The 72,089-nt window shown below is 44.7% G+C and overlaps 1 pseudogene; it reads left to right on the top strand.

The window, feature by feature from the left end:
• The first annotated feature begins 23,860 nt into the window (after positions 1-23,860).
• LOC149467287 (uncharacterized) lies at positions 23,861-67,831 on the top strand (annotated as a pseudogene).
• Positions 67,832-72,089: the final 4,258 nt, after the last annotated feature.

Here is a 72,089-nt window from a genome sequence, read left to right as displayed (position 1 = left end):
TGCTCCTTAGGTATTTAAGAACTGTCAGGCCGGCACAGCTATCAAACAGCTGGGAGCCAGTGTTGAAAGCGGAGCCTTTTTTTTTCTTTTTTTGGGTCGATGGTGGTGGCAGGCATCATGATTGATGTTGGATCTACTTCAGGAGACATTTTTTTTATTTTTGTTTTTATATAAAGGACTTGTCAAAGACTGTCTACTGTCATTTTTGTACGCTACACTTTTTTTGCATACTCACATGGGGGGGGGCTTCCAGATTCCAATAAGCCCCCTGCCCATAGACCCTACAACCACCGGCCATGGTTGTGGGGAAGAGGCCCTTGTCCACATCAACATAAGGTCAAGGTGCTTTGGGGGGGCCCTGACCCTAAGTACCCCTCCATGTTGAGTGCATGTGGCCTGGCATGGTTTTAGGAGGGGCGCTCACTCGTCCCCCCACTTTCCTGACCTGCCAGACTGCATGCTCAGCTAAGGGACTGGTATGGATTTTGGGGGGACCCCGATGCCAAAATTGAAAAAAAATGTTGTGGGGCCCCCCTCAAGGGCTTGGATGGGGGGGGAACCCAACACCTTTTTATTTGCATAATTATGAATTGGCGGCAATTCTTTTTACATTCTGAAACAATAAAGCATGTTTTCACTATTAAAATACTGCATAACTTAATAATAAAACTCATGCTGGATTTTAGTAGGTTTTTTAAAAAAAAAAATACTGTGTGGTATACCGCTTAATGAATTGTTCCGGTTCAAAGTTTACAGTCGAAATTTCATCAGGTTTGAATGTTCAACTGTGAACTGCACAGGAGGGTGTTCGGCCCATCACTAGAGCTGAACTCTGAAAGTTGTGGCCAAAAAAGGAAGGCTAAAAACACACCCATGGTAAGCTATCTGCCCCATCCTTTCTAGAGAAAAGGAGGCACAATATGTTGAGCGCTCACCCCCAACATTACAGGAACAAGCCTCTCCCTCATTTCCAAACCCACACGTGCGGTGCTCTCTCCTTCCGCTTGTAGCAGCAGTACTGAGCTCAGTCTCACCATCACTATATTACTTCATAGAAATGGACACAGTCTTGAGCAACTAAGCATGTGTGCTTCTGTAAAGCAGAACTTGAATGCAGAACTGTGTAGGGAGTGTGTAAAAGCATTGGTCTGACTCTCCAGTGTGCTTCCAGCAAAAGGTGTTTTAACCCTTGCTGCACCACATAATGAAAAAAAAGCAAAAAAACAAAATAAAGACAAGCAAATTTACCATGCAGAAGCTTCCATTTTGTGTAGTAAAAGATCATTTTCAAACTCCCCTTGCTATAGATTCTGCCAGAGTCTCTAAGATTGCCTCATTCCCCGAGGGCTGACAACACTGCTCACTTTTGCATTTAGTGTTGTCAGCTTAACCATTGAATGCCTCCTCATTGTAGTAAATAGTGATATCAGCACATGGGTGCTTCCACCACTGCAAAGGTGTTAGATATTTCACATGCCCTTATAAGAGAAATCAGACTCCCCATTCCACAATCCCATCTCATGTGCTGGTTTGGCTCCTCTCCACCAAAGCAATCAGCAACAGAAATGCAGCCCACTGAGATACAATATAAGCTTCCTGGAGCTGGAGGTCTTTCCATATCATTTTGAAATGTTCCAATGCGAGGCACAGCACTTTCTCAAAAATAGAACTTGTTCCTGTGCTGTAGCTATAACAGGAACACCCATAAATTGGGTTTCAGTCTGAGGCAGATCTGACAGCACAAACAGATATAAACAGAAGCTTTCAGTGTAAAACCACAGCACAGATCAGAACTTAACCATTCGCTAAGTGCATTTGTCCAACTGGAGGATTCGGTAAGGATGTGTGGTGACACTCCACTCTTTAAAGCCTCATTTTGGCATTGCAAAGTGCAGCCAGAGAATTAGAAATACAGAAATATAGGGGTTGATTTACTAAAGGCAAAACGGCTGAGCACTTTGCCAAGTGCAGTTGCTCCAGACCTTAGTAAATAAGCAGAACCTATACAGACTTCCATCATCCAATCGTGCAAGCAAAAGTGCTGTTTTTTTTTATTTTCCTTGCATTTGATTTGGTATTCTTTGCAAAGTGAAGCCTCATTTCACTTTGCAAAGAATACCTCATTTACTAAGCTCTGGAGCAACTGCACTTTGCAAATTGCACAATCTTTTTGCCTTTCATAAATCAACCCCATAGTCTTATGCTAATGAGCTTTTCCTTTGGTGACATAGGAACTGCTACAAACCCACCCCTGGCCAGAAAGGAAAAAGCACAAGGTCTTGGCAGTCGCTTGATTTAAAAAAAAAAAAAAGATATAGCATTAAATGTTTTTACAAGGATATTTAAATAAAAAACATGTGTAGCTGAGTTGTGCTATCAATGCAGGAGTGTTTGAACTGTATTTCAGAAAGTCTGCTAGATGAGCCAAACTACTCCTACCCTTCTACTGTCCACCCCCACAATCTCAGATATCTCTAGATTTCAAGCAAAATATTTAAAGTGGATTTAAGACAAATGTATTGTTTACTTTAAATCTATTCTTAGTTTTCATACTGGTAAATAATGTATTATAATTAGATTTAATATTGATTTTTATAGATAAGGTTACAGACAGAAGAATTGGTGACACATTTAGCCATTATACAAACTGCAGTGGACCTGTATTATAATTAGAAGAAGATAAATGTGTTGGACATTTTTATTTTATATGACAGCAACATAAACATTGCATCAAATGGATAATTAAGCCATGTTTAACACCATTAGAAAAAAGGGCATTCAGTTTCCGGGATATTTTCACTTCATTATTCCACAAGGCCAAGCAATTAACATTTTCCATAGGATTACACAAAATCCAACCCTCTAGCCAATACTTTTATTGTTGAAAAAAAACACATTATTTTTTTCACATACATGTTGTAAGATACAGAGCTTCTGTTAAAAATCATGGGGTCCCGTACAGCTTACCTGACTGTCCCCCCCGTAACTCCCGCTGGGGCCGGGAGGTTTGTTGTTTGGGGGACACTATTCGCATGCACCTGTCATTCAACCTGCAATAATCCACTAATTCTTGCCTTCGAAATCTGGTGGATGCAGTTAAATAGCTGTATGGAGGAGACCCTAAAGCAACACTACACTCAGGTGTGAATGAGCTGGATCAAGAACTTTAGGGTCCTTTTACACTGCCCCAATGCAGTTTCCCTACAGTGCAGTGCACCTGCGGTTTTCGTGGAGTTACCTGTGCTTTCCCCATAGACTTCTATTAGATCAGGTGTTTTTGGTGTGTCCCCATAAAGGACACCAAAACGTCCCGCATGCTGCATCTTTGTTGCATTTTCAGAAAACAGTTAAAAAAAACCCTGATCTAATAGAAGTCTATGGGAATGCACAGATAACCTACATGAAAATAGCGGGTACACCGCACTGTACCTGCACAGTGGGGAAACTGCAGTGGAGAAGTGTGAAAGCGGCCTTAGTGAGGCTCAAAGGCAAACTTTGGGTAACTTGAAATTATCCCCCGCAGTTGGGTTACACTTTGCTGTGAGCATGAATTGTTTAGCTTAGGGAAGAGTAAAAATTATTTTACTTACTTGATCTTCTGCTGACCCACACTCTGTTGGTGGACTGTTCCTTGGTGTCATCTAGTCCAACTCATGGCTATAGACCTTATGGAGAATACGCCACAGGGACTGGTCTAGCAGTGCAGAGGAATGGAGGTTCGGGTATGTAAATCTACTTTAAGAAGTCCACTAGATCTAAATGAGCATTTATTCTTTGCAGTGTCGAAGCAGATCCACTGCAAGGGATAAGTTTTGGATTTTTTTCTGAGCTGGCCTTCAAATTAAACTTCAAATTGCTCAAGTGTTGATTACAAAATTCATGTATATTTAAAAAGGTTTTGTACAAAGTATACAATGTTTACATCACATGTCTTGCACTTAACACTATATGGTAGATCCAGTTGTGGTCTGCTGTAAAAGATGTTATTTCACAGTAGGTCTTTCAACTGGCAACACTCATCGCATTTTAAGCAGTGTTCTTCCTCAGTGAAATGGTACTATACTAAAGAATGATAACATCACAATCAAAGTAGATGTATATATTATAGCTAACAGCACCCCACCACAAAATATAGTAATAATAATGTACACAGTCAGCAAATGTGATTTACCCATCAACTTATTAAAGACTTATTAAAGACCTCACCCACCAGACAGATGGAAAAGGGTCCCATGCATACAGTGGAGCCTTCCAGAGATCAAATGGCAATGTTCAATTCTGTATGAAACAAGGAAAGACATTATATTATCCCTCTTAAATGGCTCAGGATAGTCTTATGTGCTTTCTGTGTGAATCCCAAAAAACATCAAGTGAACCAATCATAGCATGATTCCCCTCCTTTTAACTGTAAACTACAGCACTTAGTACACAATTGTGCTTCCCTCTGTGTGTTAATCTTTTCTGTCTCCTTTCTTTCCATCCCTCCTCTGTCAACTCCAGGTGTTCTCAAAATGCAGCATATTGCATCCCACTCTAAAATCCCTTCCATGTCCACACACAACCAACTACCCTACCAACATACACTACTCCCTCCATAACCCTCCAGTCATCCTAACACATCAGACCACCCACATACACTATAACGCTAATTCAAAAATACACATAACCACTTAGACAAGCATCCCATCATCTCCAAAGAAGGGGATCTACAAACAATAGTACTTTGGAGGTCATCATATTGGCCCCATAACAAAAATACTCTATCCATCCAGATAACACTGCTCACAAGGCTTACCTCAATATTAGCACATGCCATTTTCCTTCTATCTCTTGGCAAACACCTCTCTTCCAGGTTCAACTTTCTCTGGGTTATACTTTCAAGCCCTGGGTTTTTAAACCCCAATAAGAAATTTTCACCAGTTGTCTCAAATCAAGGCTGGTGCCAGAGAGCGTCAGCCATGTGGCTCCTAATGTCTCCTATGCATGCCCGTGCATGTGTGCTGATATACTTACGGTTCCCACATGATGCACTTCCTGTACAGGGTGCACAGTTACCTGAAAGTTGGAAGATGCCATACTAGGAAATCAGCCTAATGTTGCAGCAGAAAAGGCCCATGGTTCAACAGAGAGTACACCCGAGCCTCCCCATGTCGGGTGTATGCACAAACACCTCTATAATCCCCCACGAGATAGACAGTCCAAGAGTCAACCCACTGATCCAAGAGTCAACCCATTGATCTCCAATGTGAGTGGGCAGCCAAATCACAGAAGCATGTAACAAAAATAATTACACATTATTCCAACACAGTTCTCTTACTAACAGATGGTTCTTAGCTAATACACAATAATTACATCACTTAAGATTTTTTGATTACTAAATTAAACCCCAACTACATAGGTTAAACAAAAAAAGGTGGGGGGGGGGGATTTCGTTGAGGGAGGCTAACTAGCTCAAATTCCCTCATTGAGTCAACTGGGGTACATCCCCACTGACGCGTGAATTATACCAGAGAAGGATAGGGCCTAGAATATATTTCCAAAACGTGTCCTTTTTATTGGAACTAAAACCCTCCAGAAAAGGTCTAAAGTTTTTGGATTATTCAGACCTGGAGGTATAGTAGCCTCCAGGGTATAAATCCAACATAACTCTCTTTGAAGGAGTGTTTTGTTCCAATCTCTGCCTCTTAGTGGTGAACACTCACTGGACACTTTATTAGGTACACCTTGCTAGTGCCAAAAAATGTCACTGACAGCATTACACCACCAGCCTGAACCGTTGATACAAAGCAGGATCGATCAATGCTTTCATTTTTTTTTTTTCAGTAAAAGAATCCGAGTTTGTTGATATAAGCGATAGCAAAGAATAGTACAAAAAAACAGTAAAAAGAAAAGACTCCAACAAGGCATGGTAGCTGCTATCACAGTAACAGTATATAAAGAAGAATAGACAGATATCAACAATAACTAAGATACACAATACACAGCAATACAATGTGCATGATACACAAATCCCTGAGACCTTGCATGAGAGGAAATAGCAATAACAGGATTAACATAAATACCTTTGCAGGACACACTGAGAGGTAGCAAAACTATGTGTACTCTTTAAGAGTTACATGTAGTATCGGCCTGTAACCACCTATCCCAGATCTCATAGCAATTGTTCAGGCAGCCTCTGTTAATATTGATAACTCTCTTATATAGGGTAAAGTAGTATTCATTTCAGACATCCAAGCTTGTATAGTGGGAGGCACAGCCTGCAACTTATCTCTAGCTTACAACTTCCTGGCTGCAAAGTTTCATGTAGAAATATTATAGAATGTTTATCCATATCAGATTCTGGAAAAAAGCCCAAAAGGCATTACTTGGGGTCTAGTTGCAGTGGAGAACCCATGTGGTCGTGGAGAAACTGAACAGCTTGTTTCCAAAAACCATGAATGACTAAATGTGCCTGGAGAAATAAGGCATTTAGGGCACCATGTACTATGAGACAGACAGAATTTAGCTAAGCATATCAGAGTGAAGTATGTTCTGTGAATAATGTATATTTGCATAAGGCGGTCCAATACCTTGAGGGATACCCGTTTACAGGCCTCTAGTATTTTGCCCCAGTCCTCATCCTTGATAACACCAGTATCCTCTTCCCAATGTGAATATGGTAATTGAGATGCAGCTGGGGAAAGCAATATATAATAAAACGTAGAGATCAGTTTACGACGTTCATCGCCATAAATCACTTCCAGTGTCTCCAGCAGGGACACCATAGGGAAACTGCCAGAAACTGAGTTTGAAGGGCATGCCAAAGTTGAAGATATTGAAACAACATGTAGTTTGGTAAATTAAATTTGGCTTTCAATTGATCAAATGTTTTAAGTGACCCACCCCTACGTACATGAGATAAAATAGATACACCTTTGGAGATCCACACTTGAGGATCAAGGATCTGCAATAATTCATGTAGTGCTTTGTTATACCATACGGGAGTGTCACTATGACAAACCAAGGATTGAGTTTTGGACATTATGACAGGTCTCAAATCCATCTGTAATGAAAAGGAAGGTTGTGGCAAGCAGCAGCAACATGAGATCCTCTTAGTCTTCTCAAGATATCACAAAAGGGGTGTGGAAAAGCTGAACACGAAGGGCCACAAACCAAAAAGAGATATCTTTGACATCAGATTTATCGAAATGATATAAGTGTGACAATTGAGCTGCTAGATAGTATAAGCCCAGGTCAGGGAGAACAATGCCTCCTAATGTGGTAGGGTTCTTCAAAGCTTTCCAGTACAGTTTATGCCAACTGCTTCCACAGATAAATGATTGAAGGAGAGAATCAATGATTTTTAAATATTGAAGAGGAATATAAGCTGGAGAGTGCCAAAGAATGTACAGAATTTTGGGAAGCAAGATCATTTTCACAAGACCTATACGGCCCATAACTCCCAGGGACAGTTTTGCACATACTTGGGTTTTAGTTTTGATCAGGGGGATGAGAGGCTTCACTTTTAAACCGAGGTAGTCAGGGAGGGATCTAGAAATCTGTATACCAAGAAATTTGAAGGAGTTAACCCGAACTAGCGGTAAATCCATCTGTTACGCTGATGGTGGAAATTCATCAATGGGGAGAATTTGCAATTTGTTCCAATTAAATTTAAGACCTGAATACTGTCCGAATTGTTCAGTTATGTGAAGGGCAGAAAGTAATGATGCGCTTTCATGTTTACAACAAATTCTGACCCTACCATCCGAATGTCGCTGCTCACTGGATATTTTCTCTTTTTCGGACCATTCTCTGTAAACCCTAGAGATGGTTGTGCATGTAAATCCCCGTAGATCAGCAATTTTTGAAATACATAGACTAGCGCATCTGGCACCAACAACCATGCCACGTTTGAACTTCAGCAAGTGGTCTTCACCACATTTACATGGCTAGATGTACTGAGTTGCTGCCATATGATTGGTTCATTAGCAATTTGTGTTACCAAGCAATTGAACAGGTGTACCTAATAAAGTGGCTGGTGAGTGTATGTACCCTGACACCATTTGTGAGGGGACAAGTAGTGAGGTGGGCAGTGGAAAGGAGTTTGGCAACTTCCTAAGTGGTAACAGGGTTGAAGGAGGAAAGTGTTGAGTGTGGTGTTGGACATGGTGTGTTGGTTGGTGGGGAAAGATGGATGCTAGCCTTCTCATCACAAATTGTGTTGATTTTGTTTTTGAAATGATTAGCAATCATCTGGACAGTAAGTAGGTTGGTAGCTGGAGGCAGTGGGGACAAAGTAAGGAATTAAGGGTAGAAAAGAGCTGATGAGGTTTGGGTCTCAAATGAGGTTTGAGAAGGTTTTGATGCGAGTGGTGTAGTAGGTTTGTTTACCAGTGGGGAGGCAAGAGTTGTATTTGAGAAGGGCAGATTTGTAGAGGTTGAAGTCTTGCAGGGATTTAGTTTTATGCCACGCTGTCTCAAGAGCATGGCTGTGTCTCTTGAGACTTCTGGTGCTGTCTGTTTGCCAGGGTTGTAGCAGGCAAGGCCTGGTTCTGTGCGTAGAGAGAGGAGCGAGTGTGTCCAGGGAGGATAACATTGTATTGTTGTATTCAAAAATACCCAGGACAGGGGTATCATAAAGGCAGTCAGTAGCAGTATGAAGAAGGTTCCTGCGGGTAACCGTTTGCAGGTTGGAGGCATGGGGGGTAGAAAACAGGGTGGGCGTGAAACTGATAAAGTTGTGATCAGGGAGAGAAAAGGGGATGTTAGAGAGGTTGCAGGAAGTGCAGAGGTGGGAGAATGAGGTTGAGGGTGTTGCCATTGGAGTGAGTGGTGGTTTGTGTCCATTGTTTTAGGTTAAAAGAGGAGATTAAGTAGAGTAGTTGAGAAGTGACTGAGGTGTTAACATTGATTGAAATCGTAAAGTCACCAAGGATGACGGCGGGTACTTTAGAGGAGAGAAAATAGGGTACCCATGCAGAGAAATCATCAAGAAAACATGACACAAGACTGGGAGGCCGGCAAATGACTGCAATCCATAGACAAACTGGAGAAAAAAGACAAATGCATTGCACTTGAAAAGAACAGAGGGAAAGAGAGGGAGGTGTAGGAATAACCTGGAAGGTGCTTTGTGGGGAGAGGAGAAGTCCAACTCTGCCTCCTTTATGTCCACTGGGCCTGGCTGAGTGAGTCCAGAGGAGACCACCATGGGAGAGGGCAGCTGGAAAGGTAGTCAGATTCCTGGATTTCAAGTAGATTGAGGGAGTTGGAGAGGAAAAGGTAATTGACAGATGCACGTTTGTTAAAGACTGAGTGGACATTTCATAGAGCACACATGAGGGGGGGACTGACTCATGGAAGCAGGGGGATTGATATAGGAGACTGAGGGTTATGGCTGCTGCCAGAGAAGGTAGAATGCCAATTTTGGGGGTGAGAGTTAGCTGTTGGGGCGATATCCCCAGAAGTTAGGAGTAGGAGGAGGGTGAGGGCGATAAGGTGTGAGATGGATTTATATGAGGGCAGATGCAGTAAGATGAAAATGGTGACATTGTGTGGGTTCAGAAAGAGCAGGAGGTGATATGTGCAGTAATATTGAGATGGCAAAAGTGAGGGAGATATGTACAGGTTGTGGGGTGGAGGGGGGGGGTAAAGAGATGAGTGTTTGAGGAGAGAGGGCATTATTGCAAAGAATTAGATTAGTATGTGCATGTTGGAGGGTAGTTAGAGGAGAAAAAGGAGGCTAAGGGACAGAGAAAAGTTAAAACGTAACTTCCAGACAACTTGGCATGGAGCACTATGTCTTGTACTTGTAGAAGTGCCTTAGTTAAAGTGCCGTGCTGAAAGTGCCAGGCACTTAGCAAAGAAATAGCGCTATGCACTTTGCAAGAAGTGACAAGCCTGACCTTGCAAGCCATCCTAACAGTTGAACTAAATTTATACTGGCATGGGGTAGAGGTAAGTTAAACAATTGTTCAATTAAGACCTAATAAAACAAACTCATGGTGAAAATGGAGGTTTTCTGCCCCAAACAGAGTGCAAAGCAGGACGGAGACAGCAATATAAGGATAGGTGTTTGATATTGGTCAAAGCACCATGAAAAGTGAGTGTAATTCAATGCAAACAAGTATAAACAGCAGTAAGTCTTAGCAAGGTAAATGTGGATTTCAGTCATGCAAAATATCTCAGTGTTTTAGAGAAGAATGGAGTCAGTTACCAATGGTTACAGCGAAGCAGGTATGGATTACAGGCATGCAAAGTGACTTAATGTTGCAGGGAAGAGTGGAGTCAGGTATCTGAAAGAGCAGAGCTGAGAAGAAATGATGAGTGGACGATGATTAGGTGTTCCCGTGTTGAAAGTGCCAGGCACTTAGGAAAGAAATGGAACTTTGCATAAGAAGAGGCAAGCCTGACTTGAGCCTGAGCCTTGACCAAAAATAATAAATTAAGTTTTTTTCAGGTAAAAAAATGTGCATTTATTATTTTTGGTTGCATGAGCTTGGAAAGCATTGCACCAGTGATCAGCAGATCGCTGATGCCATGCAGGTCTCCAGCAGACCTGCAAGTATATCATATGGGATGCACAGGCAAGCAGATATACTGACAGGAGGATTCAATAAACTACCCTGGCACTTTCATCTTGTGATCCAGCCAGTAAGTCTATTTTATTTCAAAAGAACAAGATCTCTTTAGCAGAATGTATCAGTTACAGAGAGGAGGCAAACCAATTAACACTAGCAAGGGTGCTAACAAAAATCAGTTTTTATTTATTTATGTAAAACCTTTGTCCCAAAAGCAAAAGAAAACCTGTTTGTTGTAACTGCTTAAAATATTAGCTGGAGTTTGGCTGTGGTGTATCTAAATTTGCTAGTACATTTAACACTCCCTCCCAAAATACTGCTGTCGAAAGATACCCTTCATCCAGAGTGGGGGCACTCTAACACTGGAATTGTGTTACAGGCCAGATCACCAGGTAAAAAGAGAGGGAAAATGACGAAAAAAAGGAAAACTAAATACCACATCTAATGATTGGTAAGCTGCAATATATTACATTTTTGGGTTTGGGTTTAAAGCGGAGTTCCACCCAAAGTTTAAGCTCCGCTTGTTTGCCTCCTCTCCCCCTCCACTGCCATATTTGACTCCTTTTGGAGGGGGAGCAGATACATGGGTTTGGCAGGTACCCACTCCCACTTCTGGCTCAGTTCACAGCTGTGAAGTGAGAAGGAAGTTTGACCCCCTTCTTCCTTCCGCAGTCTCCTGGGAACCTGAACAGGTCCCAGAAGACTGCCAGACCAATCAAGAGGCACAGTGCAACTGGTGCATGTGCAGTAGGCACCCGGCTGTGAAGCCGCAAGCTGTCATAGCCTGGTGCCCACAGTTGAAATGCCGGCGCCGTGGAGAAAAGAAGAGAAGGGACGGTGCGGGTGAGCACATCACTGGACCTTGGGACAGGTGAGCATGTGTTTATCAAAAGTCAGCAGCTACAGTTTTTGTAGCTGCTGACTTTTAATAAACACAAACCGGCTGGAACTCCGCTTTAGTACCACTTTAAATTGCACAATAGGAACTTAGAAATTTACTAACGACAACAAGAGCTCAAAAGCTATGTATTTTATGAAAGCAGAGAACCTATAGAAAAAAACAATAGTCTGTCTTGATTGTCACTCGATATCTGGCAAATGTTTATAAAATTATTCCTTACAGTATCAATTTTGTAGTGTGTATAAACACAAAGTCTCCACATTTCTAATTCGATACAAAAGTTAAGACTATCTTGAAGTGATAAACGCCAAATATATCAAGCCTCAAAATCACACATACATTTTTGTGAAACAGCTCTACACCATGCAAGATGGACGTGTCTTTTAACTAATGTAACTACATTATTCAATTTTCTTAAAAGGAAAGCATTAACAATCTCTACAGCTCATCAGTTTCAAATTAAACCTAAAATTATTTTTTTTACTTCTTGTGTTCTTGAGAATTCCTGACAGTTGTCATATAAAAGGGGTTTACTGTATGTACGAACGTTTGTCAAAACTGTGCTTATGTAGTGTGTGAATAGTACATTACATTTTTGAAATGTAATTAATTCTATACTTAATATAACTTTATAAGGTAGTAATAATAATAATAATTATAATACATGTACAAAGTTTTAGGAACATTTTAAAACTAAAGATAAAATCATTACAACTTGTAACATACCTTTCATGGTTGGTAAAACTTGCATGAAAAACTTAATTTTCTTTGAATTCGTATAGAAATATTGTTAACGGTTAACATTTTGTCTTCTGTAAGTAAAAACAAAAGATCAAATACGTATCTTGATTTTTTTTCTTCTGAAGAGTGACATGGTTATTTTTGGCAACATAGATTTCAGAATACAAAATTTCCTCAAAATTTACACATACTGTATGCATTAATAATCAATTACTGTCCAATTTGCAGGAGCTAGCCCTTAAACATTCATAGTACCAGAGGATTTGGATGGGCTTCCTAGTCATGCAATTAATGTGACTAGCTGTCGCAGTAACCATGTTATTGGGAGCCTTCCCCACCACCTCCTGATCATAAACAGTCAATGGCTCTTTGCATATACTGTATATGTGACAGGGTGGCGTTAACCACTTGAGCTCCAGAGGATTTACCCCCCTTAATGACCAGGCCTCTTTTTGCTACTAGGCGCTGCACTAATTCAACTGATAATTGCGCGGTCATGCAATACTGCACCCAAACGAAATTTACGTCCTTTTTTTCACACAAATAGAGCTTTCTTATGGTGTAATTTGATCACCTGTGCGCTATTTATTTTTCATGCTATAAACAAAAAAAGGCCAAAAATTTTGAAGAAAAACAATATTTTTTACTTTCAGCTATAAAAAATATATAGTAAACTCAAAGTTGGTTATAAATTTAGGCCAAAATGTATTCTGCTACATGTTTTTGGTAAAAAAATCCCAATAAGTGTATATTGATTGCTTTGTGTGGAAGTTATAGTGTCTACAAACTATGGTATAAATACTGCAGTTTTACGCCATTTTTCTGCTATACAGGGCTGCGCTAGTTTAATGGACAATTGCGCGGTCATGCAATACGGTACATAAATGAAATTTACATTATTTTTTCCCCCACAAATTGAGCTTTCTTTCGGTGGTATTTGATCACCTGTGCGGTTTTTATTTTTTGCACTATAAAAAAAAAGGCTGACAATTTTGAGGAAAAAAAACAATATTTTGGACTTTTTGCTATAAAACATGTCCAGTAAAAAAAAATGCAAAAATCAAATTTAGTCATAAATTTCTGCCAAAATGCATTCTGCGACATGTCTTTGCTAAAAAAAACTCCAATACGTGTAAATTAATTGGTTTACGTGAAAGTTATAGCATTTACAAATGGCGGGAAAGATACTGGGATTTTTAGGTTTTTTTTATACTAATAATGGCGGCGATCAGCGAATTATGGCGGCGATCGAGGACTTATGGCGGGACTGCGGCGGACATTCTGACATTGGGGGGTACTGACTTGGGGTTACTGACATCCCCAAAAACACTAATACAGTGATCAGTGCAAAAAAAAAAACACTAACACTGTGCTAATGGCAATGGGGAGGAAGGGGTTAACTTTATTTTGCAGGGAAGGGTTATAGGAGTGAGGGGAGTGTTTTACAAGGGGGCGGGGGTGTGTACTGGACAGGACAAGACTGATCGAGAAAGAGAAACTGTTCTTTCTCGAACAGCTTATCCTCGAGCTGACAGGGAAGTGACAGACTGCACAGCTACTGCAGCTGTGCTGTCTGTCACTGTTTGCCGCCGATCGCCGGGAAACAGCCGCTAAGGAACGGCTGTGACCCGGCGACTCACATCTGTGGTGGTGATCGGCGGGACAGATAGGGTGGCGGCGCGCCTCGCGCGCGCCCCTTATTTGTTTACAAAACACACGTTTTAAAATGTGGTTTTGCCTGCGAGTGCCGCCCTGCCGCCGTATATCTACAGTGGCTGTGCGGCAAGTGGTTAAAGCCCACCACCATGCTGCCACATGAACAGTATGTGTATTCAGGAGTTAAAATTTTGACACCCCCCAAAATGAAGGACCCCCACCCCTTACATCAACCCCATTGCTTGTGGCCTATTGCTGTATTTACATGCTCTGTGACCAAGACATGGTGAGAGGGAAGAAACATGTTGGGGGGGGGCAGGGGCGCACTGACCTTTTGGAAACTCGGGCACTGCCTGAGGGCCCGGGGTCAGTAGGGGGCCCCATGAGATGCCCCTGGTACCTTTTTCATAGGCTTTTTTGAGTTAGGGCAAGGACACAGGGGCCTCATGATCCCCTATTGCCCGGGGGCCCCATGAGTTGTCAGTCCGGCCCTGGGGGGGAGTGTGTCTAGAGCAGTGCTGGCTGATGCCACATTTATCTACATACTAAAGCACTGGGTTGGTGAGCAGCGCATTTTCTTCTCTTTGATAATGCTATTACACTGAATGGTGCGCTGACACCAGCTCCCTTTAATCCAACTGGCAGTAAGATTTCTGTCTCAGCTTGGAGTGGTACTGCAAGTTTCATTCGGATCACTCTGTTTACATCCTGCTGAGAAAGCTTCTTTTAGATGTCTATGCCTGCACAGTGTATCCCCACAAGGTTCTATAGGACCATATCCTAAGCATTGTGAGTAATTTTGTTGCTAATCTGCTTTCGCTAAATATCCCCCACTGTGAGAATTACACCATTTAAAATCATGACATGCGTGTATATGCATTTAGAATTCTTTAGAATGTTCTATAGAAAACTATATAGACACCAGCCTGAGTCCTTGTGTTTTTGGTGCAAGGAAAAAGTTAAATAGTCAGCACCTGTGGAATTGTTGAATTTGTGGAGTATACAGACTGGTTATTTCAACTTCTATAGTTGGGAAGATACTTGAGAGTTTAATAAAAGACCACATGGATGAGAAAACATTGCTAGAAAACAATAATTTAACCCCAGCGCCATTTTAAAGTAGGATAGCAACTATTTGTCCCAGTGCTTTTTTAAAATTGCAGCAGAGATCAGTGGCTCATGTGGCAAGCAGTGGAATTGTCAACTGCCTGTGACAGCCAGAAACCAGTACTATGCTCAGGAGCTGCAACAATCAGCTCCTGGTTTTCAGATGCTTTCACAAAATGCTCCTAAGGAGCCCTTTGTGACTGCAAAAGTAATCACAGTCTTCCATACAGCAGTTAATATTTTGCCAATTCCACTCTAAAAACTGGGGTTTCAAAGTCCAAGTTATGCCCTTTGCCAAAAAACATTTAAAGGTCTACTTTTCTTAACAGAGTCATTTTGGGGTAGTTTCTGGGGTCCTGCAACTCCTGAGCCACTGTAAATGCAGTTCTGTGCCAGAAATCAGACATGCCAGTTGACAGCAGAATACCCTCCATTTTCCTCTGCCATGTTCACACCATGTGACTAAGACATACCCAACAAAAACAACAATTTTAAATAATCTATTTTCAGTTTTGTAATTTTTTTTTTTTTAATGTTAAGTAACTCTAATATATAAATGGTGAAAATGTGGGGGTCTTTCAATATATTTTCAAAGATAGACCTAATAAAAATTAAAATAGCTTAACAAATAAAATCTATTATATACACTATTGTTTCTATGCCATATATTTTTACCATAAGTTGGAAAAATCAGGTAAATCTAGTCTTGTTTTATGTGGTCAAAACCACCAGAAAATCACCCTCTTTTTTATAATTTTCACCATGTTTCTCTCATTTCTAAGAAAAAAAATAAAAAATGAAAAGTATATAATTTAAAGTATTATATCAAAAGACAGTACTATCTGTTACCAAAAAAACATGTCAATACTGGCTATGTTGACTGCAAATAAACAAACAATTGTAAGACAATCTAAAAAAATTTAAAAAACCTGAAAACATCCCTGGGATTCAAGGGGGTTAATAGAGGTTAAAGGTACTGGGACTCAAGTGTAATGGACCCCAGACACCCATGACTGGGTGTCTCTGTCAAGAAGCTGCTTCTCAGGCTCTGGAACAGGAGACCAGTGAATCTGGCTATTGTTACCCAAAGATCCAGACAACACCAGATTTGAAGTAAACCAGAGGTAGACTACTTTATTTGAACACAGATACAAGATATATACACTCAGGGGACAATCTCCCCTCCCTGCATAATGACACAGGGCGGGGCAATCTACATTTAGTAACAAGAGACACACAGATATTCAAACTTCACACCAGCAGATCCATCAGGAGGGAGGGCTGCTGGAGACCCCCCCCCACTAAGCTAATACACATAAACACATACATCCCATAATAGTTTGCTCCCAAGTCAGACAAACAATAGAACAATGGGATGCAGCCACATAACAATAAACAATCAACAACCCCCACCCCACCTATCTCCTAAACATGTCTACACAGTCTGAGACAAAGCCCACACAATATTAGGACCGATCACCCTGTACCACTAACAGGCAAAGGGTGATTTACACATAAGAGGGATATGGGGGTCTCCCCACCTCTCCAAAGTGAGCTGGGTTCCATGGGACCCCCATCCAAAGTGACTCCCGTCACATCAAGTGGTTGAGTAATAATCAGCATGGATTTACAGAAGACCAAAGCTATCAAACAAACCTGATTTCTTTTTATGAGGAAGTAAGCAAAAACATAGCAAAGGAGTGGCTGTGGATATAGTATACTTGGATCTTGCAAAAGAGTTTGACACAGTTCCCCACAGCTAATCTGTAAATGAATGCCCACAGGCTTTGAAAATGCAATTTGTAAGTGGACAGAAAACTGGCTAAAAGACCATAATCAGAAAGTATTGATTAATGATTCATACTCTGAATGGTCTAAGGTCATTAGTGGTGCACCCCAAGGTCCAGTTTTGGGACCCTTACTTTTGAACATACTGTATTTGCAAATGATATAAAATTAGGATTAAAAGCACCACTTCAGTCTTTGCAGATGACACCAATATATACAGTTTACAGGATATCTCCAACTTACAAACCTCAACACACTGTTTAATTGTGCAAACATGTGGCAAATGAGGTTTAATGTTGAAAGATGTAAGGTTATGCATTTGGGGGCTAAGAATATGCATGCGTTATGCATTCTAAGAGGATAACAGCTGGGAGAGTCAATGGTATTGAAAGATATGGTATGGTAGATCATGGACTTAATAATAGCATGCAATGCCATGATGCAGTTTATAAAAGAAGCAACATGTCTTTTAGTAAAAAAGGTATAAATTCCAGAGAGAGAGAAAGAGACATCATGTTGTCCCTGTAAAAATCATTAGTATGACCTCATCTGGAATGTGCAAATCAGTTTTGAGTACCAGTTCACAAAAAGGATAATGGAGAACTGGTATCAGGACCTGAGTTACCTGCTGGTGGCACTGTGCTTCCCGAAGTGGGAGGTTGTAGTTTTGGTCTCCACCAGCAGGTATCTTGCAGCAGCCAGCAGTTCCAGTAATCAGTCTCCACCTGATTTTGGCTTCTGGGAGGGTATTTAGTCCCTCCTCTACTATTACACTGTGCATCAGTGGTTTGCTTTGCTTTGCTAGTGAGATGCTGCTTACCATTTATCCTTCTCCTGTTCCAGATCTTGCTCTTGCCCTGCATCCTGTACCCAATTCTTTGCATTTCCAGTATTCCCTGTGACCTGTGTTCCTCATTTTTTTTTGTATATATTGTATATATTGCATCATAGTTAGGTGGTTATGTATTGTATGGGAAGGAATGGAAGAAACCTTATTAGAATTCTTGGAAGAGATGAATACGAATAAATATGGTATTTCATGGTATTTCATTCATGGCCACACATAGCAAAGTGTCAGTTAATTATTTGGATTGAATATCTGTACATTTTTCAAAGCTACAGACCGGAACAGATATATTCCAACAAATAGTGGACACCACCCCAAATGTTTAGGGGCTATCTCTAAGGATCAAATGATGAGAATGAAGAGAAATTGTGATCTAGAAGTTGATTTTGAGACACAGGTAGATTTATTAATGGAAAGATTTATGCAGAAAGGCTATAGAAAATCATAGTTGGAAAAGACAAAGGAAGGGGTTAAACAGATGGAAAGAGAGGAATTACTAAAAACATCATTTAAACCTTCTACACCACGTATAATAGACAGTATAAGCAATTGGAAAGGGCACTAATAAAACACTGGCCTATTTTGATGAAAGACAAAATATTAGCCAAGGTTCTCCCTAAACGTGCCCACTTTGTTTACAAACGCCTACCCACACTGAGAGACAAAATAGTAAAAAGTGTACTAGATCCACCTATTTTTTGATCAAATAGGTTTCTTCAAGTGTGGTAAATGCATGATTTGTAGAACTTGTACTCAAGGCCATAAAAAGATTACCCATTTCCAATCTAACAACACAGGAAGGAGGTATGAAATAAAAAAATTATTACATGCAGTACCACACATGTTACCTACCTCTTAGAGTACAGTTGTGGATTACAGTACAGGACTACAAGGGAACTTGGGGTTAGACCTAGAGAACATGTGAACAATATTAAAAAGGGCTTCCAGCCTCATAGCTTATCTAACCATTTTAGAAAACATCATAATTAGGATCCTACTTTACTAAAATTCTGTGGCATAGATAAGGTGGAGAAACATGTGCGTGGGACTAATTTGAGGCAAGCCATCTCACTGGATATATCATTTGAGTACTGTGGCCCCTAGGGGTCTTAATATAGAGATGGATGTGAATTGTTTTATTTCTAATTTTTATATACATTATATATTTTTTGTTTGGTTTTTAGCTGTTTAGTTGTTTTTTTCAACATATTATATGCACTGTATTATTATTATCATACAGGATTTATATAGCGCCAACAGTTTGCTCAACGCTTTACTGGTGGGAGACAATACAGCAACAATACAGTTCAATACAAGAGGCAAAGGAGGGCCCTGCTCCTTGGAGCTTACAATCTAGGAGGGAGGGGCTAGTGGTACAAAAGGTAGTAACTGTGGGGGATGGACTGGTTGGAAGAGTAGAAGATTCCATCATTAGCTGAGGGCAGGATAGGCTACCTTGAAGAGATAGGTTTTCAGAGATTGCCTAAAAGTGAGCAGAGTAAGTGATAGTCTGATAAATTGGGGTAGAGAGTTCCAGAGGATGGGGGAAGCTCTGGAAAATCCTGGAGATGAGCATGGGAGGAGGAGACAAGGGAGCTAGAGAGCAAGAGGTCTTGCGAGGAGCGGAGAGGACGGTTTGGGTGATATTTGGAGACAAGATCGTTGATGTAATTTGGGGCAGAGTTATAAATGGTTTTATACGTTATTGTTAATGTTTTGAATTTTATCCGTTGGGCAATGGGAAGCCAGTGGAGGGATTGGTAGAGAGGGGTGGCAGATATAGAACTGTTAGTAAGGTGGATAAGTCTGGCAGCAGTGTTCATGATAGACTGAAGAGGGGATAGCCTGCGATGAGGTAGGCCAATGAGGAGGGAGTTGCAATAGTCAAAGTGAGATATAACAAGGAAGTGAATAAGTTGCTTAGTGGTTTCCGAGGTTAGGAACGGGCGTATCTTGGAGATGTTGAGGAGGTGAAGTCTACAAGATTTGGACAGTGATTGGATTTGGGGGTGAAAGGACAGATGGGAGTTTAGGATTACACCTAGTGCCCTGGCATGAGGGGAGGGACTGATGATTGTGGTATTGATCTTGATGGAAAAGTCAGGGGAGGGGGCACAGGATGGGGGGAATACTAAAAGCTCAGTTTTGGAAAGATTGAGTTTGAGGAAGTGACGTGACATCCATGCCGATATGTCGCTTAGTAGATTAGTATTGCGAGAGGAAACTGAAGGGGTAAGGTGAGGGGTAGAGAGATAGATTTGTGTGTCATCAGCATAGCGATGGTACGTAAAGCCATGGGAGTTTATCAAGTGACCAAGGGAGGAGGTGTAGATGGAGAAGAGAATGGGTCCAAGGACTGAACCTTGAGGGACCCCTACAGAAAGAGGGAGTGAAGAGGAGAAGGCAGCATTATAGGTAACGCTGAATGAGCGCTGTTATAGGTAAGAGGAGAACCAGGAGAGAGCAGAGTCTCTGAGACCAAGAGAGTGGAGTTTTTTGAGGAGGAGGGGAAGGTCAACCGTATCAAAAGCCGTAGAGAGGTCAAGTAGTAAGAGTACGGAGTAGTGACAAATTGGTTTTAGCTGTTAGTAGATCATTAGTGAGATTTAGTAGGGCAGTTTCAGTGGAGTGGAGTGAGCGAAAGCCAGACTGTAAAGGGTCAAGAAGGTTGTTGTCGGTGAGGTGGGAGCTCAGGCGATTGTAGACTAAGCGTTCTAGGAGTTTAGAGGTAAATTACAGCAGGGAGATGGGTCTTAAGTTGTTCAGGTTGGTGGGGTCCAGGGAGGGATTTTTAAGTATGGGAGTGATGTGCGCATGCTTTAGAGGGGAGGGGAAGGCACCAGTAGAGAGGGAAAAATTGAAGATGTGAGTGAGGGAGCATAGGATGGAAGAAGAGGGTGACCATAGTAGTTGATCCAGGGGGCAGGAAGTGGGATGGGCTTCTGAGAAAACCTTGGTGACCTCTTCGGTAGTAGCAAGGTCCAAAGAGGAAAGTGTTGAGGGAGGTTTAGTATAAGGTATGCTAAGTGGGATGGATATCTGTGCAGTGGCGATGCCCTTATGAATTGCGTCAATCTTGTTTTTGAAATGATTTGCAATCTTGTGAGCAGTGAGTGAGGTACTGGGTGGAGGTGGAGAAAGTAGAGAGTTAAAAGTAGAGAAGAGACGACGAGGACTGGATGACAAGGTATTAATAAGAGTGACAAAGTAGGCTTGTTTGGCAGCATGAAGGGAGGAATTGTATGTTAAGAAAGCAGATTTATATTGGGTGAATGCTTGCTGGGATTTGGTTTTACGCCACAATCGCTCCAGCGCACAACTATGTCGTTTAAGATTTCTGGTGTCATCAGTCTGCCAAGGTTGTAACGGTCAGTGCCTGATGCTTCGTGTTGTTAGAGGAGCAAGTGAGTCTAATGCGGATGAAAGCGAACTGTTGTAGACAGCAGTGGCCAGGTCAGGGCAGGACAGGGGAGAGATTCTGTCATAGAGTTGGTCAGTTGCAGAGTGGAAAGGAGCAGGGTTCAAGTTGTGAAGGTTTCTCCGGGTAATTGTTTGCCGCTTGGAGGGATAGGTGTTTGCAGACGAGGACACTGTGAAGGTGATGAGATTGTGATCAGAGAGAGGAAAGGGGGTGTTTGCGAGGTTGTAGGGAGTGCAAAGACGGTAGAAAACAAGGTCTAATGTATTCCCATCAGAGTGAGTGGAGGACTGTATACACTGTGCTAATGCAAAAGATGAGGTTAGGTTAAAGAGTTGGGATGTAGCTGGGTTGTTGACATTATTAGGGATGTTAAAATCTCCGAGAATGATAGTGGGTAGTTCAGAGGAGAGAAAGTAGGGTAGCCGGGCGGAGAAATCATCAAGAAAACGGGACACGGGTTCAGGAGGCCGATAGATCACTGCAATCCTTAGAGAAATGGGAGAAAGGAGAGAAGGATAGAGAGGGAGGGTTAGGGAAGACTTGAAAGGTGCTGAGTGGGGATAGATTACTACAAGCATTTTGTGCATTGGGGGTATGTGAGGGTGCGTGGTTACATGGGTTACTAGTAGGGAAACCAATGGGGCCTCTTACCCCATATCTTCACTATATTTTTTGTAAACATTGTTTTTATATGCATTTATAATCTAGTTTAGTTTACTTATATTAAGTATAGAGTGAGTCCAGTATTACTTTGCATCACTTTAGAGGTCTTGCTATTAGCTTTACCTAAATGTGTTGCATAGACACTGGGGTGTACATCCATGAGGGTACCAAGATGGCGGAGGGCATGTTTCTGGTCCTCGTCACTTTCCGTTTCCTGTTGAGAGTAGAAAGATGGCTGACGCTACACATCCAGTTGGACAATGTTATGCAGGGTGTAGTGGGCAGAGCGGCAGCATATAAATTAGTTTTGCCTATTGCCCTATGCCTCTGAGGACACCCAGTGGGAGGGGCAAAACACGTTAAGTACGGACCGTGGTGCTGTCATTGCCGTTGTTTGGAGCATACTAGTGGTATACTGCCTTCCTAGTTGGCGTTTTTATGTCAATTGTTCTCTGCAAACATGTTAGTGTAATATAAGTATGTCTGCTTTTATTGAATAAACGGAGTTACACTATGTGGATACCTCTCTCCATTCCTTATATGCACATACTCCATATTAGGGCATCATGTCGGGATCACTGAGGATGAAAAGCATCATTTAAATATGGAGGACTACAAAACCCAGCATAACTCTGCATGTCCTACCAAAGCGTGAATAACTCGTTTCATTATAAGAGTCCATTATAGTTGGTGAGTTAGGGGGCACACAGGCGGGAAACACAGAGCACGTATCACTTATTGATTGTGAAAGCAGCATTTGCACATATCAATTTCACATTAAGGACTTTATTTCACAATGTGGACTTTATTAGTTAATTATACCTATGATTATTAAGTTCATGTCAATTGTTATTATTTATTTGGGCAGCGCTTTTTATATGTGTCAGCTCAGTAGATTGTTTTAAAAAAGGCCTGGTTATTTCCTAGATACGCATAATATAACTGGATACTAAAATTTTTAGGTAAAGCTAATCCAGGTAATATCCGATTTTATATATATATAATTTACCACGCTAGATAAAGTGACAAGTGTTAAAATATGCGAATAATAAACTGAATAATTAAAAAAACAGTGCATGAAAAAGTAAATGAAAGAGTCCCAGTGATGTCAAAATCCTGAACCAAAGTGCACCACCATAGTAGGTTTAGAGGACTCTTATCGGAACATGTGGACTCTTTTGATAAAGAAAGAGTCAGAAAGGCATATGATTTAATAAATCCTCTATAGGGGACTTCTTATTTCCTTCACATCTCCATGTGAGGCCATCAAAACTGAATGCCACATTTAATATCACCTCCTCAACTCTCCTTATGCTTAATGAGATACCATATCCAGTGATAAGAGGTAATCATTCCTGACATGAAAGAGAGGAAAAGAAGCTCATACAGTGTAAAACCATAAATGTAAATTTATTTAAAAAGATAATCTACAGTATCTGCTCACATGTCATAGAATTTAAAAGAGCTTGTAAATATAAAAGATGATCTGGGTTGTTTTCTTGTAGTAACCAGCGTGGTGATGCCATGAGTGCAAGCTCTGCCCTACACATTTCATCATAGTTGACTTTGTTGGGGCACAGAGCTTACGCTCGTCACCACGTTAGTTATGTATTCCTATTCAAGAGAGGAGGCTCTTCAGCATACAGTTGGTGCAAATGTTGACCAAGCCTCATCCTGGTCACCTAAAATGGCCAAAAGCATTCCACCTAAATCAAATTGAGACTTGAAGAAAACCAAGCCTAACAGATGGGAAACAAAAAGCAGGAAAGGAGCCACCCTACATAAGGGAGAGGCCTAGAGTTGAAAACTGGAAGCCTCCTAGAAAGTAAACCAGAACGACCAAGCCTCTTTGTGGGAATGATTTAGATAAAACAATGGCCACAAAAAAATGAACCACATCGGTCCACATATGTGCACAAAAGCTGTAAATAATATAAAATATCCGATTGCTTCTTGAGGGATCACTGGATCAAATTGGACCATGTTTTATAGGGTCTGTGGGTATAGGATTGTGTACACCAGGGGTGTTAAACTCAATTTTGTCATGGGCTGCATCAGCATTATGGTTGCCCTTTAAGGGCTGGTTGTATCTGTAAAAGTAGATGTCCAGAACACACCCCCACATCGGATGTCAAGAGCCCCCCACCATCAGAAGTTGAGTCTCCCACCCTCCCTTGACAATGCAAGAAGCTGGTGGCAGAGCTGGGAAGCAGAAAATGAAGGGGCAGGAGGTGGACCAGAGGAAGGCTGGAGTCTGCATCCTTAGTCTGCTGAAAGTTGAGATCAGGGGAGGCGGAGATGAGGGTGAGATGATGAGGCACAGGATCTGGCGGAGGAGTTCTGTGCTCCTCTTTGCTGCAGACTGCTGAGGCAAGGTGGGGCTGGAGACAAGAGGGGTGCTGCAGCTGTAGGTGAGGTGCAAGGGCCACATGAAATGGCCTGGCGTGCTGGATTCAGTCTGCAGGCCTTGTGCTTGACACCTGTGGTGTACATGGGAGTTTTTTTTTTTTTCTATTGGTTGAACTAGATGGACTAGTGTCTTTTTTTCAGCCTAACTAATTACGTAACTATGTGAGAGCTTAAAATCAGTGTCAAGCTTTTGGTGCTGCTTGTGTACCCACCAGGGCGATTCACACTTTCTATTTGTCCTGATGGACATTGTGAAAAAGACAAAAGGTGAAGAAAATACACAATTTGGAGTTGTCACCAGAACCGGAATTTTAAAAGAAATCTTCCAATGGAAACACTTATTCTGGTGACAACAGTTTAAATGTGACTTCCCTCGCTTTTGGGAGTTTTCCTGTTAATTCATTTTGTGTTTAGGGTAGATAAAAATGGACATGAGTTTTAACCATTCCCTATTCTATCCAAAATGCAAAAAAAGTTTGGATTTAGATATACTTTAATTCGGAGGCTGCAGTTTTTGTGTTGAACTTGATGTATCCCAGCAATTGTCCACTTTCGGTTAATTTGATGTAAAATAAAAATGTGTAAGAAACCCAAAGGCCCCTTTCAGATGGGCAGATCCATCAGCAAGATCTCCGTGCTCAGCGGGGAATCTCTCCACTGATCTCTGCTAAGTAGGTGGATGACAGGTCTCTGTCCACTCTGCTGCTGCAGAGCAGACATTGACATTGCCCGCTGATATCAATGGGACAGTCAGATGGTAATGGAACGCCTGTCCGTTTCCACCTGCTTGTCATCTGATCTGATCTGCTGGATGGATCAATCCATATGTTTTTGGTGTACAGGATTGGACTGGATACCGGCAGGTGTCAGCGGACTATTTTTTGCTGACACCAGCCTGTCCATATAAGTCTATGGATGTACCAATCGGGTCCACCTGAAAAACGGACAGGTAGATCCCATCAGTCTTCTCGTGTGAAAGGGGCTAGTACTGACAATTTCTTGTGAAGTATGATGTTGTTCTTGTTCTCCGTGTGATGAAAAGGGGTGTTTGGACTGTTGTAGAGTAATCTACCTATCTGGTTTATTGTTTGATACTAATCTCTGATAATTACCAGAGCAATAATACTGTTTCAGCAATACCAGTGGTGAAAGTATCACATCAAAAATGTCAGGAAATAAAAACTAGCTATCTATAATATAGTGAAGAGTCTATCATAATAATCTTTTCCCAAATGAAGTGATCTGAAAGATAATTTACATTGTTCACTGACCATACAAGCCTGCGCTTTCCACAATCCTGGTAAAATAATTACGTTCAGTGAATAGGTAAGGTTTTGCTGATACAGAATCTGCAGATAGATCATCTATTTCCTGGATAGAGGGCATTCATCATCATCTGACTGTCCCTGGTCTTACCTTGCTTCATTGAATTTTAGTTCTTTCAGTCATGGAGGATCAGCATCATTTATGCTTGCCTAGGAACCCACTTCTCCAGGCTGACATGTGCTACTCACCCATGAAGGCATTTTGATTGCATCAGGGCTGAGGGCTCTTGAGAGGTGTAATGAGGCAGGGTAATGGGATGTTTTTAAGAAGCATCCTACCAGCATCTCCTACCAGCAATAATTTGCCTGCTTTGCATTGAGAAGCACAGAGACCCAGGGATGACGTCATTGAATCTAAAATAAGGTATGTAATGAAAACAGGCTTTAAATTTCATTAGCATGTCAATGAGGTGGTGTTGGGTGGGGTCCAAAGTAACCAGGAAAGGCAAAATCTGATCAGATTAAAATTCAGATCTCATAGCTCTTTATTGTCAGCAAACAATATTAACAGAATTTTGAATTATAAACACACACCCCCAGCTAAAGACTCAGAGGAGGGACATTCACCTCTTTCTCATTCATGCTAGTTGAATGGCTGAAGCAATCAACAAGTGGTGTATGGCTTTCTTATCACTTGCAATTACAGTATATGATATTTTGGAATAAAAACACAAACATTAAAAAAGCAAATGCTCAAAAGAATTTAGCACATCAGATTATAAACGTATAGTTTTGAAATCAATTGCAAATGAAAACTTTATTTCTTCAAAGTGATATATATATATATATAGATAAATATACTGTCTACTGAATAGATTTGCCTTCATACCTTTCCAAACATTCTCTCTGCCTAGAGGCAGCCAGAATCAAAGCACCAATGTTCAAGACCACGTTTTGAGTTGCCGACATGAAACTGCTGGGTATTTAAAAACTCATTTGTTGTGCAATGATTTGCAGCTTAATAAAAGTGAGGCATGTCCAGATATACCTGACAGTGGAAGGGGGTGTCAGTAGCCATCTGACCCACATCTACTATAAATAGGCCTTTAAATCACAGAAGGCCCTATGGACTGAAAGGTAAGTAGGTCAGATAGCGGTCAACCATCAGGTGTCATTTTCTTTCCTCTTTCAACACTAGACTTCCCTGAATCCTCCTTATAAGTGCAGTTGGAGCAGAGCACCAGGGATGTAGATAAGGAGGACATGCGGGGGAGCCAACCCCCCCCCAGAGCATGTTCAGTGCCATAACTAGTCCAATAATGTCTGTGCATCGGAAACACTGCACCTGCCACTCTTGCTACCTGTCAAAACTCAGGCAGAGGCGGTTCAGAGCAAGGGAGGCTTATCTCCTGCTCAGATCCAGTCTCATGACACAGCCATGGGAGGACTTCCCTTCACTCTGTAATGCCTGGTCTGGTAAGTGGATTTCATGAAGAGTGGGAAGCTGTACTGGGAAAATGGGAGGGGGGAATCTGTACTGGTGGGGGGACCTATGCTGGGGATGGAGATTTGTACTGTAAGGGGGATCTGTACTGGGGGGTGATCTCTACAAGGGGGTGATTGGTATTAGGGAGATCTGCACTGGAGTGGAGGGAATCTTTACTTGTGTGTGTGTGGTGGGGGGTGAACCGGGGGCATTTTGGCTTGGGGAAGGAGGTAATTCTTAGTTGTATTCAGTCTGTTGACCTGTTGTTACACACTCCTGACCCATGCACTCTGTGCATTACAGACTCCTCACCCCTGTTAGATTCCTACTTGTGGCACAGTAATTAAAGAATATTTTTGAGTAGAAAGACTGTGCCTATGTTACCATGTACACAGCGAGTAGGCTCAAGTTTTAGCCTGGGTTCACATATATGCAGTGCGGTATATTGCATGTGATTCACACAGGAACCGTTCCTCATTCCTGTGCAAATCACATGCAATTTGTGTGCGGTGCGAATTGGAGCCATACATTTTATATGGCTCTATTTGTACTGTACCCTCACCAAAAACGTGCAGGACACTTTTTTAGGTCTGCACTAGGATCGAATTGCATGTGTATTCACACATATGCGATACGATTCTGCACATCGCACCGCGTTTTGCGGACCATTTTCAGGGTGTTGTTAACTTAACATACGCACCCACAGCGGTTTGCATGAACGGGGTGAGATTCTGATGCGGTGCGCAATTTGCACTGAAAACACTACGAATTCCACACTGCATCAATGTGAACCAGGGCTTAAAGCTCCATGTACACAGAACACTTCTGAACAATGGAAACTGACTGCTGAAAAATGTAGGTTAAAAAATGTCTGTTTAGCCTTGTTTGCATACTGCGTTTATGAGCGTTTATGAGCATTTGCATTAGATGCATTTTTTAAAGATAAAATAAAGTATCTTTTCAATATTCCCTCTATCACACTCCCATCAATTACCCTCATATATAAGAATACAAAATCATGTATATACAAATGTCCACATATAAGTCCATACAAAGTGCTTTTCCAAACGTTGAGAATAGAGATGAGCAAATCGAACATGACGAAGTGGAATTCGTTTCGAATATTAGGAAAAATTAGATTCGCGCCGAATCCGAAAATTAGCAAACTTCAGATGCACGAATCGAATTTTCCCCGATCGGCCGATTTTCATCCCTTCTACAGCAAAAAGTGTCCAAGCAGAGAGCTCCGCTATTTCTGACAGTTCTCTGACAGTTCCTTCACATTTACAGCGGTTGAAACATTGTATCTATTTGTTTCCATTTAGGATACAGATGTTTTTATTCGGAAACAAATAGATACAATGTTTCAACCGCTGTAAATGTGAAGGAACTGTCAGAGAACTGTCAGAAATAGCAGAGCTCTCTGCAGATACACTTTTTGCTGGACTGGAATTCTTCTTATTTTCATCCTACTTCTTCTTCATCCTCATCCTCATCCTCTTCTTCTTCTTCTTCATCCTCATCCTCTTCCTCTTCTTCTTCTTCTTCTTCTTCATCCTCATCCTCTTCTTCATCCTCATTCTCTTCTTCTTCATCCTCATCCTCTTCTTATTCATCCTCATCCTCTTCTTCTTCTTCTTCTTCATCCTCATCCTCCTCTTCTTCTTCTTCTTCATCATCCTCATCCTCTTCGTCTTCTTCATCCTCATCCTCTTCTTCATCCTCATCCTCATCCTCTTCTTCTTCTTCTTCTTCATCCTCATCCTCATCCTCTTCTTCTTCTTCTTCTTCCTCTTCCTCATCTTCTTCTTCTTCCTCATCCTCATCCTCCTCTTCTTCTTCTTTATCCTCATCCTCTTCTTCTTCTTCTTCTTCTTCATCCTCATCTTCTTCTTCTTCTTCTTCTTCTTCTTCATCCTCATCCTCTTCTTCTTCTTCATCCTCATCCTCTTCTTCTTCTTCTTCTTCCTCATCCTCATCCTCTTCTTCTTCTTCTTCTTCTTCATCCTCATCCTCTTCTTCTTCTTCTTCATCCTCATCCTCTTCTTCTTCTTCATCCTCATCTTCTTCTTCATCCTCATCCTCTTCTTCTTCATCCTCATCCTCTTCTTCTTCTTCTTCTTCATCCTCATCCTCTTCTTCTTCTTCTTCTTCATCCTCTTCTTCTTCTTCTTCTTCTTCATCCTCATCCTCTTCTTCTTCATCCTCATCCTCTTCTTCTTCTTCTTCCTCATCCTCATCCTCTTCTTCTTCTTCTTCATCCTCATCCTCTTCTTCTTCTTCATCCTCATCCTCTTCTTCTTCTTCATCCTCATCCTCTTCTTCTTCTTCTTCATCCTCATCCTCTTCTTCTTCATCCTCATCCTCTTCTTCTTCATCATCCTCATCCTCTTCTTCTTCTTCATCCTCCTCCTCCTCCTCTTCTTCTTCTTCATCATCCTCATCCTCTTCTTCTTCTTCCTCACCATCATCCTCTTCTTCTTCATCCTCATCCTCTTCTTCATCCTCATCCTTTTCTTCTTCTTCTTCATCCTCATCCTCTTCTTCTTCTTCTTCCTCATCCTCATCTTCTTCATCCTCATCCTCCTCTTCTTCTTCTTCTTCTTCTTCTTCTTCATCTTCATCCTCATCCTCATCCTCTTCTTCTTCTTCTTCATCCTCATCCTCTTCTTCTTCTTCTTCTTCTTCCTCTTCCTCATCCTCTTCTTTTTCATCCTCTTCTTCCTCTTCTTCTTCTTCATCCTCTTCTTCATCCTCTTCCTCTTCTTCTTTTTCTTCTTTTTGTCTTCCTCTTGCAGGTCACTGCTCATGCGCAGATTTTTTATCGGCAAAAAATCGTCCGATTTGCCCACTATTGCCGCGAAAATTGGCCGATCGGCAAAATCGGCCGATTTTTTTTCCAACTTTACAGAAAAAAAAACGGCCAAAATACAGAAAAACGGCCGACCAAATAGCCCACTAACGATCCGAAAATCGGCCGATTTTATTTTCGGCCGAAAAATCGGCCGATTTTCGACCCATCTATGGCCTGCATTAGGGCCACAGAGACTTTAGGGCCACAGAATCGTTACTCAGGGACACAGAATCGTTACTCAGGGACACAGAATTGTTACTCAGGGACACAGAATCGTTACTCAGGGACACAGAATCGTTACTTAGGGCCACAGCTATCAAAGAATCGAAAATTTAAAGTGACATACACCCTTTTTTTTTTTGGTGGCTGTCGTGCACAGTTGGTGCTGCAGTTTGCCGATTGTGCAAAATAAACTGACTTTCTGCTTCACAACCACTATTGTACGTTCAAAGAGTTAAATCCATTTACACGCCGGCTGGCGGTAATATTTTTTGGGTGATTAGTGCATTCCAGTGACACAAACGTACAGTTTCCAGCCAACGGCAAGCTGCAATTGACCGATTGTGTACAATAAACTGACTTTCTGCTTCACAACCACTATTGGCCTTCAATTGAAGCTGCTTCCGCTCCGCCACTCTGCCATTGGACTCTTGATAGTCGTCTCCCCACACTGCTGCTGGGGGGACTTTTTAACCTAGGCCTCTGTATGGCCTTCAATTTAAGCTGCTTCTGCTCCGCCACTCTGCCATTGGACTCTTGATAGTCGTCTCCCCACACTGCTGCTGGGGGGACTTTTTAACATAGGCCTCTGTATGGCCTTCAATTTAAGCTGCTTACGCTTCGCCACTCTGCCATGGGCCCCTGTACCGCCTCCTCATGCTGCTGCCAGGTCCAGAGTGTGTCATGGGTCCCTGTACGGCCTCCCATTGCTGCTGTCTCCATCGCCACACTCTGCCATGTGCCACTTTCAGGTCTCCTCACACTGCTGGTGGGTTCCATTTTGTCATAGGGTGCTGTATGGCCTCCCATTGCTGCTGCCTCCACCGCCACACTGTGGCTCCACACTCTGGTTTTGGCCCCGTGACTGCCCAAATGAGTGAAGTGTGCGGTGATTCTAAGATCGACGGCACTCATCTGCATGTCATACTGACTGACAGTATTATTTCTCTTCCCCAGCAGACTCCAAGGGCATTTAAATTAAAGGTACAGTGTTCTGCACTAATATAAAGGCTCTCTGAAGCCTAGAAACCCTTTTAATAAGTTAAATTCGCAGCGAATAAATTCGCATCGAATCGAATTTATTCCGCAAATTCGGCGAATCAGCCGAATCGAATTTTTGAATAATTCGCTCATCTCTAGTTGAGAACTAATCCACTTCGCTGCTCTTCAATCCAAGACACCCAAACCAGGATACCTCCAAAAAAATATAAACTAGATATAGTGCATTATCTTTTAAACAAAGAAAACACTCGTGATACTTAAAGTGACTCCTCCTAAACTCCCACCCGTGAAAAATCAACACTTCAACTTGTGATTTAGTGCAAAAATCCACAGCCAGTGTCACCATTCAAATGTAGTAAATACCATTACCCTCTCATGGATGATAAGAACTACTCGTGATCACATGTATCAAAATAGGTAGTGCCATAACTCTTGTGGGATAATATACCATTACCCTCTTCCAATGAAGATAGGCATAAAACTCCTCCAGGGCAATCCAAAATATCCCCCTCTCCAGAAGCTCCCCGATGCTCCCAATCCGAACTTCCCCGCTCCTCAAAGGGGCAGATAATACAAAACTCAGTGAAGTATATAAAAGGAATCCATATATTTATTCAAATCTTACATTAGAAAACGCCAACGTCCATCCTCTCCCACAGTCCATATGACTGAACTCCAGTGTCCAAGATGGCCGTGCCGCTCCTTCCGGTTTGAAGTTCTAACGTTACGTCCTTACGTCACTGACGCGTTTCGTCACTTCCGACTTTTTCACAAGAGTTCCGGACGTCAAATGTGCGGCTCCTCTTATCCTACTCTAAGCGATGGCAAAGAGAGCGAGCCTCCATCTTAACTAATGGCAACACGCACCACTTCTAAAGCCTTCTACATACGGCTTCAATATACGGAAAGGCGGACTACAATTACATTAAAATACACTTAAAACCAGCATCTATATTATAGATGCCCAAATCATTCACCTAAATACATCAATATAGTAGCTCTGTTAATAAAATATACTTTTTGTTACCTATAGGAGATAGATAATTAAATATAGAGGACAAATCCACCAACACTCCAGCTCCCCCTATTGATCAAATATCCTACAGCAACAAACAAACAAATCCTACCAACCACTCATAGCTTCAGTTCTTAATGAACTAATGAGATTTATATTAATAAATATATTTTTTTCTTTTTCTTTCATAATATTGTCACTCAAAGTCAAGATAAATTTTATCTTGACTTTGAATGACAATATTATGAAAGAAAAAGAAAAAAATATATTTATTAATATAAATCTCAATAGTTCATTAAGAACTGAAGCTATGAGTGGTTGGTAGGATTTGTTTGTTTGTTGCTGTAGGATATTTGATCAATAGGGGGAGCTGGAGTGTTGGTGGATTTGTCCTCTATATTTAATTATCTATCTCCTATAGGTAACAAAAAGTATATTTTATTAACAGAGCTACTATATTGATGTATTTAGGTGAATGATTTGGGCATCTATAATATAGATGCTGGTTTTAAGTGTATTTTAATGTAATTGTAGTCCGCCTTTCCGTATATTGAAGCCGTATTTAGAAGGCTTTAGAAGTGGTGCGTGTTGCCATTAGTTAAGATGGAGGCTCGCTCTCTTTGCCATCGCTTAGAGTAGGATAAGAGGAGCCGCACATTTGACGTCCGTAACCCTTGTGAAAAAGTCGGAAGTGACGAAACGCGTCAGTGACGTAAGGACGTAACGTTAGAACTTCAAACCGGAAGGAGCGGCACGGCCATCTTGGACACTGGAGTTCAGTCATATGGACTGTGGGAGAGGATGGACGTTGGCGTTTTCTAATGTAAGATTTGAATAAATATATGGATTCCTTTTATATACTTCACTGAGTTTTGTATTATCTGCCCCTTTGAGGAGCGGGGAAGTTCGGATTGGGAGCATCGGGGAGCTTCTGGAGAGGGGGATATTTTGGATTGCCCTGGAGGAGTTTTATGCCTATCTTCATTGGAAGAGGGTAATGGTATATTATCCCACAAGAGTTATGGCACTACCTATTTTGATGCATGTGATCACGAGTAGTTCTTATCATCCATGAGAGGGTAATGGTATTTACTACATTTGAATGGTGACACTGGCTGTGGATTTTTGCACTAAATCACAAGTTGAAGTGTTGATTTTTCACGGGTGGGAGTTTAGGAGGAGTCACTTTAAGTATCACGAGTGTTTTCTTTGTTTAAAAGATAATGCACTATATCTAGTTTATATTTTTTTGGAGGTATCCTGGTTTGGGTGTCTTGGATTGAAGAGCAGCGAAGTGGATTAGTTCTCAACGTTTGGAAAAGCACTTTGTATGGACTTATATGTGGACATTTGTATATACATGATTTTGTATTCTTATATATGAGGGTAATTGATGGGAGTGTGATAGAGGGAATATTGAAAAGATACTATTTATTTTATTTACACTTTCGAGGGTGAGAGTGATACTTTTCGTAGGGATACATAGAGTTTAATTTATATTTTGTTTTTTAAAGATAACCTCAGGAGACCTTCCAAAATGCCCAGAATGTACTGAAAAACTAAAAAATTTACTATTTCAGACATTTTGTGAGAAATAGAGAGAGCAGAAGCAGAGAGACCAGTATTTGTTGAGATTAGCTGTCTTTTTTTTTTGTGGTGTTTGGATGTGTTCCAGCTCATTTCTGTGGAGAAATGATTGCAGCAATGTCTAACATATTTTCTTTCATGCGAAACCTCAAAGTATGGTGTACCAGGTCCATTTGAGTACAGGGAAAATGCATTGCATGTATTTTTCATGATGAAATAAGGCTCTGGACAGCATCTGGAAATGAAAGAGTTAAAAAATACTTTCGCAAACACTTATAAACGCCGCGTTTACAAGCGTTTGGCATTTGAAACGCTGATAAAATCTACTCCTGAACGCATATTTGGTGCGTTCAAAAAAACGACTGTAAACGACATAGTGTACATGGACACATAGTAAAACATTAGGGAGAGTTATGGGGCTGCTAAAAAAAACGCAGAAAAGCTCTTAAATGTGAGTTTATCAGCTGCAGTGTACATGGAGCCTTATGCCCCGTACAAACGATAAGAAAATCGTATGAAAAATTTCACGGAACCACTGATCGAACAATTTTCTCTTCGTTGACTAGCAGGATGTTTTAACCGATAACGATATTGTGAAAAAAACAATCCGGTTTTACAACAGTGAAAAATTTTGCCATTTCGCATACGAACTACTGATTTTCTATGTGGTAGTATGACGGTCGTACGAAAAAAATCTATCAAGCGCTATCACGCATGAGGGGATACAGAAGATGACTCGGATGTTTATGTCCAAGGAATCTTCGTAAACATGAACGAAAAATCCAAATGTTAAAAGTAGATTGACCTAATGAGATAATGAACCCAGAATTCTGCATTTTATATTTTATGTATCACTATTTATGTATATAGGTCTTGTAATAAACTATATTATACTCATTGCTGGTAATTGTTGTGTATATCGCTCGTTCTGGCTGGAAGGGCGTGGCTACAAGGTCACACGCACACTGCATCACTTCCACTTGTACGGAAAACATCAACACTACGTATTGCCTGGCAAACGATTTTTTTTAGATTGGTTAATGTGGGCCACGATTTCGACCAAAGAACGAACGCCTCTCGGTCATTGGATGACTAATCGGTCGATTTTCTAATCATGTATTCCCACCTTTAGGTTCTCCCATTGTTTGCACAATTGTGCAATATCCACAATTCACTAATTAATTTGCACTAGGCGCCAAAGACTGAAAAAAAAAATATCTATGGTCTTACGGATCACAATCGCCTATACATCCCCTATACCGTAACTCCTTTTATTAAAACCATGTAAAAACACTTAAAATACAAAAATAAAATGCCAACAAGTATATAAAAGGCAGCATGTAGGTAATCTGAGGTACCTACTAACCAGTGTAAGTGGTTCATTATTTATTATGCCCACACAGGTGCACTTTAAGCACAAAATATTGCTCCTTTCTCAGGCTTACTTAGGCTACAGGAAAGCATTGAGAACATAATGATTAAAGCGCTCTTTTCAACTAAAAGCAAACAACACATAAGCATCGCTCTTTAATAAACAAACCCCCGTCGTATGGCTTTATTAAGATATTCCCTCTGTCCAAGCTTACCCCATTTGCAGGAAGATGGATCTGCTTCTATGCTACACAAATATTGCAAAGCCTCTGACGGAGTTTATCTTATTAGAGATGATTTAATACAGGCCTGTTCTAATGCCCTAATGCACAGCACCAAATCATTCAAAGTGAATAAAACAAGCAGCTCACATTTGTAAGGTCCATTTAAACTGCACAACGTCAAGACTGTAAAATTATTTTGAAAGATGTACAAGCAGAAACCAAAAAAAACCTTTTAATATTCCCATATGTAATCTTAATAGTTTCTGTGTATTACAGCAAACGACACATAGTAAATTAGCTATGGTATTTTAACCAGCCTGTGGGGAAGACAGCGATTTGCATGTTTCGGAGATAAGCTTCGTGAACCATTGGGTGAGTTTAGTGTAAGTGCCAATAAGTCAATAAGAAGATTAGTAAATTCCAAAAAGTGGGGTGGTGCTTTGGTTACTGCTCCGCTTGTTTTAAAGGGAACGATGATTCTTAATGAATAATGCACCTCATTATTTCGCCCAGTGCAGAATGTACACTACAGCAGCAGACTGGATATTACTGCAATCCGCCTCATCGTTTTCATTATACGCCTCCTGTATAGGTCCTAAACGGCAGAACATTACAAGCTAAGTAGCATTTACTCATATTGCATAATATTACATTGCACTTGTGGTTTCCAAACTCCTCATTTCCTTTTAGCTGCTGATGGTATTATGTACCTTCACTTTGCTGCAACACACAGTGACCTGTCAGACCTAGCAGTTCCTTTATACTTTAATACTATTAGCTTTATGTCATTCCAGTGAAAATGTTCTTTTCAATGTTATAATGATGGTAAGAACCTTTTTTTTTTCATCAAGCACTATCGAGTCGTTTAATGCTGAACACCAGAAAAGTAACGGAATTAAAAGTTGGAGTGTATATATTCATGAACTGTTTTTTCTGCCAGACTTAGGTTGTTCTGTGTAGCCTCGTGGTTTGGGTACCCGTGGTAAATAGCATAGCCAGGTCTGTGACCACTGTTATTTTCATTGCATTTGAAGCATAACTCCTGGATAATATTTTGTATAAAAACGCACTGTGTTCTAAATAAATTAGGGCTTGTTTTGATGTGGAGCAGTCTTTGCAGCCTCTCTGAAAAGGGAACTGAAACTGACCACTTTTCAGAGGGCGTTTGGCAGACAGTGAGCTGGTGATATGTTGCCTCCTCACCATGTGTTTAACCGCTTTACTACTACCACTATATGCTGTACGCCAGGGTTTTACACACACTCCTGGCTGCTGCTCCTTGTACCAGAAGTTCCCCTTCAGTATGTCCCTGCCATGCTTCATGGGCTCCGCTCACCCATCAGCAGGCCTGGTATGACCATGGCAGGTGACATTGGGTAGAAGGGAGGGAGACCAGTGAATGTCTCTACCCTGTTCTGCCCTTCCTGTTACTGACCTGTTACATTTTACTGTTGATTTATTAAAACTGGAGAGTGCAAAATATGGTGCAGCTGTGCATGGTAGCCAATCGGCTTCTAATTTCAGATTGTTCAATTTAAGCTTTTACCAAAATACTGAAAACTGATTGGTTTCTATGCAGAGTTGCACCAGAGTTTGCACTCTCCAGTTTTAGTAAATCAACCCCATTGTTTCTGGTTCCCTTTTCTGCACTGCACAGGAGGACAGGTGAGACATCAGGGGTGTTTTAGACTCATTAACCAGTTCCTGATCTCGTTATAGCCAAAAGACTGCTACAGCGCGGTCGGCTAGTTCTGGGAGGGTGTCCATGGACGTCCTCCCAGAACTGCACCCCCTGGCATTCAGTGCCCATCAGTTGAATTAGTGCCGCCTATCAGTGCCCATCTGTGCCTCCCATATGTGCTGCCCATCTGTGCCACCTAACAGTGGCCATCAGTGCCACCTATCAAAACCCATCAGTGCTGCCTAATAGTGCCCATCAGTAGTGCCCATTAGTGTCGCCTAACAGTGCCCATCAGTGCCACTTAACATTGCCCATCAGTGCAGCCTCATCAGTGTCCATCAGTCCACCCACACAACACCCTCCCGCTTCCATGTGCTGCCAGAACCCCCGCAACTTAGTATCTGTCCCCCTGCTCCCTAAACCCCCCCCCATTTTTGTGCCCACTCCTGAACGCCCGATCGGTGTGCAACAAGCTCATCGCCATCCACAACCTCTTTGTTTCCCGTTCACTTAACCTCCTAGCGATCACAGAAACCTGGATCCAGGCCACTGATTCTACCTCCCGTGCTGCACTCTCCTATGGAGGTCTCACCTGGACCCACTCACCCAGACCCAACGGTCGTAAAGGTGGTGGGGTTGGTCTGCTCCTGTCACCACAGAGCACCTTCCGAGTCCTCCCAAACCCCCCTCTCTATCCTTTTCCTCCTTCGAGGCCCACTGCATCCGACTATTCTCCCCAACCCCCCTGAAGATTGCCGTAATCTACCGGCCTCCTGGACCCGTATCCCGCTTCCTTGATGACTTTTCCTCCTGGTTACCCTTCTTTCTCTCCTCCGATCTACCCACCATCATCCTTGGGGATTTCAACATCCCTGTCAACATTGTCAACCCGGCCACATCCCAACTCCTCCACTTAACCTCCTCCTTTGCACTTGCACAGTGCATACAATCCACCACACACTCCGACGGAAATATCCTGGACCTCGTTTCTCCAACCGCTGCGCTCCCCACAACCTCACAAACACTCTCTTCCCTCTCTCTGACCACAACCTTATTACCTTCTCTATCTCCTCGCCCTCTAACGCTTACCACTCCAAATGTCATACTACCACCAGCCGTAACCTCCGCAACCTTAACCCTGCCCCCCTCCACTCTGCAGCTGATCAACTCCATGACAGCATCCTCCCCCTGTCCTGCCCTGACCTGGCTATGACTGCCTATAACAACGCACTGTCAACAGCCCTTGACTCACTAGTTCCTTTAACCACACGAAACATCAGACCCCGACCGCTCCAGCCCTGGCAGACTGATCACACCAAAACTCTCAAACGCCACAGTTGTGCCCTGGAGCAACTATGGCGCAAAACCAGATCCCAACAAGCTTTCATCCGCTATAAATCTGCCTTCCACACCTACACCTACTCCCTCCTTGCCGCCAAGCAAGCCTACTTCCTGACCCTCATCAAGACCCTCTCCTCCAATCCTCGCCGACTCTTCTCCACCTTTAACTCTCTACTCTCTCCGCCCCCACCTCCGCCCAGCACCTTACTCACCGCCCTTGAGATTGCCAATCACTTCAAAAACAAGATTGACACAATTCGCAAGGACATCGCCGCAGCTCACACTCCCCCCAAACCCGTCCCCTCTCACACAGCAACCCCCTCATCACCCCTCTCCCCCAACACACTCTGCAGAGGCTTTGTCACTGCTCAAACTCCCTCCAACCCCGTCCCCTCTTACACAGCTGCCCCCTCATCACCCCTCTCCCATGGCCCCACCACTTCTCTGACCTCCACACCACCCAACATTCCTCACACTGAAGCCCCCTCAACACTCCACACCTTCGACCTTACTACCATCGAGGAGGTCTCCAAGGTCTTCTATGATGCCCGCCTCACCACCTGCCCCCTCGACCCTATCCCCTCACAACTCCTACGACCTCCCTCCCCCTCCATCCTACGCTCCCTCACCCAAATCTTTAATCTCTCCCTCTCTTCCGGCGCATTCCCCTCCCCTCTGAAGCATGCACACATCACCCCCATACTTAAAAAGCCCTCCCTGGTCCCCAATGACCAGAACAATCTCAGACCCATATCCCTGCTCCCATTCACATCCAAACTCCTCGAGCGCTTAGTCTACACTCGCCTAAGCTCTCACCTCAACGACAACAACCTCCTCGATCTCCTACAGTTTGGCTTCCGTCCCCTACACTCCACCAAAACTGCCTTACTCAAACTCTCCAACGACCTTCTAACCGCCAACGCTAATGGCCACTGTTCAGTGCTCCTACTCCTTGACCTCTCCGCGGCATTCGACACAGTCGGCCACCCCCTCCTCCTCAAAAAACTACACTCCCTTGGCCTCAGAGATTCCGCTCTCTCCTGGCTCCCATCCTACCTATCACAACGCTCTTTCAGCATTACCTATAACGCTACCAATTCCCCCTCACTCCCCCTCTCTGTTGGGGTCCCTCAAGGCTCCGTCCTCGGGCCCCTTCTCTTCTCCATCTACACCTCCACCCTTGGCCAACTCATACACTCTCATGGCTTCAACTACCACCTCTATGCTGATGACACACAAATCTATCTCTCAACCCCTCGCCTCACCCCCTCAGTCTCCGCCCGAATCACAAACCTACTGAACGACATATCAGACTGGATGTCACTCCACTTCCTTAAACTGAACCTCTCCAAAACCGAGCTCCTAGTCTTCCCCCCAGCCCGCACACCACCCCCCATTGACTTCTCCATCACATCCAACAATGCCACTATCAGGCCCGCCCCGCAGGCCAGAGTACTTGGTGTCATTCTCGACTCCAACCTATCCTTCCAGCCCCAAGTCCAATCATTAACAAACTCATTCAGACTCCACCTCTGCAACATCGCCAAAATCCACACGTTCCTAACCCCAGAAACCACTAAACAGCTCATCCACTCCCTCATCATATCACGACTCAACTACTGCAACTCCCTCCTCACTGGCCTGCCTCGCCACAGGCTATCCCTGCTTCAGTCGATCCTGAATACGGCAGCCAGACTCCTTCACCTTACCAACCGCTCCGTTTCCGCCACCCCCCTCTGCCAATCCCTCCACTGGCTTCCGATTGCCCAACGGATCTAATTCAAAATCCTAACACTGACGTACAAAGCTGTCCACCATACTGCCCCAAATTACATCACCGACCTAATATCCAAGTACCACCCAACACGCACACTCCGCTCCTCACAAGACCTCCTTCTCTCTAGTTCTCTGGTCTCCTCCCCCCATGCCCGCCTCCAGGATTTCTCCAGGGTGTCACCCATCCTCTGGAACTCCCTGCCCCAACCCATCAGACTATCACCTACTCTCCTCTCCCTCAGGCGCACCCTGAAAACCCACCTCTTCAGGGAAGTCTACCCCATCCCCTGCTAATTTCCGACCTCCTCTACTCTTCCTACCACTCCATCCCCCACAGCTATCTCCTCCTGTGCCACCATCCCCTCCCTCCTAGATTGTAAGCTCGAAAGAGCAGGGCCCTCTAACCCCTCATGTATCGCATTGTTATTGTACTGTCGCATGTTCTGTCTCCCATTGTAATGTAAAGCGCTGAGTGAACTGTTGGCGCTTTATAAATACTGTATAATAATAATAATAATAATTAGTACAGTCTATCAGTGCCCAACAGTAACAGAAACTAAAAAAACGTTTTTTTCTCAAAAATGTTGGTCTTTATTAATTTGTTTAGCAAAAAATGAAAACCCCAGTGGTGATCAACTACCACCAAAAGAAAGCTCTATTTGTCTCAAACAAATTACACAAATTTAGTTTCGGTACAGTGTTGCATGACTGCTCAATTGTCATTCAAAGTATGAGAGCGCTGAAAATTGGTCTGGGCAGGAAGGGGGTAAAAGTGTCCGGTATGCAAGTGGTTAAAGAGAACCCACCCCAACATACACACAAGCATGAACATACGCTCTCCTTGAGGGTGCCTATGCACGAAAACATTGACTGTGCTAAACATGTTACATATCGCCACGCACAGCAAAGTGAGAGCAATAATTCCAGGCCCATTATTTATGGTTAACTCTAAACTGATCATGTGGTTGCTTTTAAAATTTTGCTTTTGGAAAATATAGGAAACCAGTTTGTCACAGGCACATGCAGGTTTGAAGCTTGACATATTGGGTAATCTTTTATATTTTATTTAAAAAACTGGGTAATATATTGCCATTATGTACCCTAACATTAACTTTAGTATGTTTTTACTGAAATTTTGAATTTCTTAAACTGTTGCACTAATGTTGAGTGAAATAAAGATCGGACCTACCACTATTGTATTCCCTAGGGTGTCTGCTTACAGAAAATATTATATTTTGGAGTATTAGGTAATCTTCAGGCCTTAAATAATTTTTTTAATTTGTGCAAGAAAGGCAAAATCGGTTCTGACAGCCAAAGGGTACCCTAAAAATACTGATCCACCATGTCGCAAGTGTGCAGGGCGGTTGCGGTGCGGCCTCATTCTGTTGGATAGGTCTTGTTTGGTGGCAGTACTGCATATTGAACACAACAGGGGATGTACAGTAATTTAAGCTGAAGTTGCAAAGCATGTGTATACCACTGAACTGTTGCATGTGTTTGTTAGGCGTGTGCTTAGTAGGGGGTGCGGTAAAATTGTGACTCAACCTCCTGCTTTTACCGCCTCCTGGCTGTATGTCTGAACAAGCCCTAATTCCCATGTTGCGCAAGCCACCTCCAGGATCGTTGCCCTTTGTTTACTAGTAAAAAATTCATTTATGTTGGAAAAATAGCTCTTGCTATACTTTTGACACTTTTACTGTGGCTCCCATACACAGAAGCTGTACGGTTGTTTATCTACCCCTCTTCCCCCCTTGTCCATTTACAAAACACCTTACATTTTGAGGGTCCTTAACGGAATACAATGCTTTCTGTGAATGGACAAGTGGAGATGAAGGGCAGATAAACAACAAAACAGCATATGTGTATGAGAGCTGCAGCACTCATAGTCCCAGTGGCAGAACATAGTGAAAGCTACACCTCCTAGCAAGAATGAAAGTGTATATAGTAAAAAAAAAGGGCAACAATCCTGGAATTGGCTTACACCTAATGGGAGTTAACTTTGTTACACAGTACATTTACCCCCGGTTCATGTGAATATGTATATGCGGCTGTGCGGGGCACGTTTTGCACAGGCACGAGAGCCCATTCATTTGAATGGACCCCTGTGCCCGTGACATGCAGGGAAAAAGTCCCTGCACTTCTTTAAAAAATGCAGCGCGCATGGGAACCTCGGTTCCCAGTACGGTCGCGTTTTCCAGTACAGGCGGCGTGTCATTAGAACTAATGGCACCCGCCCGCGGGTCCGCATTTCTTTATGCGGGTGGTGCGGTTGCACGGATTTTCATACGGATCTGCAGCGGCACCACCCGCACAGATGTGAACCTAAGGTTAAGCTGAATTCAAGTCTTCCCTTAAGTTTTGTGCAGTTGTGTGGCTCCTGCCTTATATAAAAATTGCTTATTTCATTGCAGTTTATGGGCTTCTCACAATGTGCATTAGAAGCAGCAGCAAGATAGCTCCTGCCTCATTTCCTCTTTGGAGGACATCCAGCATCATCTATCTCTTTCCTTCCCAGCCAGACTGTCCTTGGCCTGCCCCTTTGTATTCATTGGATTTTCATTTAATCATGGAGGCTCAGCACAACTGGTGGGCATTTACCTAGGGAAGTTTGCATGCAAATGTGGCCTGACTAGGATTGCCCATTCCTGCAGACTGACATTTTGTTATTTGTATTGAGGTAGGGTACTGTGATGTTTTCAAGAGTCTATGCACAGAACCTTGCCGGCCTCTCCCACCAGCCTTGGTCTACCTGCACTGCATAACGAAGCACAGAGAACCAGCAATGATGTCATTGAATCTAAAATAAGGTGTCTAGTGAAAATGGAACTGTTTTACTTAAAATGTAATTAGTTTGTCAATTAGGGGGGAAATTGGATCCAGCGAAGACAATATATAAACAGATTAAACTTCAGCTTTAATGATTTTGTATTAAAATTGGGTTTTCATCTTTGTCGTCAAATTTGGGAGACCCCAGCTTTGTGTTTGTTTCGTGTTCCCACTCACACCACATCCCTAAAAATAATTTTTCCAAAAATATAATTTACCATTTAAGCTGTTGCCTTGGAGCAGGTTTAGTCATAGGACACTATAAAAAAGTTTCTATTGCTATGAAAAGAAGGCAATATGCGAGTGTGGGACAGGAGGGAACATTTTGTTTTTACATTGTTACTAAATCCAGGACCCTGCATTCACTAAATCTGGTTCACAGAACATAGGAATGCAATTATTTTAGTAAATATAAACTGCTAAATACCTTTTTCTCATCAGCAGTTACAGTAGCCTTGTGACTTCTATCGGTGTCCAGCAGAGCACTGGTTAAAGCTTACAGGAGGAGTTTTCATTCTCCCCTATGAGGACGAAGACCCCTGACCTCTGTCTGGACAGTGCTGATTGGCTCTGTGCTGATCACAAAACTCTCTAGCAATACACACTAAACTGAGCATGTGCAACTTGCCTCCAGGCCTCTGTTCTATCAGGAGATATATTGGGGGCAGCAGAAGAAGGAGAGGATCAGAAAGACATGATCAAACAGCCTGTTTACACAATTCAGGGGATTAACTCCTTACGGTTTACAGTGAGTAAAACAAGCATGCTTTACTGCATATACAGACTGATTTTACTTTTGTGGGTTTAGTAACACTTTAAAGTGGAGCTCCACCCAAAAGGGGAAGTTACGCTTTAAACCCTTGTCCCCTGCTCCCCATTAAGGATTGGCGTCTTTGGGTATCCGATAGGTATCCTCTCCCACTTCCGCTGCGATCGCCTAGGTGATCGGAAGTGGAAGCTGTCCCCCCTCCCTCCCAGTAGTCTTCTGGGACACGTGACAGATCCCAGAAGACTACAGGGCCATTCACAAAGCGTAGCACTTCTCGCACATGCGCAGTGGGCATCCTGCTGTGAAGCCGCAAGCTGTCACAGCCAGTTGCCCACACTGAAGATGCCGGCGCCAGGGAGAGAAACCAGCGGTGATGAAGACACTGCTGGACCGAGGGACAGGTAAGTGGCTGTATTTTAAAAATCAGCAGCTACAGTTTTTGTAGCTGCTGACTTATTTTTTTATTTAGGTGGAACTCCGCTTTAGGAACATTAACATGCAAAGCAGAACCCAAGTGCTGAGATCCTTAAAGCCTCGTACATCCGGTGTGAATATTGGATGAATGATCATTTGTTTTTTTGCATGTTAGTCTCATATCGAAAATGAAGAGGTTACTAAAATTTTCATAAGACAGAATGCAACTTTGGAGGTGATGTAATGTATTGCGTCATAATGTATTCTTTGGTTTCTGAGCATGCACAGTCTTGGTCACTTGATTTTTTACAGACAAACACTGTACTGATTAAAAAAAAAAAAGTTCATTCTGATATCATACGAAAAACCTTTTTCGTGCTCCCTTCAGATAATTTCTCATGAACTGTCGATTGGCTCTTGAAATCTGTGCACTATTATCGGACAAAAGCAATATTTTTCGTCCTATTTTCTCATTGTCTGTACTAGGCATTACTCTTTGTTCAAATCTAGTTTACAATTGATTAGTGATGAACCAAACGTATCAGGGTTCACAAAATATTATTTATTTATTTCAGGTACTTATATAGCGCCGTCAATTTACACAACGCTTTACACATATATATTGTACATTCACATCACTCCCTAACCCTCAAGGAGCATACAACCTAAGGTCCCTAACTCACATTCATACATACACATACTAGGGCCAATTTAGACAGGAGCTAATTAACCTACCAGCACGTCTTTGGAGTGTGGGAGGAAATCAGAGTACCCGGAGGAAAACCACACAGGCACAAGGAGAACATGCAAACTCCAGGCAGGTGGTGCAGTGGCTGGGATTCGAACCAACGACCCTAGTACTGCCAGGCGGAAGTGCTAACCATTTAGCCACTGTGCTGCCCATAGATAACTTTGGATACCGAATCCGAACCCCATTAAAATCAATTGGAGCTGAATCTTTGAACTCAATAATAGCCATTTTCTTGTCCATTCGGCTAGGGATTGTCAGACAAATGATGTTAGAGGCTGGACATTGACTTGGGGGACAAGTGTTAATGCAAAAAATCATCTTGGAGAAGCTATTTTAACAATGCTTAAAGTGACACATTAAAAGTGCACAATTCCATTATATACTCTGCTTGGGGGGGGGGGGGGGTATTCTAAACCTGCCTGTGAAGTGGTGCATCTGTAGGACAACCTACGGCAACACTGACATTTCCAAAAGAAATGCTGGGACATGACATCTCCCTGACAGGCTTTTTTTTTCTTTGTAAAAAAATGGCCTGGAACCCCCCAACATACATACCAGACCAGAAGGGTCAGCTAATTGTTCTGGGGGACCTGTGAGGGGTTCCCATGCCATTGTTAACAGAAAAAAAGTCACCAGTGAAATGTCATTTACTGTCAATTTAAAACTTTTTTTATTGTAAATTTGACTTTTACTATAGTACATCCTACAGCAAAAATAGCAAGAATGAAAAAGAAAAACTTCTTGGGGGTCCAGATTAATTTGAGCATGCAGCCTTACTGGCCAGGAGGGGAGGGGGATGAACATAAGCCCCCACTCATGAACCACAACAGGCCACATGCTCACAACACTCTGTGAGCCAGACTCGTGACAGTACTCTGCCAGTGCTACATACAGTCAATGCAGCTCTCTTCCAGATGCTACTCAAGTGACTTGACTTATTTTTACTAAACACAATGGGTTGCTCACTAGGAACCTCCACCATTCACCATGCAGAAGATGTTTTGCATTTTTTTAATGAATGAGAAGTGTTGGATTTGTCACTTGGCTGAGGCAAAGAGAAGTGTCCCATAACCTCACCATCACCAGCTCGTCCAATCAAAGTGTGCTTTCATTGAAAAAATATAAGATGTTCTATGACTGGTAGCAGTGTGTAGTGGTTGACTCTCTGTGTTCATTATACAGAAAGCAAGTCGCTCGAGCAGGACCTGGAAGAGACCAGAAATATGTAAAAAAATATAAGAAAAATATATCAAAAATATTTAGTTTAGAGACTGAGAAATTCCCTTTAACAAGAGAAATTATCTGGTGACTTGGCAGTGCTAACCAAACACTTCAACTGTCAGAAAATCAGAAAAAAAGTCACATAATGGAATTTTATCTGAGTCTTATGTCATTTAGTAAAGACACATTTCACACAGCTCCTCATGTATACAATGGATGTGTGCTTTCTGAAGCCTATACTGAGTCATCCCTCAATTTCTCTCTCTGCTTCATGTATTACCAAATAGATTTTAATTTCTCAGATATTTGTTTTTAATTATTGGTAGGACTTTGTTCCCTGCAGGAACCAGTTCATATTGTTTCTGCAGACGCATATTAACTGCAGTCTTTGTCTACAATTGCCACACAGCATCCCGCACTTCTGTTACTGCAGGTCGATGCATTATTTATTGTCTTATCCTGTATGTGAACGTATCAGATATAGGATCAATATAACGTGTGTCCTTCATGTCCTTTCTTCCTCCCTTGTCTCATCTTTATGCTGACAATTCAGGATTGATTTCTTCTGAATTGGTCCCAGAAGTGAATGTCATGTTATCACAAAGTCTCCAGGAAAAAAGAGTTACCCTTTTTCCTGAAAACTTCTTAGATGACCTTGTAAGAAATTTAAAACCTCAAATTAACAATTACCAGTTTTGTCTTTACAAGAGGAAACACAACACCATCCCCAAATGGAAATTCCATTTGTTGGATGTGGCACAAAATCAGCTCTATTTTATTTCCTTGTTTTACATTTGCAAGGAGATTAAATTTCTTTCTTAAAATCTCAGCAACTGATTTTAACAACCCTAACTTTTATTAAGTCCATCCTGAAAGTAATAATATTGGAGAACAGTCAAAAATGTAAAGGGGTTGATTTGATAAAACAGGAGAGTGCAAAATTTGGTGCAGCTCTGCACAGAAACTAATCAGCATCCAGTTTCTTTTGTCACAGCTTAATTGAAGAAGCTGAAGTTAGAAGCCATTTGGCTACCATGCACAGCTGCACCAGAATTTGTACTATCCAGTTTTAGTAAATCAACCCCAAAGTGTATGTAAACCCCTACAATTAACATTTTGCCCCCTTTCAGACTATTAAATGTACAATTAAAACAATTGTTTTATAAGTACAAAAGATACCTTTTGATCCTGTCACCAGCTAAAAGCTAACTTTTTGCTTGGGGAAAATAAAGAAGCAAAAAGCATTAAAAAAGGAAAACTAATAAAGCATCCATGTAAGAGGTGTTTCCCCTTTAGTCCTTGGCTGCTAGGATGTGTAATCTTCTGCTACCCACCCCCCTTATTATTTAAGGCTGGGGAGTATTGTTGGAGCACTCCCCTCTGGCGGAGATGTAGTGAGGCATAAAGGCTGAAGATATTGCCCCATGAGAAATATTGTTTATTGTAACCAGGTGAGCAACACAGCAACCCCTCCTAGTATGCAACCAGTGGGACTTTTATAAATTGTTATGCCATTTAACTTGAAAGGAATCTAACACGTTTGGAACTGTAATATACATGGCACCACAGGATGTTGCGAGATGTTCAAAGAACAGTTTAGTAAAGTATATAAAAGCCACTGCAATGCCTTGTTATTGCCTACAGAAGTATGTTATGACAAGTGACATTTTTGTGGGTAATATCATGTGCCCCTTGGAGGTCTGGAGCACAGCCAATATCTGGAAGAGTATCTGAAGATGGCAGCTATGGTAGTGGTTGGGTAGGTTCCATGAATCGCTAGGATGTTTGGACTACTGCAATGTTCTCTTATATGGCACAGTGCTCACCTAGGGACTGGACATGAAAACACTGGTGAAATTAAGGCCTACAGAGTCTGTAAATAGTGGTTCTGACCCTGTCTTACGTTATTATATTTTCCTGGTGCCTCCATGACAGCATACCTGTGATAAGCTCCACCTTAGACTCCTCCCTCAGGACCAGTGAATATATAAAAAGAAAGGATTAAGGTACCCCCAGCATTCTCCTTTTTTTCCTCATACCTTGTGGTCAATTAATGTAAGTTACCTCTGCCGTGAGCAGCTTCCACCTGGGTTCAGCCTCTCCCAGTCGCAGTTCCTGCTCTTGGGCAGCTAAAGGTGCTGATAAGGTAGGGAGTCACTTCTGGGGGTCTTTTGTGACAGCAGTTGTTGCTCATCCAGTAGCACTATATCTGCCAACAGGTTTGTGGCTGGTTTTTCTAAATGTCCTGGCATCTTCCCGAGTGCACTGCACATGCGCAGATGCCCGCCGTGTCTAAGCTGGCCTGTGGAGTCCTAGGGTCGCCGTTTCATGCATGCGCAGTGCGGCTCGACACTATGGTGGCCATCTTGGCTATGGACAAACTGGATTTTTTTGCCCTTACTTAAAATCCTGTTTTTTTCTTTTAGGATAGGGAAGGAATTTGTTTGACTTTACCCCGACCCTTGCACTATTTAGTGTGGCCTCGTGCGGCTTCAGTGTAGGTTGGCCCTGCTGAGAGCTCCTGGAAGTAAATCCAGTATTCACTGGCGATAAGTCTTCTATTTTTCTTCTTTTTTTTTCCTCTTTGTCTTTTCCTTTCATCCTCTCTTTTCTTTTTTCTCTCCCTCTCCCCCTCTTCCTTCTTCCCAAGCACCATCTTTTATCATTTCCTTTTTTCTTCTCCCCAAAAAAAATTTAAAAAAGGGGGGAGGGGGAAAATCAGTAATCTAATTTCTCTTCTGGTCTTATAGCTGCTCTTTTTGCCCTTTGCTTAAGATGAGCCGTTCGCCACCAAAACAAGACCCTCCTCTTGTCAGAGCCTGGAATCGAACCTGGGCCTTCTGCGGTGAGAGACAGTGTTTCTTCTCACTGAGCCACCTGGAATGCTGGACAGCTCCCTTGACAATTCTTTGGATGATCCTGCCTTTGCCCTGTTTTGTCTTGAACCTTGAACTCCTTGCTCCTCCCATGAACTTCCTATAAAAGCCATGTCTCTGCACTTCCTGGTTGCCAGATTATTGTGCCTTACCAGCCAATATCCTGCTTACTGTTCCTGCTGCTGTCTTCATCTACGTTACCGACCTTTGGCTTGCTACTGACTACGATTCTGCCTCATCCTATCTACTACCATTGGTAACCGACCCTTGGCTTGTGACTGACTCTGCTTCTGTTTGATCCCTGAACTGTTTGATCCGCTTTTGGTTTCCAGCCTACTCATTCCCTGGTGGGGTGATCCTGAGATCTGCGACCTGGCATTCACACGCAGCCAAATCCATCTCCACCATTAGGAGCTCTGGGGAAGACCGGTGGATGCTTAGACCCCGCACCTCAGGTGAGCCTGTGTCATTCCCAGGGTGGGCCGCTGGTGTACCAATCCTGCTGGTTTCAGGTAAGCCTTACAACTGCTGTAGCAACTGGTCTCTGAACTTGACCTTATATCGTGACAGAATAATCTGGCCCAAACATGGAGGCCGCTATAGCAAGTGTTGTGAATCCTCTTAGGCAGCAAATTGCTGAGCTGCAGGAATTTGGGGTTACCCATCAGGAAAAAGTTGCCAAACTAGAAAGCATTGTGGATAGGCAACAGGGAGAGTTTCAGGCTCTGCAGAGGCAACTGCTGAACTGTGATGATCCTAGCTCACATATGCCCCAGCCCCAACCATCTAAGTTTAATGGAGACCGCCGCCAATACAAGGGTTTCCTTAATGTCATGTATATTTTCAAATGTACCCTGCTGCGTTTCCTTCAGATAAAAAGAAGGTAATGTTTATTATTGGGCTTCTTACTGGGGAAGCTTTAGCTTGGGCCTCCCCTTATATAGAGCAATAGCATGGCATTCTAAATAATTTTGATACCTTTTTGACTGCGATGAATCAGGTTTTTGATGATCCCAACCGTTGTGCTTCTGCCGAAGCAAAATTACATAGTCTAAGGCAGGGTAGACGCTCGGTCGCTGAATACACAGCCGAGTTCAGAAGTTGGGTTGCAGATACCACTTGGAACCCTGCAGCACAAAAGAGCCAGTTCCGCCAAGGGCTTTCTGAACAGGTAAAGGATGAGCTTGCCAGAGGTGATACTCCTAATGATCTTGAGGAATTCATCCAATTGTGTATCCGAATCGATCAAAGACTTACAGAAAGGAGAAGCTGGGAATACTTGGAAGTAATAGGGGCATGCATCTCTCTGCTAGTCCGTTTGTTCAGCAGGATTCAAGAGTCTCTCTGGGTTCTAACACTCCTGAGCCTATGCAGGTTGATGCAATCAAGAGATCCATCTCCATTCAGGAGAAAGAGAGAAGACGTTCAGAGAATTTATGTCTTTATTGTGGGGATTCTGGTCATTATGCAATTAATTGTCCTAACAAGGTTAAAAGAACTATTGCTGTGACTGATGTGATTGAGCCTGAACACATAAACTCTATAAGCCAGTCCGTCTCCCCACTGATTTCTGAAGAGAATAAAGTGAACTCCCTACTTTCTCACTTTGTTATCCCTATTAAACTTGTATTTGAGGGCCATGAAATCTCCTGCTCCGCTATGCTGGACTCCGGGGCGGGGGGGAACTTTATGGATATAGAGTTTGCCAACAGCAATAATATTGAAGCAAGAGACAGTTGATGGGTCACCCTTATCTTTAGGACCTGTTACCCATAAAATGGTCCCCCTGAAACTGTTGTTTGAGGCTGACCATTGTGAGACCATCAGCTTTCAGCTGATTACATCACCCAAGTTTCCAATCATCCTGGGCATTCCTTGGTTCTCCACTCACAATCCTTCCATCAACTGGGGAGCACGGACTATAGATTTTACGTCCTCCCACTGTAAAAACATTGCAAAAAACCTTGCCGACCAAGTTCATCACCGACCAAGGAAGCGCAAGGTGATATAGTGGCTACCCAGTCATATGACAACTTGCCCACAAATTACCATGAGTTCCGGGATGTCTGTGACAAGAAGAATGCAGATCTATTACCCCCTCATCACCCATATGATTGCCCCATTGAGCTGCTCCCAGGGGAAGAAATATCTTTTGGCCACCTCTTCAATCTGTCAGAACCTGAATTAAAAGTACTCAGGGTGTGGATTGATGAGAATTTGGAGAAGGGCTTTATTAGACACTCAACTTCTCCAGCGGGGGCAGCCCTGTTCTTCGTTGAAAAGAGAGACTCCACCTTGCGTCCATGCATTGACTACAGAGACATGAATAAAATTACTATTAAAAACCGCTATCCATTACCTTTGATCTCTGACATGTTAGAAAGACTTCGCTCTGCCAAGATCTTTACTAAGCTTGATCTACGAGGGGCATATAACCTTGTCCGCATTCGTCAAGGAGAAGAATGGAAGACTGCCTTCAGAACTAGGTATGGGCATTTCGAGTCCTTGGTGATGCCGTTTGGACTTTGCAATGCCCCTGCAACATTTCAACATTTTGTCAATGATGTTTTTTGTGATCTGCTGGACCAATTTGTGATTGCCTATCTAGATGATATCCTTACCTATAATTGGGAGGAGCACCGCAAACATGTTTGCACAGTCTTTGAAAGATTAAGGAAGAATAGACTCTACATTAAATTGGAAAAATGTGAGTTTGAACAAACCCAGATCCAGTTTTTAGGCTATATCATTTCTCCAGAAGGAGTGAGCATGGATCCTGAGAAAATCAAAGCAGTGGTAGATTGGTCAGCACCTGGAAATGTTAAGGAAATTCAACGTTTCGTCGGGTTTGCCAACTTTTACAGAAAATTTATAAGAAACTTTTCTAAAGTGATAGCTCCAATCACACAGCTTACAAAGAAAGGGGTACCCTTTGTGTGGACCTCTGAGGCACAAGCTGCGTTTGAAAAACTAAAAACTCTTTTCACTTCTGCACCAATTTTGGTACATCCGGATCCTGAACTACCCTTTACAGTGGAAGTGGATGCCTCCAATTCTGCCGTGGGAGCGATCCTGTCTCAGCGAAGTGGTGAAAAGATGCAGCTTCATCCTTGTGCCTTCTTCTCCCTTTTGATGTACTCAGCCGAAAGAAATTGACATTGGGAATAAAGAGCTACTGGCAATTAAGGAAGCCTTTTCTGAATGGAGGCATCTGCTAGAAGGAGCTAATCATCCTGTAACTGTTCTCACAGACCATAAAAATCTGGAATTTATTCGTTCGGCCAAGAGATTGTCTTCTAGACAAGCTCGCTGGTCTCTATTCTTTTCCAGATTTAATTTTGTTATATCATATCGACCGGGATCGAGGAATGGTAAGGCCGATGCCTTATCAAGGATGCTGTCCGAGCCTCTCCTGGAGGGCAACTCCGAATATTCCATCCTAACACAAAAGAACTTCCTAGGGGCCACAAGTGCAAAGACATTCTTGAGTCTTCTCAAAGAGGGGTATGAGAATGACCCACTTCTCAATGATCCTCCTAGGGACATGAACCTGGTGTACAAAAATGGCTTTTGGATTCAAGGACATCATCTTTATGTACCTGAATCTGTTCGGGTGGAAGCTCTCAAGTTGGTTCATGATTCCAAACTTGCTGGGCATTTTGGAGTTACTAAGACCGAAGAACTGTTGTCGCGTTCCTTTTGGTGACCGGGGTACAAGAAGGATGTCAAACGCTATGTGGCCTCATGCTTGACCTGTGCACGCAATAAAACTCCCCGAGCCTCTCCTTTGGGGTTGCTTCAGCCACTCCCTGTTCCATCGAGACCATGGGGGTCTATTTCTATGGATTTTGTGGTAGATTTACCTCCCTCAAAAGAAATGACCACCATTTTGGTGGTGGTTGACCGTCTGTCAGGGCAGGGCTGTGGAACGGACAGGTAGGCCTAGTGGCAGGGTAACGCACTGGCTGACGACAACCACCACCAACAGACCGAAGTCCCTCAGGGGGCGGAGTCTAAGTCCCAGGCTGCCCTTCACCAGGGCCCCTGATGGTGGGGATGGACTTGACGCAGCCAGGAACCAGGTCGCGGCCCCCGAGACACCCCGGCTGCGGTAATGGCCGCCGCCAATGGCGTGTAGCTGGTGAGAATGACAATAGCGTAGTCAGGCAAGCTGGGTCAACAACAATGGGACAAAACCGTACAGAACAGTAGACAGAGAATCACAGGTCACGGGCCGGGTTCAGCAACGGAAGGTCAGATCGAAGGAAAACACAGAGAATGGTCTAGTCACAAGCCGAGTCAAATACCAGAAGAGTCACGAGCATATACACAGAGCTGTAGCAAGACAAAGACACAAGTGCAAAGAGCATGTGCGGATCACAGGCTTATATGTACTCAGCCACACCCCTCTGGGGGATGGACCTCAGAGACCTGAAGGCATAAAAGCTTCCCACCATGCCCAGCATAAATCCAAGATGGATGCCAGCACATGGAGTAACATAACCTCTGGGAAAAGGTAGGACCTTGACAGTACCTCCTCCTCAAGGGCCCTTCCCCCTCCGCGGCTCAACAAAAGGTTTCTGAGGAAAGCGGGTATGAAAAGCGCGGAGGAGGGCAGGATCATGGACATCCGCGGAAGGAACCCAGGAACGCTCCTCGGGACCATAACCGCGCCAATGAACCAGGAACTGTAATCGACCGCGCACCAATCGAGAGTCCAGGATCCGGCTCACCTCATACTCCTCATGACCGTCAACCCGAATGGGACGGGGCCGAGGCAGAGAGGTAGGGAAGCGATAGCAGATCAGAGGTTTCAACAGTGATACATGAAAGATATTGGAGATCCGCATCCCAGGTGGAAGGGCAAGGGCATAGGCCACCGGATTCACCTTGCGGAGAATGCGAAAAGGACCGACAAAACGGGGAGCTAGTTTGGGTGTGGGCACCCGAAGATTGAGGTTACGAGTAGACAACCACACCCGATCGCCGACCTGGTATGAAGGAGCGGGCAACCGTCTGCGATCAGCCTGGAACTTCTGACACTGAGCCGAGTCCCTCAAAGCCCTCTGGATCTGCCCCCATGAAGAACGCAGGGCAGCAAGATGGTTCTCCACAGCCGGAATGTCCTGTGGTGAGAACCTCTCAGGTAATACCGCGGGTTGGTACCCATAGTTGGCCATGAAGGGAGACATCCCGGAGGAGGAGTTGACCGCTGAGTTCCTGGCAAACTCTGTCCAAGGCAGGAGATCGGCCCAATCGTCCTGATGGTCTGAGATATAACACCGAAGGAATTGTTCTAAGGCCTGATTGGTACGCTCTGCAGCCCCATTGGACTGCGGGTGGTAGGCTGAAGAAAAGGAGAGACTAATACCCAACTGGGAGCAGAAGGCGTGCCAGAATCTGGACACGAACTGACTCCCGCGGTCCGAGACAATCAACTTGGGCAACCCATGCAGGCGAAAAATCTCCCTGGAAAAGACCGTGGCCAGTTCTTGCGCTGTTGGTAATTTCCTGAGTGGAATACAATGGCACATTTTGGAAAAACGATCGACGACCATGAGAATGACCGTATGACCCCGAGACACAGGGAGGTCTACAATAAAGTCCATGCCCAGGTGTGACCAAGGACGCTCCCCATTGGGAATGGGTTGCAGAAGACCCATTGGAAGATGCCGTGGAGATTTATTCTGGGCACAGATCGAACATGCCGCTACATAAGAGGCGATGTCGGCACGGAGAGTTGGCCACCAGAACAACCGAGAGACGACCCAAGACAACTGGTTCCTCCCGGATGCCCGGCAGTTTTGGAGTTATGGTAAGTACGCAGCAGACGGGTGCGCAACCCCTCGGGTACAAAACATCTACCCTCCAGTCTCTCAGGAGGAGCGTCAGTTTGAGCCGCCAAAATCTGCTCCCCAAGGGGAGAAGTCAGACTGGTGCGAATGGCAGCCAGGATCTGATCTGGAGGTATGACCGAGGCTGGCTCAGAGTCCTCCCTGGACAACTCAGAGTATTGCCGCGATAATGCATCAGCCCTGACATTCTTGGAACCAGGCAAATAGGAGACCACATAGTTGAACCACGACAAAAACAAGGCCCATCTGGCCTGACGGGGTGTCAATCTTTTGTCCTCCGAAAGATAAGTCAGGTTCTTATGATCGGTAAGAATGAGGACCGGAACCGCGGAGCCCTCGAGCAGGTGCCTCCATTCCTTGAGAGCCAGTATGATTGCCAACAACTCCCTATCTCCAATCTGGTAGTTGCACTCTGCAGAGGAAAGCTTCCTGGAGTAGAACCCACAGGGAAGTAGGGGTCCATCGGGCGACCGACGTTGAGACAGGAGATCGCCTACTCCAGTCTCGGATGCATCGACCTCAAGGAAGAAGGGCAATCCAGGATTGGGATGAGACAGTATTGGAGCCGAAGCGAAGGCGGATTTCAGAGCCTCGAAAGCTACGATGGCCTCGGATGACCACTCGTGAGGATTACTGCCCTTCTTGGTTAGGTCTGAGAGAGGCTTTGCCAGCGTGGAGAAGTTCCTGATGAACTTCCGATAGTAGTTGGCAAAACCCAAAAAATGCTGAATGGGCCGAAGACCATTGGGACGAGGCCACTGCAGAACCGCCGAAACCTTCTGAGGGTCCATGGAGAATCCCTCCGCAGATATGATGTAGCCTAAAAAAGGCAACTTGGGATCGATGGAATTCACACTTCTCAAGTTTACAAAAACGTTCGTTCTCACGTAATCGTTGCAGCACCTGCTTGACATCCTGGATATGGGACTCCATGGAGGCAGAGTAAACCAGGATGTCATCCAAGTAAACTACCACGCACTGCTGCAACAAGTCACGAAGGACATCATTTATGAATTCCTGAAAAACTGCGGGCGCGTTACACAACCCGAAGGGCATCACCAGGTATTCGTAGTGGCCGGTTCTGGTGTTTAAACGCGGTCTTCCACTCATCCCCCTGTTTGATCCGTACGAGGTTGTACGCCGCCCTAAGGTCAAGTTTGGTAAAGACTGTTGCCCCCTTAAGGCGGTCGAACAACTCAGTAATCAAGGGAATCGGGTATGCATTCTTAGTGGTGATTCGATTGAGACCCCTATAATCAATGCAGGGCCTCAATTCACCACCCTTCTTCTTTACAAAGAAAAAGCCCGCTCCAGCTGGGGAAGTAGACTTACAAATGTGCCCCCGGGAAAGCGCATCCGCAACGTACTCCTCCATGGCCTTATTCTCCGCAACCGAGAGAGGATACACCCTGCCACGTGGAGGAGTGGCACCGGGTTGCAAGGATATGGTGCAGTCGTAAGGACGATGAGCAGGTAAGGCACCAGCGCGTACCTTATCAAACACGTCCTGGTACTCCCCATAATCAGCGGGCAACGCAGAGTCCGAGGAGGCACACAACACCTTAACCGGCCCACGGATGCACCCGGCCCCACACTGTGGAGACCATGAGAGAATCTCGGCAGTTTGCCAATTGAAGGTTGGATTGTGCATCTGGAGCCAGGGATACCCCAAAACCACCGAATAGTGCGGAGAAGAAATCACCTGGAAACAGGCCAACTCCCTGTGAACAGCCCCAATAGCTACTTCAACTGGCATAGTCTCGTGGGTAACTTGCGGTGGTTGCAGGGGCCTGCCATCTATCGCCTCGAGAACCAATGGGGTAACTTGAGCCTGCAGGGGAATGGAGTGCTGGGCAGCAAACGAGCTGTCCATAAACAACCCGCCGGCCCCAGAATCTACCAACGCCCGGGCCGTCACCGAGCCCTCCGCCCAAGAGAGGACAACGGTGATCAGTGGCTTATCTCTGCGGAACGCCGGGGACGAGGAGACTCCACCCAAGATCCGTCCCCGACAGGATCTCAGGTGCGAGTGTTTCCCGGACGGACCGGACAGGACCACCGAAAGTGCCCACCAAGACCACAGTACAGGCAGCGACCCTCCTGACGCCGAGCGGCCCGCTCTCCCTCGGAAAGGCGAGCAAACCCCAGCTGCATGGGCTCACCACCAGACAAGCTATCCCCAGGAGGCGTGGGAGGAGAGGGAGAAATGGGAGGGACAGAAAATGCAGGTGCCAGTCGATTTGGAAGGCCTCCGCAGGCGTTACTTGAGTGAAGGCCTCTCCCTGAGCCTGGTATCGATCAGGAAGGAAATTAGTGCTTCCAGCTCCACAGGCAATTCCTTGGCTGCGATCTCGTCCTTCAATGCATCAGAAAGACCCTGAGAAAACACAGCCACCAGAGCCTCATTGTTCCAACCCACCTCTGCTGCCAGGGTATGAAACTCTATGGCGTACTCGGCAACGGTCCGTGAACCCTGATGCATAGACATGAGCAGCTTGGCAGCCGAGGCGGAGCGAGCCGGTACGTCGAATACCCTACGGAAGGCATCAACAAAACCGGAAAACTCGTGAATCACTGGGTCATTCCTCTCCCATAAGGGATTCGCCCAGGCCAAGGCCTTGTCTGAGAGTAGCGATATTAGGAAACCCACCTTTGACCTCTCAGTCGGAAAAGCGTGGGGTATTAATTCGAAGTAAATCCCCACCTGGTTGAGGAAACCACGACACTGACTTGGCTCACCCCCAAAGCGCTGTGGAAGAGGGGCTGAACCAGTCATACCTCTGGGCGCCGCGGGTACCGCAGCAGCCGCGGCGGTAGGCGCAACCAGCGGAACAGCAGCGGGAGCGACCACCGGAGTGACAACCGGCCTAATAACACCAGGAGTAAGGTGCGCGATGCGTGCCAACAGAGTTTGCAACGCCTGAGCGAACTGATCCAACAGGAGATCCTGTTGATCCAGTCTGGCGACCAACATTGGAAGTGAAGGCGTACCTGCACCGTCAGGATTCATGGCACTTGTGTAATGTCAGGGCAGGGCTGTGGAACGGACAGGTAGGCCTAGTGGCAGGGTAACGCACTGGCTGACGACAACCACCACCAACAGACCGAAGTCCCTCAGGGTGCGGAGTCTAAGTCCCAGGCTGCCCTTCACCAGGGCCCCTGATGGTGGGGATGGACTTGACGCAGCCAGGAACCAGGTCGCGGCCCCCGAGAAACCCCGGCTGCGGTATTGGCCGCCGCCAATGGCGTGTAGCTGGTGAGAATGACAATAGCGTAGTCAGGCAAGCTGGGTCAACAACAACGGGACAAAACAGTACAGAACAGTAGACAAAGAATCACAGGTCACGGGCCGGGTTCAGCAACGGAAGGTCAGATCGAAGGAAAACACAGAGAATGGTCTAGTCACAAGCCGAGTCAAATACCAGAAGAGTCACGAGCGTATACACAGAGCTGTAGCAAGACAAAGACACAAGTGCAAAGAGCATGTGCGGATCACAGGCTTATATGTACTCAGCCACACCCCTCTGGGGGATGGACCTCAGAGACCTGAAGGCATAAAAGCTTCCCACCATGCTCAGCATAAATCCAAGATGGATGCCAGCACATGGAGTAACATAACCTCTGGGAAAAGGTAGGACCTTGACACCGTCTCACAAAGATGGCCCATTTTGTTCCAGTGAAGGGGGTGCCCACTGCTGAACAGACTGCAGAACTAATGGTTCGAGAAGTACTTAAACTGCATGGAATCCCTGATGATGTGGTGTCTGACAGAGGTGTGCAGTTTACTTTGAAATTTTGGAAAAGCTTTTGCTCAGCCTTGGGTGTTACAATCAATCTGTCCTCTGCTTTTCATCCCCAGGCTAATGGTCAGACTGAGAGAACTAATCAAACAATGGAGCAGTATCTTCGATGCTTTGTCACTTATCTTCAGGATGACTGGGTGGACTGTCTTCCCACTGCAGAGTTTGCATACAACAATTCTAAACATAGTTCCACCTCTCAAAGTCCCTTTTACTTAAACAATGGTTATCATCCAGTTTTTATTCCTGATCTCCCTATCACAACTCCAATTCCTGCTGTTACCAACAGACTAACTACATTGCAGGAGATTCAGGAGAAATTGATTGAGACTTTGAGGGAAGCTCAGGAATATTACAAAAAGGCTGCTGACAGACACCGGTGAGCACTTCCTACGTTTCATGTGGGTGACAAAGTTTGGTTATCAACGAAGAATCTGAAGGTGCATGTGCCATCTGCTAAGTTGGGTCAAAAGTTTGTTGGTCCTTTTCAGATTTCTGCTCAGATCAACCCAGTTACCTTTCGCTTAAAACTTCCTGACAGTATGAAGATTCACCCGGTTTTTCATGTATCGCTTTTCAAATCCTTTCATGAAAATCCTTTCTCTGGAAGAATTCTTCCACCTCCTCCACCTGTTGAGGTACAGGGCGAAGAAGAATATGTGGTGGAGAAGATTCTTGATTCTAGGATGTTTAGAGGGAAGTTGCAATATCTGGTCCAATGGGAAGGATATGGGCTAGAGGAAAATTCTTGGGAGCCTGAGGAAAATGTTCATGCTCCTAGACTAACAAGAGAATTCCACCAGAGGTTTCCCCACAAGCCTGGTCCTAAGACGTCTAGGGGACGTCCTGTGAGGAGGGGAGTACTGTCAGAGCCTGGAATCAAACCTGGGCCTTCTGCAGTGAGAGACAGTGTTTCTTCTCACTGAGCCACCTGGAATGCTGGACAGCTCCCTTGACAATTCTTTGGATGATCCTGCCTTTGCCCTGTTTTGTCTTGAACCTTGAACTCCTTGCTCCTCCCATGAACTTCCTATAAAAGCCATGTCTCTGCACTTCCTGGTTGCCAGATTATTGTGCCTTACCAGCCAATATCCTGCTTACTGTTCCTGCTGCTGTCTTCATCTACGTTACCGACCTTTGGCTTGCTACTGACTACGATTCTGCCTCATCCTATCTACTACCATTGGTGACCGACCCTTGGCTTGTGACTGACTCCGCTTCTGTTTGATCCCTGAACTGTTTGATCCGCTATTGGTTTCCAGCCTACTCATTCCCTGGTGGGGTGATCCTGAGATCTGCGACCTGGCATTCACACGCAGCCAAATCCATCTCCACCATTAGGAGCTCTGGGGAAGACCGGTGGATGCTTAGACCCCGCACCTCAGGTGAGCCTGCGTCATTCCCAGCGTGGGCCGCTGGTGTACCAATCCTGCTGGTTTCAGGTAAGCCTTACAACTGCTGTAGCAACTGGTCTCTGAACCTGACCTTATATCGTGACACCTCTACTTCAAAGGTAAGGGCCTCCGGCCGGGTAAGTGAGGGAAAGAAAAAAAGAGTGAGCTTATGCTGGTACATTTATGTATTTCAGCCCTGTACGCCAGAAGAGGTCCAAGAGGACATCCAGATGCCATGAGGAATTCAAAGATATTCCAGACCCAGATACCATTCAGCTGGGGCACGTTCTTCTGCCAAAAGACAACAATCCTCCTGTTCCCCAAGCCCTATACTTCAAAAATGCCATGCATGTGAAGCCACCTCTCTACCTGGTAAGCTAGTTTGCAGAGACTGTTTCAGGGATTATGCAGTGGAAAGAGGTGCAGAGAGCCAGCAGGTTGTGGACCAACTAAAAAAGTGGTCAAGGATTCACTCGCAGGACTTGTAGCAGCTAATCCATCACAGCTATCATCACAGCTTCCTCAGGAAGAGGCATCAGATGCGCTACTACCAGGCTCATCCTCGGGCGAACCCTCTAACCCAATAGCAGACCAACCATCTAAACAATCTGGAGAGGAGAATTCCTCGGATGATTCAGATCCTTCAGGGTTTAACTTTTCCCTGGTTCAGCCTTCCATCCAAAGGACATAAGAGTCAGACTGAGGAATTTTGTCAAAGTTTGGATGCAAAGATGCCAGGATCCCTGGGTGGTCTCCACAGTTCAGTTCAGACTGCCACCTCGCGACTTCTTCACCCCCATGAGAATACCAGAATAAGAGAGTGGTACTTCTTCAATTTCTGGATTCCCTACAGGCATAGCAGGCGGTAATACTGGTTCCTCCATCTGAGAGGTTTTCAGGTTTTGACTCCAACCTGTCAGGCTCCACCCAACGGGATCTCTAGTGGTCCACGGCACGGGGTTTCCCAGGGCGCGGAGTCTAAGTCCCAGTCTGCCTTTTCACCAGGGCCCCTGATGGTGGGGATGGACTTGGTGCAAGACTGAAACCAGGTCGCGTTCCTGGGCACCCCCGGCGGTGGTGGCAGAGGGGTCCCGCTGGGGGTATGTGCCCGGGTTGAGCCTGCTGTGAAGGGGATGACAGATCCTGATCCGAGCGGGATGGATGGGATGACAGATCCCGATCCGAGCGGGATGGATGGGATGACAGATCCCGATCCGAGCGGGATGGATGGGCAACTGTCAGGAGTGGACGAGGTCAGACTAGCCGGGTCGGAATTGTGCGGGCAGCGTGGTACAGGGGGAGTAAGCGGAGAATAGTCGGGGTCACAAGCCAGGTTCAACAGGTAGCGGGCAACGAGGTACCGAGGGTCAGGCAGAAGGATGGTCAGGGACGAGCCGGGGTCAGAGCAGGAGAAGGTAAGCATAAGTCAGAACAGGCAGAGTTTGGCAACTAGGAAGCGTACTTACAGGACTGGAACAAGACCTTGCGGCAACTTGGAGATGCACAGACAGCTTCAAATAGGGCGCCCTGCTCTCCCATTGGTGCGGCCGCGATCGCTACTGCGCATGCGCGGCCGCCGCGATCGCCGAGGATTCTGCGCTCGCCGGCTGGGACGGATCGGCGGTCTGCGCATGCGCGCGCCGCCGAGGACCCGGGATCCCTGACATTGCCCCCCCTCTACGGGCAACCTCCGGATGCCCAACCGACCCCTACTCAACGGCCGGTTCCGAAAAAATTCCCGCACAAGCCTTGAGGCGTGCACATTTTGGGCCGGCTCCCATGAATTCTCCTCCGCCCCATATCCTTTCCATTTAACCAGAAACTGAGTTTGGCCTCCCCTCTTCCTGCAATCTAAGATAGCTTCAACTTCAAATTCCTCCTCCCCATCCACGTCTACTGCCTCCGGTGGCTTAGACCTCCGATCCGGGAAGGGGTCTGGAGCTGCCGGTTTCAACAGGGACACATGGAAGACCGGATGAACCTTCATAGATTTGGGCAGTGCCAGCTCGTATGCCACCTCGTTGACCTTACGTTTGACCCGGAAAGGCCCCAAGAACTTGGGAGCCAATTTCTTTGAAGGGCAGGACATTTTTAAATTGGCGGTGGACAACCAAACCTGGTCCTCTGGCCGCAAACTCAATTCCCCTCTTCTCTTCCTATCAAACGCCCTCTTGTTGTCATCCTGGGCCTTTGCCATTGCTTCCTGCAATACCTTGCTATTGGTTGACAGAAAGGTCAACATATCCTGCGTGGCTGGGACTGCGACCTCTGGGATTAGATCTGGCAGGAATACAGGGTGGAACCCATAGTTTGCGAAAAACGGGGACTGTCTAGTAGCAGAGTGACTCGCATTATTATATGCGAATTCCGCAAGCGGCAGGAGAGTAACCCAGTCATCTTGGAGGAAGGTGGTATAGCACCTGAGGTACTGCTCTAGGGTCTGGTTTGTACGCTCCGTCTGGCCATTGGTCTGTGGGTGATAAGCAGAAGAGAACGATAACTTAATCCCCAGGGTTTCACATAGAGCTTTCCAGAACCTGGACGTAAACTGAACCCCTCTGTCAGATACAATGTCCCTGGGAATTCCGTGGAGTCTTACTACTTCCTTAATAAACACACGTGCTGTTTCAAGGGCCGTAGGTGTGTCCTTTAAGGGTACAAAATGGGCCATCTTGGACAGGCGGTCCACAATCACGAAGATTGCTGTGTGGTCCTGAGAGGGTGGAAGTTCCACGATAAAATCAATGGAAATCATGGTCCATGGCCTGTCGGGTATGGGTAATGGGCGCAAGAGACCCCAAGCTTTGTTCCTGGTGGGTTTGTTTCTCTGACAAACGGGACAAGTCTTTATGTAGGTTTCGCACTCTCTGGCCATATTAGGCCACCAGAAAGTACGCTGCAGCAGTTCCAAGGTCCTACGTACCCCAAAGTGCCCGGCCAGCGGGTGATCGTGGCAGTATCCTAATACCAAGGTACGGGCCTCCTCAGGGACCACAATCAGATCCTCCTTCCAGAAAAGTCCTTCCCTATTTAATAAGGGGACACCGGGTGGGCCTTGCATCCCTACGGACGCGGTCTGCAGTTGCGAATGGAGCTCCGATTGGAGGGCTAGGAAATTCCCTGGGGTCAGGATAGTGTCTGGCCTGGGATTCTCCTCGGGATCCCCAAACATGCGGGAGAGTGCGTCTGGTTTTGTGTTCTTAGACCCTGGCCGATAGGTTATGTGGAAAAAGAACCGTGAAAAGAACAGCGCCCACCTGGCTTGACGTGGCCTCAAACGTTTAGCTGTCCTCAGATATTCTAAGTTTTTATGATCCGTAAAAATCAATATTGGGTGTACCGCTCCCTCTAACAAGTATCTCCATTCCTCTAGTGCCACCTTGATTGCCAAGAGCTCCCGATCCCCGATATCATAATTCCTTTCCGCAGGAGTTAGTTTCCTGGAGAAGAAAGCCACCGGGTGCATGAGCTCTTTGATGCCCTTCCTCTGGGACAGGATCGCCCCGACCGCATTCTCGGATGCGTCCACCTCCAAGACATATGGCAAGGACGAATCAGGGTGGCTCAAAATAGGAGCTGCTGTAAACAACTCCTTTAAGGCTTCGAAAGCCCTCTGTGCCTCAGGTGTCCATTGGAAGCGAACCCCCTGCCTGGTCAGCTGGGTGATCGGGGACACTAGGCCTGAAAAGTTCTTAATAAACTTTCTGTAAAAGTTAGCAAAGCCGATGAAACGTTGGACCGCTTTCTTGTCGGTTGGCGCTGGCCAATCTAAAATGGCCGAAACCTTTTGGGGGTCCATGGCTATTCCCGTGGGAGAGATGGTTAGACCCAGAAACGAAATACTACTTTGTTCAAAGCAGCATTTGTCTGCCTTGGCATATAAGCTGTGTTGGCGGAGCTGTTCCAACACGCGCCTCACGTGACCTCTATGGTCCTCCAAGGTTGGGGAAAAAACAAGGATATCGTCTAGGTATACGATGACGAAGATATCTAGGTAGTCCCTGAACACATCGTTTATGAAATGCTGGAAGGTGGCAGGGGCGTTGCATAGGCCGAAGGGCATAACCAAATATTCATAGTGCCCGAATCTGGTACGGAATGCTGTCTTCCACTCGTCCCCCTCTCTGATACGGACTAAATTATAGGCACCTCTCAAGTCTAGTTTAGTGAAGACAGATGCAGACTTCAGCCTCTGAAAAAGTTCGGGGACCAGTGGTAGCGGGTAACGGTTTTTTACTGTGACCTTATTCAAGTCCCGGTAATCTACGCAGGGCCGGAGGGACTTGTCCTTTTTCTCCACAAAGAAAATGCCCGCCCCGGCTGGCGACGTGGAGGGTCTAATAAACCCCTTATGGAGGTTTTCATCTATATATTCCTTTAGCACCCCTAACTCCCGTTCGGACAAGGGGAATATCCGCCCAAATGGGATTTCCGACCCTGGGAGGAGATCAATTGGGCAGTCATAAGCTCGGTGCGGGGGGAGAGAGTCCGCCCCCCACTTGCTAAACACATCCAGGAAATTATGGTAGACTGAAGGAATGACTCGCGCCAGCTCCGCATCTGTCTCTAGACACAACACGGTCGGCGGTATCGGGGAGATCTTAGGGAGGCCGTGCTGCTGGCAGTATGTGGAGAGGAACTGGATAGAACCCGCTTTCCAGTCCACCTGGGGATTATGGGCACGTAACCACGGGAGCCCCAAAATAATGGGAAATAATGGGGATGCTATGGCGTCCAACCGAAGGAGTTCCTCGTGATGGGTCGATACGGTAGTACGGATAGGTGGGGTCTCGTGGTCCACCACCCCTGACTTAATGCGTGACCCATCTGCTAGAAAAATATTCAATCCCACCTCCTTGGTTTGTAGAGGAATTTGTTGCTGAGCTGCAAAGTCTAAATCTATGAAGCAACTACACGCCCCAGAATCCACAATAGCCGTGGTCACTACTGTTCTCCCTGGTAGCTGAAGTGACACAGGTACCGCTAGGTAACTAGTGTTGCCCACGCTGTTAGAAGATACCGTAGAGAAAATAGCGGAGCACTTACCCCTCTTGGCTGGACAGGTACATACCATATGGCCTGCTCCCCCACAGTAGAGGCAGAGATGGTAGGTAAGACGCCTCTGGCGTTCCTCGGGTGTTAGTGTCGGCCGGATTCTTCCCGATGGACCGGTTTCGGGTGTATCCATAGCATCCTGATTCTGGCTTGCCGGCTGGAACAGGGTTGAAGCCTGAGGAGGTGTTCCCGTTGGGCCTCATCCTTGGTTGCCCCTTTCCTGCCTGCGCTCCCGCAACCGGCGGTCAATTTGTATAGTCAAAGCTATTAAGGCCTCCAAAGTGCTAGGTATGTCTATTCGGGCCAATTCGTCCTTCAGGGATTCAGCTAACCCTACGCGGAACTGGTGGTGCAGAGCCGCCTCGTTCCATTGGCAGTCACTACGCCAACGCCTGAAGTCGGCGGCATATTCCTCCACTGTCCGGTGACCCTGCCTGAGCGTATATAGGGCCCTCTCGGCCGTTGCGGTGCGCAGGGGGTCGTCATACAAGAGGGCCATAGCCTCAAAAAATACCGTTACCGACTTTAACAGGGGGTCTCGATTCTCTCGGAGCCGGTGGGCCCAGTCCTGGGGTCCTCCCTGTAGTAGGGAAATAATGAACCCTACCCTCACCGATTCGGAGGAAAAGGTCCGGGGCTGGAGGTCAAAGTATAACTGACAGGAGTTACGAAAGGACCTGAATCTCCCTTGGTCTCCAGAAAAACGTTCCGGTGTGGGGACACGGGGTTCTGGTGCGGGTTCCCCAGGCCCCCTGGTAGAGGTAGCTAAAGTCTGCATGCGACTCTCCAATTCTGTATAACCCTCCTGTAGGCCCCTAATTCCCAGTGTAAGGGTCTCCATCCGTTGGCAGATGTCGTCCAGAGGGGAAGTTCCCCTTCCAGGCTCAGTCATGGCCGCAAGGTACTGTCAGGCTCCACCCAACGGGATCTCTAGTGGTCCACGGCACGGGGTTTCCCAGGGCGCGGAGTCTAAGTCCCAGTCTGCCTTTTCACCAGGGCCCCTGATGGTGGGGATGGACTTGGTGCAAGACTGAAACCAGGTCGCGTTCCTGGGCACCCCCGGCGGTGGTGGCAGAGGGGTCCCGCTGGGGGTATGTGCCCGGGTTGAGCCTGCTGTGAAGGGGATGACAGATCCTGATCTGAGCGGGATGGATGGGATGACAGATCCCGATCCGAGCGGGATGGATGGGATGACAGATCCCGATCCGAGCGGGATGGATGGGCAACTGTCAGGAGTGGACGAGGTCAGACTAGCCGGGTCGGAATTGTGCGGGCAGCGTGGTACAGGGGGAGTAAGCGGAGAATAGTCGGGGTCACAAGCCAGGTTCAACAGGTAGCGGGCAACGAGGTACCGAGGGTCAGGCAGAAGGATGGTCAGGGACGAGCCGGGGTCAGAGCAGGAGAAGGTAAGCATAAGTCAGAACAGGCAGAGTTTGGCAACTAGGAAGCGTACTTACAGGACTGGAACAAGACCTTGCGGCAACTTGGAGATGCACAGGCAGCTTCAAATAGGGCGCCCTGCTCTCCCATTGGTGCGGCCGCGATCGCTACTGCGCATGCGCGGCCGCCGTGATCGCCGAGGATTCTGCGCTCGCCGGCTGGGACGGATCGGCGGTCTGCGCATGCGCGCGCCGCCGAGGACCCGGGATCCCTGACACAACCTATTTCTGGTACCCAAAAGGAATGGCGATTGCAGACTCGTAATAGACCTCAAGAGATTAAACCACTGCATACTCTAGGAGAACTTCAATATGGAATCACTGCAGACTATTATCCACGCTGTTCAACCTGGGGACTGGATGCTGTCAGTGGACCTTCAAGACGTGTACCTACATATACCCATACTCCCACCGTTTCAGAAATATCTGAGGCTTGCAGTCGGCCAGATTCATCTGCAATTCCAGAGTTTGCCCTTTGGTCTATGTACATCTCCCAAAGTCTTCATGAAAGTACTGATCGCAGTCCTAGCCCCACTACGGGAGTATATAACTACCTGGACAATGTCTAATTACTAGAGAAGAAACCAGCCCAACTAACAGAACACAGGGTAGTTCTGATTTCCACACTATCAGAGTTCGGATCGGTGATAAATCAAACAAAAAGTAAACTTATCCCAAAACAGCAAATGATTTATCTAGGTGCCCTGTTCAACACTTCCAAGGGGTCAGTGTCCCTTCCCCCTCAGAAAATTACAGCCATCATTCGGAAGATGAAGAAAGTGAGGAAACAGTCCCACCTGACAGCCTCGAGCTGTCTGAGTCTGATAGGGGTGATGTCAGCATGTTTCCCAATGGTTCCATGGGCCCACTGGCACCTGAGGCACTTTCAATTAGAATTTCTAAGACAATGGAACAAACTTTACTTATCCCTGCCCATACGTTTGACAAGTCTAATGCACAGGGGACTACGGTGGTGGACGAAGAGAGAAATGCTTACAAGATAGCATCCATTGGGGTAACAAGAATCATCTCAAATATTCTGGAAATTCGAGCAGCTTTTCTCCCTTTGATAGTCCTGGAGTTTCAAATCAGACGCAAGCCAGTCCTTCTCCGAATGGACAACAGGGTGTCAGTTTCATACATCCAGCATCAGGGGGGAACCCACAGCAGGTCCTTATTGAGAGAAGTGGAACCCATCATCCTTTGGGCAGAAAGGAATTTAATGGATTTAACCGCAGTCTATCTGCCAGACCACCTAAATACAAAGGCAGACCTTTTGTCCAGAAAATTTATGAACACAAACGAATATCTCTGCATCCCAAAATATTCGATTAGATTGTGAATCTGTGGGGTCTTCCTGATCTGGATCTCTTTGCTACAGCAGTCAACTCCAAGGTGCTGATGTTCCTTTCACACCTGCCTCACCCCCAGGCAGAAGCAATAGATGCCCTTTTGAGTCTGTGGGCATGCAACCTGACCTATGCATTCCCCCCCGGCCTCTTATCTCGAAGTTACTTTTGAGGCTTCTGGCAGAAATAACAACAGTGAGAGCAGTCCTACTATACTGGCTGAGTCGTCCATGGTTTCCTGCAGCAGTATCTTTCAGTTTTCACTCACCAATAAAGATCCCACTCAACCCTTTTCTTCTGTGTCAGAACCAGCACAAACATCCAAATCCTTGCAGATTGAATCTTCACAATTGGTTATTGAGAGGCAGAGGTTCCAGGCCCTAGAATGTTCAAAGCCAGAAAACCCTCTACAATTAATATGTATGACAAGGTTTGGAACAAGTTTAAAGCCTTTTCAGCCAGCAGGAACTTCAATCCAGATCTGCCCTCCACTTCTCAGCTTCTGGACTTCCTCCAGTCAGGCCTTAACCTAGGTTTAGGCCTGAGCACCTTAAAGGTGCAGGTGGCAGTGATCTCGGTGGCAACTGACAAGAGGTGGGCTGAAGATTTGCTTGTGGTCCAATTCTTCAAAGGCGTTAAGAAGATACGTCCACCCGTCAAAAGAGCTTTTGCCACCTGGGATCTGTCTGTAGTTCTAGAGGCTTTATTCAGTCAACCCTTTTCTCCGTCCAAATCAGCTTCTTTGTGGATTCTGACTCTAAAAGTGGCTTTTCTAATAGCAGTATCATCTGGTAAAAGAGTATCAGAAATTCAAGCCATAGGAGCAGAAGAGGACCACATTACTTTCTACCCAGATAGGTTGGAACTCAGTTCCGAAGGTCTCTTCAGTTTTTAATCTTTCAGAACCACGGACTCTGACAACCTTTCCAGACCTGGAATTGGGTACCCTCCATGAGCTCGACATCGCCAGTGGGTTAAGGTGTTATCTTCAAGCTACAGCATTCTTTAGGGATTCATCTAATCTATTTGTCATCCAATAGGGCAAAAACAAGGGAAAGGAGACTTTATCAAGAACAATTGCTTCATGGATAGTCAAGTTAATTCATAATGCATACAGGGCCAGGGGTTTGGAACCCCTCCAGTTCAACCAGGGTGCATTCGACCAGGTCTGTCTCTGCTTCATGGGCACCCAGGGCAAATGTATCCATCGAGACCATCTGCACAGCAGCTATGTGGTTGCCCTAACACACATTTATGAGGCACTACAAAGTGGACCCAGGGGCTTTCTCAGCTGTGGAGTTCAGCAGACAAGCTATCAGGGCGGATGTTGTCTGTTCACAATGATAATCCTCCTACTTTTTGAATAAAAAGCATGGGGCCACCTATTTCAGCTAGTTATTTATCACAGGTATGCTGCCATGGAGGCACCAGGAAAACAGAAAATTTTACTATACTTACCGTAATTTTCCTTAAACATACAATCCTGCCCTAGGTATTCTATATTACAGAGAATGCTGGGGGTATCTTAATCCTTTCTTTTTATATATTCACTGGTCCTGAGGGAGGAGTCTATCACAGGTATGCTGCCATGGATAGGCACCAGGAAAGGAAAATTACTGTTTTTGGAACCTGTTCATATGTATAGAGCCGATGAGGTGGGGTTTGGCCACAGAGCTTCACCCTTTCAAAACTGCAGTTTAGGGCACCTAAGCAGGAAACTGACTTAACAACCTGGCCCTTAGGTGACCTGTTCTACACCCACATCTAAAGCCCGATAAGCTGCAATACTGTATATTACATGTTTGTTCTTGGGTTTAGGCATCATGCACACTGACAATAATTTTAACTCCCCTAGAAGCCAGCAGTGTTTTGGCTACAAAAAATTGTGTACCGTGTTTACACGCATTTACCAGCGTCAAGCGTTTGGGCATTAATAAATTAATACATTTAATTGGCCAGAGTAAATAATTTATTCTGGCCATTGAAATAAATTTACGCTCAAGTGCTAAACGTACCTAGCATTAACAAGCATTTAGACGTGTTTAGATGCATTTAAGCACGTCAAGCGTTTTTTCCAGCCAAAACGCTGCTGCTCCAGGATGCCCTGGCAGTGGTTTTTGTCTTCTGCCACTAAACTCTTCTACCGCAAAACACTGCTGAAATCCTATATGTGCATGAACACATAGGATAACATACAGGGGAGTTTAGAGGCAGTAAAAAAATGACCGACGCCCCGAGGAGCAGCTGTATAAATGTCCAGTATGCATGAGGCCTTGGATACAGTTTATTGACAGCATAATAGCCTAATACTGACAGACTGGGTGACACAGGGGGTCATATGATATCTGGCTGTTCTTTGTTACATCAGTATGCAGGTGGGCTCTGACTTGGTCTATGCAGCAATCCAGCATATTTACAGCAAAACATTTTTCTTTTTTCCTTTGCAGAAGGAATGTGCAACACTCCCTTACAAAGTATATTTTAAAACAGACCTGAAAAATCTGTGTGCTCACAAGGGGTTTTTATTTGTAAGGCTCTTTAATGCTCAATCCTTGCTTGACTGCCTAGAGCGGGTGTTGGCAACCCGCGGCTCCAGAGCCGCATGCGGCTCTTTTTCACCTTGGCTGCGGCTCCGGAGCACACTGCCCACCAGGTGACAGGCAATAGGGCAGCAATGGGCAAACTACGGCCCGGCGGACCTTTTAATCCGGCCCACGGAGCTAGGCTCCTGCTAGGCTCCTCTCACAGTCCGCCCTGAAGACCGGTGTAGCATGAAAATCTGTCTCCTATGAGGATCTGTCCCCCTCGACGTATCTGCGCATGTGCCGGAGATCGCCGATCGGCTGCTAATGCCTGAAACTGGCACATGCGCAGATACATCGAGGGGGACAGATCCTCATAGGAGACAGATTTTCATGCTACACCGGAACGGCGCGGGAACACGGCGAGAGAAACGCGCGGAGCAAAGGTAAGTGAATTGACACAGGGGGGACTTGGGGACTTAATATGGGGGATGAATTACTATAGGGGGGATGAATTACTAAATGGGGGATGAATTGCTATATGGGGAATGAATTACTATATGGGGGATGAATTACTATGGGGGATGAATTACTATATGGGGGATGAATTACTATGGGGGATGAATTACTATATGGGGGATGAATTACTATGGGGGATGAATTACTATATGGGGGATGTATTTTCAGTTTTAAAAATGTGGCTCTCAAAATAAATTTCAATCGTGGTTTTGGCGAGATTTGGCTCAGTTGAAAAAAAAGGTTGCCCACCACTGACCTAAGGCTATGATTGTGATTATGACGATACACTGTGGCCCTAATTAACCCTTTGCTTACTGGGCCCTTAAACCCCCTTCATGACCAGAGCGCTTTTTGCAATATATGCAGTGTCGGATTTGTTTTAAATGTTGCAATGGTTTTGCGGCTCTTTATGTCTTAAAGGTTGCAGACCCCTGGCCTAGAGTAATACTTGAAGTAGAAGCTTTTCCTGAAAAGAGTGGGCCATGTATGCACTCCATAATGACTGATAGAATCCCTGAGCTTCTCATTTCTTCTGCCCAGCCACGATATAGCTGAAGACAATCAGTGAGCAATCCGTGATACTTGTGACAATGGGGTTAATTTATTAAAGTCAAATAGACTGTTCATTTTGCTAGGGAAGTGGCACTTTGCATGGGAATTTTCTCCAGAGCTTAGTGAATGAGGTTAAGCTCCACTTCATCCAATCGTTTGCAAAAAATTTTGTTTTTTTAATTTTCCTGAGTCCAATTTGGTAACATTTTGATGGAATTTTCTACCAAAACTGATTGTTTCTTCTTTCAAAGAAAAGAATAATGTATTGATTGAACCACCTATTTAGTGTGATCAACCCTTGAAAGATGCAATAGGCTGTTCACTTTTCAAGGGAATTTTCCTGAAACTTAGTAAATGTGGTAAAAATTCAAAGAATAACCAATCTTAGGCAAGGAAAGAAAAAAAAAGTATATTTACTTGCGTATGACTAGATGATGGGAATGAGTAGAGCTTCACCTCATTCATAAAGCTAAGTGAGAATTCCCTTGCAAATTGAACAGCCTATATGCTTTTAGTAAATCAACACTAATGCTTTGATTCAAACTTCTATACTGAACATGGAAATGTGTATGACCAGCATTAATGTAGTATGCTAACTGTCAAAGAATGACAGTGGACATTGTGGTTCTGTTTAAGAGACATGGAAGTGGCCCGAGGAGGAGCAAGTAATCAAAACAGTTTACATTTTTAGATAAGCATTCAGCCTTGAATAAGAATATTATTATTATTATAGACATTAGATAACATTTTGGTAAATTGACTAAATGAAAACTTCCAACTTTGAGTTATAAACAGTAATTTGTTTTCATTGCAAACTTTTGCCTTCAGTAGACCTGT

This window comes from Staurois parvus, unplaced genomic scaffold, assembly GCF_062004578.1.
Source record: "Staurois parvus isolate SC_StPar_1 unplaced genomic scaffold, SC_StPar_1.0 ptg000116l, whole genome shotgun sequence".
NCBI classification, from domain to species: Eukaryota; Metazoa; Chordata; class Amphibia; order Anura; family Ranidae; genus Staurois; species Staurois parvus.
The sequence above is the reverse complement of the archived record's forward strand: the minus strand, read 5'-3'. Positions and strand labels throughout refer to the sequence as shown.